Source organism: Rutidosis leptorrhynchoides, chromosome 4 (assembly GCF_046630445.1).
Source record: "Rutidosis leptorrhynchoides isolate AG116_Rl617_1_P2 chromosome 4, CSIRO_AGI_Rlap_v1, whole genome shotgun sequence".
Classification (NCBI taxonomy): domain Eukaryota; kingdom Viridiplantae; phylum Streptophyta; class Magnoliopsida; order Asterales; family Asteraceae; genus Rutidosis; species Rutidosis leptorrhynchoides.
The window spans coordinates 583660022-583732110 of record NC_092336.1 but is presented as its reverse complement, the minus strand read 5'-3'; the positions used below and the strand labels follow the sequence as shown (position 1 = coordinate 583732110).

The 72089-nt window shown below is 33.0% G+C and overlaps 5 protein-coding genes across 5 annotated transcripts in view; 4 read left to right on the top strand and 1 right to left on the bottom strand.

The window, feature by feature from the left end:
- LOC139845520 (glutamate receptor 3.5-like) overlaps positions 1–2298 on the bottom strand; it is a 5119-nt gene extending 2821 nt beyond the window's left edge. The window contains exons 1-2 of the mRNA XM_071835772.1: positions 1837–2298; positions 1–1174 (exon numbers count right to left, since the gene is read on the bottom strand). The exon at positions 1–1174 is cut by the window's left edge and continues 166 nt beyond it. Coding sequence (XP_071691873.1) covers positions 1–1174; positions 1837–2122 — 1460 coding nt within the window. The 5' untranslated portion in view covers positions 2123–2298. The remainder of the gene's footprint in view (positions 1175–1836) is intronic.
- Positions 2299–6674: 4376 nt separating this feature from the next.
- Positions 6675–8996, top strand: LOC139842851 (uncharacterized). Its single transcript, XM_071832950.1, has 4 exons — positions 6675–6959; positions 7020–7117; positions 7159–7423; positions 8979–8996. Exons 1-4 carry the CDS (start codon positions 6675–6677, stop codon positions 8994–8996), a joined length of 666 nt encoding a protein of 221 aa, XP_071689051.1.
- Positions 8997–44782: 35786 nt separating this feature from the next.
- LOC139842850 (uncharacterized) lies at positions 44783–45835 on the top strand. The gene is made up of 3 exons (XM_071832949.1): positions 44783–44971; positions 45056–45271; positions 45551–45835. Exons 1-3 carry the CDS (start codon positions 44783–44785, stop codon positions 45833–45835), a joined length of 690 nt encoding a protein of 229 aa, XP_071689050.1.
- A 6-nt stretch (positions 45836–45841) lies between these two features.
- Positions 45842–46306, top strand: LOC139842848 (uncharacterized). The gene has a single exon (XM_071832948.1). The coding sequence runs from the start codon at positions 45842–45844 to the stop codon at positions 46304–46306; it is 465 nt and encodes a 154-aa protein (XP_071689049.1).
- Positions 46307–63555: 17249 nt separating this feature from the next.
- On the top strand, positions 63556–66384 carry LOC139842847 (uncharacterized). The gene is made up of 4 exons (XM_071832947.1): positions 63556–64270; positions 64369–64863; positions 64968–65248; positions 66211–66384. The coding sequence occupies exons 1-4, from the start codon at positions 63556–63558 to the stop codon at positions 66382–66384; spliced, it is 1665 nt and encodes a 554-aa protein (XP_071689048.1).
- The last annotated feature ends 5705 nt before the right edge of the window (positions 66385–72089 follow it).

The following is a 72089-nucleotide window of genomic DNA, read 5'->3' as shown; positions in this document are numbered from 1 at the left end:
ACTTCTTTATAACTATACCGATACGGCACAGCAACTCTTAACGGCATCCCGTTATTCGGAAAAACCCATCCTCGAGGCTTTTTACTCGTTTCCCCAGGCCATATTACACTATAAAGACGTTGATCGGCTGCTGAAGTGTTTTCAGTCTTTTCATACAACGATTCAGGTGTAGCAACTGAAAGACCTGAATGGTTTGACCAATAACCAATGGTCCGTAACCCGGTCCCACCAATGTTGACCACATCATAAGATGGATGAACCAAGTTCTTGTCTTGGTCAAACTTCACTTCACCGGTCAAACCTGTGAAGTTTGTTGCTAAGACTGTTTCAAGAAGCTTTTCTCCTTCGTTAAAAATTTTAAGAGCAGATAAACGAAGCTCGCTTCTGTTAGTATTTCGAAGTTTAGAATCGTACGAAAACGTGATCGCTTCTCCCGATTTTAAAAAGTTGTCAAGTGCATGTGCTAGTAACCAAACCGAATCATAAGCATAAAGAGCGTACGAGTTATAACCAGATGTCTCTTTGTCTTTAATACTCTTCCATTTATTCGTAAACGTTTTCTTAGTATCTGAACTCGATGTATGCTGACGCAACGTTAAAACGCCTTGTATAACATCCATTGTATCGGGATCATACAATTCGGTCGAATCCAAAACGGCTGAAAGCCAATCGGTTGTAATCCAAACATAGCCACTATTCATCATCCCGAGCTTTTTCGCAACGTTGAAAATCTCGAGGCCCGTATCGGGATTTACGTGAACAACAAAAACTCGAGTCTCCATTAAGTTGACTTTCGTTAGTAACTCTGTAATGTTGGTTTTTGATGCCCCGGGTGTAAACGACGCTTTGTAAGATATTTTCGCTCGTTTTTTAGAAAGGGCGTCGCCTAAGGCTGAAATTCCATTTCGACCATAATCGTCGTCTACAAATATGGCAACGACTTCTTTCCATTCGAAATATTCGACTAACTCGGTTACGGCTAACATTTGGTGGTAGTCGTTCTGTGTGGTCCGGATGAAAAATGGGTACTGAAGAGATGAAAGGGTCGGGTCGGTTGCACCAAATGAAAGAAGTGGAATGTGAAGTTCGTTTACAACGTGGGATATTATGTGGGCTATACCGGACGATTGTGGCCCGATTGCAGCTACCACATCATTCTCCATCAACTGCAAAGCTACATGGGTCCAAAATAGATCATGATCAAAACGAGTAATCTTCTTATGCAGGTCAAACGGGTCGAGTCAGGTTGACCAGCAAACATTTTTTAAGTAACAAATGTGTTAAGTATGACTATAGCAACTATATAACTAAAATTGGCGTTCTAAACTTATAAATAATTAATAAGGTTTGTACATTTTGAATACACTTGGACAACTTTTGACCCATTAACATTCTAGCTAAACAATACAGTTTGCCCATTTGACCAGTTTGAGATACAGTATAACCCAAACAGACTCATTATCTGTACAAAATAAAAAAATTAAAAAAATAAGAAAATAAGACTCATTATCTGTAAAAGGATTGAGATTATCACCTCTATTCTATATTGTAGACATAAGCTTGACTGTTAATGTTTGAGTAAAAGGTGTTCAGAAATACATATATATTTATATATCTACTATTCAGTTGTGGTTGGATTACATGTGTATCCATATTAATACAATGATTTTTCTCATTATTATTCCCTATTCTATATTGTTATAAACACATTTTGATATCAACAACAGTATGTAATCATATATCAGGACAACAACGAGTCACTTTATTTATTAAAAGTATCATTTTTTTTTTTTTTAAACTCTAGAAGCATTAATTAAGTTCAGAAACTGAGGGTACCTTCAATAGTGCCAAGAAATCCACTGCAATTAGTATCATGCAAAACAAGGTTCAATTTAGTTCCTTTAAGAACATTTGGATCGGTATTTACATCATCAATGGCAGCTACAATAGCAGGCTTTACAGACCTGCCAATAACTGAATTCACAGTGAACAAAGCTCCAACATTGACAACACTAGGCCTTCTTGATGGAACTGTTATATTTCCATTTATACCCTTGACTGATATGGGCACTACTACCATCACCAACATGCTAAAAACCAATAAAATTACTCTTATTCTCATTATTGGTACATAAATTTCCAATCTTGGAAAGACCCCTTTTGGAATTTGAGTCAATTAAACTGCGTATGTCATATATTGTCCTTAAGGGAGGAGTATTAAAGCACCTGAGTATGAAATGAAGCCGAAAGCTTTAACCTTGGGCAAAGAATCAAGATTTATAAGAACATCAATTGGAACTTTTAATATGAGGTTTTTGAAACAAAGAATCAACTGCAACAACTTGGCAGTAAGATATGCATAGTACCCACGTGGGAATTCAGTAGATATTCAAGATAGGGGAGAGTAAAAATATATAAATCTAATCTAGTATATATAAAATAAAATGTGTATACTTTTTTTTTTTTATTTAAAAAAAAAAAAAAAAAAAAAAAAAATCAAAGTTTTCATTTAACTATGTGAACTAGTTGACATAAATTGAGGAATTTACATGTACATAACTATATGTAATGATGTTTGTAAAAAAAAGAGCTTTAATCTATTAGTGTTTAGTGTAAACACTAAACTAGTGTTTAGTGTAAACACTAAACACTGTCAAACCTACGAGAAGATAGAATCTTTGTTAGTATTTATTACTACTCTATAAGGTTTTAAATGATAACCACAAGCTGGGAATGGGCAGAGAAGCTAAAGCTTACAAAGTAGTATTGTGTTTTTGGCAAGGAATAACCTTTTTCTGGCTAATTGTGGTTGAATTTGACCCACGAGTGTATCATAATAATGAAGTACGTCACGTCACGTGTCTGGTCACGTGCAACGCATGACGTTCATCACACGAGCTTACTGGGAACCTAAAGCTGTGTCACGTGGAACACACGCGATGTCCAGTCAAACGGACAACTCGTGTACTCAAGTCGCCGTCACGCGATTGGTAGAGTCACGTATTTACAAGGTTGACCCGGTATTGCTGAGCAGGATCACATCCCTACATTTCAGGAACGTGGAGAACGTGGAATAAGTTGTAGGCATGATTAGGAGGTTCTAGTGGCAGTTACAGATCATGGGTGCTATTATAATGGCTATCATGCATAACCGTCATTTATCAATCTATAAATAGCATCTTTTGGACTTATTTGATGGCCAATCAATCAACCGATCATTTCATACACACTAACCTTCTTCTGTAGCTTACCTTGGAGGCTCGGAAAAAGTCAAACAACACTACCACATCTATCTCCCATTTAACCGAAGGAACCCATTCCAAAGGTTAAATTCTCTTTTTAATTCACTTGCACTCAGACCGAACAATTTTGGTTTGATCATTTGGCGCCATCCGTGGGACCCGATTAACAACGCTTTCATAGCAAGATGACAGAAGGTTCCAACCCACAATCCACTACTAACAATGGCAAAGAACCATATGACCCTTTCAAACCTAATGACGATAGCACTTACGAAACTCCAAATGATTCCATCAAGGGCACCCGTTTGCAGTTCGATGACGACGAGAAGGAAGCTGATCAACGTGACTCTGAAGAGACGAAAACCCAAGAGGAAAACGTACATCAGCTAAAACCCATCAACGGCGAAGAAGCTATACGCTTCTTGGCGAAGGGAGGATTCGTTTTACCCTCACTCATGCCCAAAGGTGCCGAAAGGCCTACCAGTATGTCCAAGGCACAACCCCGTATCTCAACACGTTCAGTGTCGGAGACCGGTAAGAGTTCCGTCAAAACTAGGGAGGAGGCACGCAAGGACGTAATTGATAATTTGATCCTTGCCGCACCGGAATCTATGAGTGCCCAGGTTGAGCAGTCTGGCGTGGCGGACAACATGTTAAATAACTGGTATGCTATGATGGGGGACAACGTCAAGCGTTCCTTCGAAATTTCCGCAACGTCAAAAAAGTTTACCAGAGAAATAGCTACCCATCCGCTGCCTGCCGTCCTTACTACCCCCTTACGCTAGGGATGTATGACGGTAGCTCGGATCCGGAAGACTTCCTGCAGCAGTTTGAGCACGCCGTCAAGACGCAACATTGGGATAACCCTACAGCGTGCCACATGTTCCCGGGACAGCTTCAGTCTGCCGCGCGTGAGTGGTTTGCCAAGTTGCCTGCGTTGAGTATTACTAGCTTCACGGACCTTAGAACTAAGTTCGTTCAACGCTTCCAGAATTTTAAACGTACAGAACTGACCCATTTGGACGCGCACAGTATCAAAATGAGGTCACGCGAGTCTTTAATGAGTTTTACTTCCCGCTTCACGACGGAATGTCAGAAAATCCCAGACTTGCCGGAGTCGCAGCAAATTTCTGCGTACATCATGGGAATTTGTCAGGTTAGGCATTTGTCTCTAGTGAAAGCAATGCGGCGAAAGTTTCCAAAAACGTACGTTGAAGCGGTGAGAATGGTGAGAGACTACGTACGATCAGAGGAGTTCGCTGACGATGCCGTCAGTGAACACAAGACAACAAACCGCAATGACAAAGATGACAAAGGTAACGGTAAGGGTCACGCAAGTAGCAGTCATAAGGGTAACGGCGGAAATAGCGGTGGCGGTTACGGACGTTCCAATCATAAGTCTGGAAACCGCCACAACTACCGCCCATACGAACGTTATGGGTCTAAGAGGCTATCACCTGAGGAGGAAAGTTTAATAAGGTCGCTATCTAAAACGACAAAAGAAATTTTGACAACGGAAGAGACAAGCAGAGTTTCCCACCACCCAAGCCTATGAAACCGAGCTTCGCGGTAGACGAAACGCAGTATTGCATCTTTCACGAAGATAAGGGGCATGACGTCGACGATTGCCGTGAACTAAAAAAGATCATTATCGAAAGGCTTAAGTTAGGTGAGTTTAATCACTTAAAACCCTCGAATAAAGGAGGATCCGTAACCAGGAGGTTCGCGTGGCAGAAAGGAAAAGATAAAGCGCCTGAAAAGCACATTCACATGATTCAGATGTGGCATTCGGGTCACATAAGGAAAGCCGAAGCGCTAGAAGATTGGGAATGCGCACCTATCACGTTCCCGGCATTTTAGAAGGTTTTACCAATGGACCTACCATTAACAATCACTGCAACAATCGGACGCTGCCGGGTATCATGTATTTATGTCGATACGGGTAGCGCTGTAGACGTAATCTATGAACACTGTTTTTTGCAGTTACCGCAGGACGTACGGGATAAGGTCAAACCTCCATTGCACCTCGTTGCGGGTTTCACAGATGAAACGACTTGGCCCTTAGGCCATGTCACTACCGACGTGAAGCTAGGATATGACTATCGTTCCCGTACCGTGCAATTAACATTCGTAGTGGTTCGTAGCCAATCTAAGTACAATGTGATTCTGGGACGGACGACGCTTCAAGAGTTAGGTGCCATACCTTCTACGGTTCACGGTATGCTGAAGTTCCCCACAAGGGCAGGCGTAGCAACTTTGATTTCGGACCGTGTTCAAGTATGCGCTGATATCAGCCAACCAGTCTCACAGCCGGCACCTACTAAACAAGAGGGGGCGTCGTAATCAATCTCGCGTTTCCTGAAAAGGTTATTAGGATCGGCAACACCCTTTCGGAAGAAACTAAGAGTGCCCTATGCGAGTTGCTGTCTAATAACGCTGAAGTTTTCGCTTGGCAAGAGTCAGACATGACAGGAGTTCCAAGGAAGGTAGCGGAACATCATCTAAATGCTAATCCAAGCATAACACCCGTACGCCAGAAGAAAAGAGGAATGGCGCCTGAACGAAGCGCGTTCCTACGTAAGGAAGTAGAAAAGCTTGTTGACGCCAACATATTGAGAGAGGTTCGCTACCAAACCTGGGTGGCTAACCCGGTACTAGTCAAGAAAGCCAACGGGACGTGGCGCATGTGCGTTGATTTCAAAGACATCAACAAGGCATCCCCAAAGGATAACTATCCGCTACCTGAAATTGACTGGAAGGTCGAATCGCTCGCCGGACACCGATTCAAGTGCTTCCTTGACGCATACAAAGGGTACCATCAGATTCAAATGGCAGAAGGAGACGAAGACAAGACGGCATTTCACACTGATCACGGCATCTTCTGTTATACAAAGATGCCTTTTGGACTAAAGAACGTCGGAGCAACGTATCAACGAGTGATCAACGCCGCCTTCAAGAACCAGATAGGACGAAACGTCGAAGCGTATGTTGATGAAATAGTGATCAAAATCCATACAGAGCCGTATCTCCTTAAAGATATCCAAGAAACGTTCGACTCCTTGAGGAAAATCAATATGAAACTCAACCCGGAGAAATGCAGTTTTGGTTTCGAGGAAGGCAACTTTCTTGGTCACGTCGTGACGCCGCGAGGCATTAGAGCGTATCCGAAGAAGATTCAGGCGGTGGATGAGATGTTATCGCCGCGTACAAAAAAGAGGTACAAAGCTTGAACGGGAAGCTAGCAGCGTTGTCTAGGTTCTTGTCAAAAGCAGCGGAGCGTTCCCTACCATTTTTTCAGGTGTTAAAGGCGTGCATAGGCAAAAGTTTTAACTGGATGCCGGAAGCAGAAAATGCCTTTCAAGACATGAAAGCGTTAATCAAAACCCTACCTACGTTAACGGCTCCGGTACCGGGTAAAGTGTGTTTTAGCTAATGACAGACATTACATACTTGTTTACTGACGTTCCAAAAATTTCAAGAGAAACTTTAACCGTTTACTTAGCAGCGGGAGCTGAAGTGATCAGCTCGGTATTAATTGCGGAACGCGACAGAACCCAAATGCCGGTATACTTTGTCAGCAAGGTTTTGCAGCATGGCGAGGTCAATTATAATTCAGTCGAGAAACTCGTCTATGCACTAGTTCATACCGCAAGGAGGTTGAGGCGATACTTCCAAGCGCATCACATTTTGGTACTAACAGATACGCCTATCAAACAGGTACGATGTCTTTAGAACGAGCATATACGTTAAAGAGCATTTCTAACCTTCTCATGGTAGGTTTTAAGCAAGCCAGAAATCTCCGGCCGGATGGCAAAGTGGGCAATTGAACTGGGAGAGTATGAAATTAGCTACGCGCCGCGTAACGCCATCAAAGGGTAAATCATGGCCGATTTCATGGTAGAATTCATTAACTCAGGCCACCACCAGCTGCCAACGAAACGGCACCTCAAACCGTCACGTGGGAACATTACACTGACAGAGCATCGAGTTCAGACGGGGCCTGTGCCGGCCTGATACTTAGAAGCCTCGACGGCGAGGAACACCCATACACCTTACGTTTCGCTTTCTCTGTTTCTAACAATGAAGCAGAATATGAAGTGTTGCTCTCCGGGTTACGTATTGCAGAAAAAATGGGTATCAAGGCACTAAAGGTGGCAGTCGATCCACAACTTGTGGCAAATGTGATGACCCGAGAATTTCCGACCAAATTTAAACTTTAATCTTAATCTATAATCGACACGATAAGCAAAGTCTGTAATGTGAAGTCTCAAAAACTTTGAACTGTGTTCATGTAATCATTTGACCTTAGACTGTTCTATACGATTCACGAACCATTGTGTGTAAATAAATAAGTAAATAGATATATATATGTAAATAAAATTATAAGTGTATATATTAAGTTGAATTAATACCATTTAATCATTTGAATTAAATAGATAGTGTAATGTATAAAATAAATAGGATGTTATTAAATAAATAAATAAATAAATAAAAATATATATATATATATATATATATATATATATATATATATATATATATATATATATATATATATATATATATATATATATATATATATATATATATATATATTCTATACATAAATAACATTATATATATATATATATATATATATATATATATTGTAATAAATAAATATGATAAATAGTAAATATCCAAGATATCTTATTAAATAATATATAATTAGTAAAGATGATTAACAAGTTATAATATTAATATATTAAATATAATTACGAGTTGAAAATATAGTTGTTAAAGTAGTATTATTATTATTTTCATTAACATTAATACTAATATTTGTATCATTACTATTATTATAAAAAGTGTATATATATATATATATATATATATATATATATATATATATATATATATATGAAATTAGATAAGTATATATTGTTAATAATATTATAAAAAATAATAATAATAATGTTATTATAACTAATAATATTATTAGTACCGCTAATAATAAAAATATTTTATTCATGTCAATGATAGATATATTATTAATATCAATAGATAATACATAAATATGAAATTGATATATATAAATATTATTATTACCATCTTCATTAAAGATTACTATTATTAATTTGATTACTAAATTATCATTTAAAAATTGTTAAATCCATTATTTTTACTATTATTATTATTACGATATTAAAACTATCTTTATTATTAATATTACTGGTTGTGTTGTTAAAATTAATATTTATGTTAAATATTAATGTTTGTATCATTTATGATTTTATGTTTCCTTAAAATACAAAATAAATATATATTGATATATAAAATTTTTCAGATAAACTGATATATAGAAATACATACGAAGATATATATATATATACAGACATATAGATAAATATAAATACAGTATATATATGTATAAATATAAGGTATATATATATAATACAATTCAATATATACATAAATTATATATATAATTATGGATACACTTATTAATAAGACTATATGCTCATAAGGAAACATATCAGTTCAAAATCCCTTTCAAACTATTTCCAATTCTTGTATTTATCTATCAATTGATGCCTTTACAACTAAACCGATCCAAAATCTGTTAAGGGTTAAAATCACCTTTTAATTTTTTTATAAATAATCCGTACTTGATTACACTGTATATGACGAATCAATTAATCACTACAAACCATTACAGTTTGAGTTTTAGTATTACTAATTCCTTTAATTACTCAGACACAACCCAATTCATAAGGAAAAGTCGATTGTTTTTAAAACAGAAAACACTGAGCCAGTTTTAACTCTGTTCGTGTGGCATTCAATTCACATCTCAAATTTGAATGCCATTTCAAAATGTATTGATGTAGTTTTGTTAGGCTTTATTCACTAAATCTTCCTGTAAAATCTCAATCCCCAATTCATTAGAACGAGCCCGAATTTATGAGTCAAAGTTTGTTTCTAAGAAAGTCAACCTTCGTGTTCTTCATGAAATCCGAATTCGTTTTTGAGTTTAGGGAACAATTGATGATTCCTAAAGTTTGTAAACACGATTTGAAAACTAATTCGTGTAGAAATTTGTATTTAAAACGTTTTAAAAATCGAAAACCATATTTATTTTTTTATTTATGTCGTGATACAGCAGACCGCTGTTTCTTTTATATTTTTTTTTCAATTCAATTAAATACTGAGTAATCGTTTTTGGTATCTATGTTTAGTCCTAAAATCAAACATAAGTATGATTGGTAAAAATTTTTTTAAGGATATGGTCGATTACTTATAGCAGATGAAAAAGAAGGTAAATGAAATAGGAACGTACGGGTTAAATAAATATCTTTTCTGTAATATTTCGAAAAAAGGGCATCAGCCCAACTGGTTTCATGTGAAGACGGTTATACGGGAGGTCGCGGGTTCGAGTCCTGGCGGTGACATTCTTTTGAGCTTTTCTTCAAAGGTTGTGATTTTTATTATTATTATTATTATTATTATTATTATTATTATTATTATTATTATTATTATTATTATTATTATTATTATTATTATATTTATTGTTATTATTATTATTATTATTATTATTGTTATTATTTACTAGTAATAATATCATTAGCCTTACTAGTATTATCACATAATATTACTATTATTATCATTATTAATAATATTATCAGATTATTAGTAATATAAGTATTACTATTATTATTATTATGATTAGGATTACGAATTAATGCCATAGAAACTTTAGCCATTAGTTTAGAAATTAAACACAAAGATTTTGATTATTATGACTATGAATATAAAGATACTAATTGCATTATTAAGATTATTAGAATCATTGATATCTTTGTTAATATAGTACAATATAATGTAAAAATCACTATTTATTCTATTAACCTTATTAATGTATCACCTTTATCACTATATATATAGTATCACTATTGTTTCTAATATTAGTATTGTCATAAGTATTAGTAATATCATAATTAGTACTATGGTTATCATTAATTTTATAATTACTAAGTATCATTATTATTATTAAAATAACTATCAGCTATATGAAACTATATGTAATACATATAACATAACCAAACTTAATATTTTTATACACAAAAAGAAAATATGAGACATATATATATATATATATATATATATATATATATATATATATATATATATATATATATATATTTAATATAAAAATGATATAATTAACAATTTATAAATAAAACTTTATTCGAATACGATTATATGTATTAATGAATATACAAATGATTTAGATTCGTGAATCCGAGGCCAACCCTATACTTGTTCAATGTCGTTCTATGTATTTTTATTACAAAATACATTAGGTGAGTGATAATGCTAAAAACGAACATATATTTCATAGCATTATTCCTCAAGAAAGACAAGCTTTTAGTTGCAATTGTTCTATTTAAAAGTGATATTCGTTTAAATAATAAAAGGTGAAGACAAAAGACAGATTCGACGAATTGAAGACGCAAACGACCAAAAAGCTCAAAAGTACAAAATACAATCAAAGAGGTTCCAATTATTGATAAGAAACGTCTCAAAATTACAAGAGTACAAGATTCAAAACGCAAAGTACAAGATATTAAATTGTACGCAAGGACGTTCGAAAATCCGGAACCGGGACCAGAGTCAACTCTCAATGCTCGACGCAACGGACTAAAAATAACAAGTCAACTATGCACATAAATATAATATAATATTTAAATAATTCTTATAATTATTTATATATTATATAAATAATAAAAATCCGAAGAAAGACTCCAAAGTTTGTGAGCTGTATTTACAAACTCCGCGACTCGCGGAGTTTGAAGGCAAAAAGGGCCGCGAGTCGCGGAGCCCCAAATTCTGAAACTCCCTATAAAAGCAAACGAATTCTGATCGCAAAAACCAACATATATCCATCCATCTCTCTATCTATATCGTAATATTTATTTTTATAATTTATATTTTAATTTTAATTTTAATTATAATTCTAATAATAAGGGTATGTTAGCGAATGTTGTAAGGGTGTAAGTCGAAATTCTGTCCGTGTAACGCTACGCTATTTTTAATCATTGTAAGTTATGTTCAACCTTTTTAATTTAATGTCTCGTAGCTAAGTTATTATTATGCTTATTTAATCCGAAGTAATCATGATGTTGGGCTAATTACTAAAATTGGGTAATTGGGCTTTGTACCATAATTGGGGTTTGGACAAAAGAACGACACTTGTGGAAATTAGACTATGGGCTATTAATGGACTTTATATTTGTTTAACTAAATGATAATTTGTTAATGTTAATATAAAGATTTACAATTGGGCGTCCCTATAAATTACCATATACACTCAATCGGACACGATGGGCGGGGTATTTATATGTACGAATAATCGTTCATTTAACCGAACACGGGAATGGATTAATAGCCACTAGAATAATTAAAACAGGGGTGAAATTATGTACAAGGACACTTGGTATAATTGATAACAAAATATTAAAACCTTGGGTTACACTCAGTCGACATCCTGGTGTAACTATTAAACAAAGTATTAAAATCTTGTTACAGTTTAAGTCCACAATTAGTTGGAATATTTAACTTCGGGTATAAGGATAATTTGACGAGGACACTCGCACTTTATATTTATGACTGATGGACTGTTATGGACAAAAACCAGACGGACATATTAAATAATCCAGGACAAAGGACAATTAACCCATGGGCATAAAACTAAAATCAACACGTCAAACATCATGATTACGGAAGTTTAAATAAGAATAATTCTTTTATTTCATATTTAATTTCCTTTATTTTATATTTAATTGCACTTCTAATTATCGCATCTTTATTGTTATTGTATTTAATTGCACTTTTAATTATCGTACTTTTTAATTATCGCAAGTTTATTTTATCGCACTTTTATTATTCGCAATTTCATTATCGTTATTTACTTTACGCTTTAATTTAAGTCTTGTATTTATTTTTAATATTTTACATTTGGTTTTAACTGCGACTAAAGTTTTAAAATCGACAAACCGGTCATTAAACGGTAAAAACCCCCCTTTATAATAATAATATTACTTATATATATATTTAGTTTACTTTTATTAAAATTCGTTTTTATAAAAATACGTTTTAAATATTCGAAAATATAAAAAGAAAACAAAAATATAAGTATTTTTAAGATTTTGTTAAATATTTAAGTTTTATAAAGTTTCTTTATTTTTATATAAGTTTTATTTAAGTATTTTGTTTTTATTTAAAACATAAAACATAAAAAAAAAACGTCGAATAAAAAAAAAACTGTACCTGAGTTGAATTCTGGAACCCCGCGACTCGCGGAGTTTGCTGCCTCGACAACCGCGACTCGCGGAGCCGTCTGACACGGGCCACACAGAACCCTAATATCGCATTAATTACGGAGTATATTTTAATTTTTATTATTAACACCCTAATTAGGGTTTGTTTAGTTAATTAATATTAATTAATTTAGTTTTATTTATTTAATTTGTAATATTAAGTTTATTTAGTTTTATTAATATATAAAAAGTAATAGTTTTATAAAATAAATAATATAAAAATAATATTTTTATAAAAATTTGTAACTTTTTACAACTTTTTGTATATTTTTATATTTTGTCCCTTTTTAATCGTTTTAGCGTAATTTTTGTATTTTTCGCTCATATTTAGTTTTAAACTTAGTTTTTGCCATAGTTATTTTTACTTCTAGATTTTTAGGCTTTGCCGTAGAATTCCTTAAGTGCTTTTTCTTTAGACTAAGATTTAGGTGCTTTAGAATTTTGCGACGCCTTTTTAAGTTTTAGTTTCTTTTTAAGTTATTTCCATTTGGGATATAGTTTTTCTTGTAAGCTTTAATATTTTTAGACGACTTTTACCTATGTATCAATTATCATTCCAATTAGTAATCTCAATTTGCGATTATAATTTTAAGTTAGCTGTAGTAATAAGGTTAGGTTAGTCAAGTGTTTTTAAGTTTTATAAGTTTCTTTTATTTTTCCGTCACCTTTTATTTTTCAACTATTTTTCTTTTTCGACCTTTTTCGACGAACTCTTTTTCTTTATTATTTCTCGCTATTCTAGTTTTAGGACATAGATTTTTATTCTACTTCTTATCTAAATTTCTTAAAATTACGAAAATTTATTTTAAGTGGTTAAATTAATAGACATCAAAATTTTCTGGTTCGTAGTAATAGTTGGATTTGTACGTGGACCGGGTTATTGGAGCCAAACAGTCCTCAATTATATTGAGACCAAACGAATCCTGCCCCTCTGCTGCATCTTTTGGCTATTCGAAACGTGGGAAAAATCAGAAAAGTCTATTGATTGGATAACTTATTATAATTTTTCTTTCCTTTTAAAAACTAATAGGATATTCAGTGAATGCACCGAGCAAGACGTTCACCACCTTTTGTACGTTCACCACCTGTAACTAGATCAAGACATTTAGCAAATATTACCACCGTTGATTTTTCTTTAGAATCGTCATCCAGTCGACCAAGTACTCCAGTTCAAATTTCCGATAATCCATTTTTTGAACCCGACCTCACAATTGAGAATCCGGAGAATATTCAGGGACGATTCGTAGATCCTGAACTACTAAACTTTCCTCCGGAACCACCAATCATTCAAACAGAGATTGTTGAGGAACGAACCATTAAATCAGAATCCTCTAGTGATTCCGATTCAACAAATTCAATTATGGAGAATCTGGAACCTTTAAGTATGGAAGACCGAATGAGAGCTAAACGCACTGGCCAAGGTCACGCAATTACTCATCCAGACATTAATGCGCCAGATTATGAAATCAAAGGACAAATTCTACACATGGTGACTAATCAATGCCAATTTAGTGGTGTGCCGAAGGAAGATCCAAATGAACATCTACGTACCTTTAATAGGATCTGCACACTATTTTAAATCCGAGAAGTTGAGGATGAACAGATATATCTCATGTTATTTCCTTGGACTTTAAAGGGAGAAGCCAAAGATTGGTTGGAATCGTTACCTGAAGGGGCGATTGATACATGGGATGTTTTAGTTGAAAATTTTCTTAAACAATTCTTTCCTGCATCTAAAGCCGTAAGACTTCAAGCAGAAATTGTTACGTTTACACAGAAGCCGAATAAAACTCTATATGAGGCATGGACAAGATTTGGAAAGTTGTTAAGAGGATGTCCGCAACATGGTTTAGACACCTGTCAAATAGTACAAATATTCTACCAAGGATGCGACATCACTACAAGGAAAGACATAGATATAGCAGCTGGTGGTTCTATTATGAAGAAAACCGAAACTGATGCTTACAAAATTATTGATAACACTGCTTCCCACTCACATGAGTGGCACCAAGAAAAAGATATCGTTAGATCATCTAAAGCAGCTAGAGCCGATTCTAGCCATGACTTAGATTCCATTTCCACAAAGATAGATGCTGTCGAGAGACGAATGGAAAAGATGGCTAAAGATATTCACTCAATACGAATTAGTTGTGAGCAGTGTGGAGGACCACATTTGACAAAAGATTGTCTCAGTATTGAATTAACAATGGAACAAAGAGAGAATATTTCATACATAAACCAAAGGCCTGGAAATAATTATCAGAATAATTATCAACCGCCAACACCGATTTACAATCAAAACCAGAATTATAACAGAAATATTCCATACAACAACCAACAAGGTCCTAGCAATCAACAAGTATCCAATAATACTTATAATCAGCAAAGACCTAATTTTCAAAACAAACCACCACAACAAACCGATGATAAAAAGCCGAATTTAGAAGATATGATGACGAAGCTAGTTGAAACTCAAACGCAGTTTTTCACATCTCAAAAACAAACTAATGAACAAAATGCTCAAGCATTTAGAAATCAACAAGCTTCTATTCAAAATCTGGAACAAGAAGTAAATAACCTAGCAAGGTTAATAGGTGAAAGAAAACCGGGAAGTCTACCTAGTGATACAAATGCTAATCCCCAGAATGAAACAGCTAAAGCCATTACCACAAGAAGTGGTACAACACTTAAACCACCTGAAATACCTGTAACTTCTGATGAAGCTATTCCTACTCCACAAGAACCACAACCTGATCAAGATAAGGAAAAAGAACCGGTAGTTGAAAAGGTTAATGAAGATAACACAGCTAAGGATAAACCTTATGTTAAACCATACCAACCACCACTTCCTTACCCGAGTAAAATGAAGAAAGAGAAACTTGAAGCCGAGCAATCCAAATTCTTGGATATGTTTAAACAGATAAATGTAAATCTTCCTTTCATTGATGTGATTTCAGGAATGCCTAGATATGCTAAATTCTTGAAAGATCTAATCTCAAATAGAAAGAAAATGGAAGAACTCTCGGCTGTTACCATGAATGCTAATTGTTCAGCAGTGCTGTTGAATAAGATACCAGAAAAACTATCTGATCCAGGAAGTTTCACAATTCCATGTTTTCTGGGTAGTCTTAGTTCAATAGAAGCATTGGCAGACTTAGGTGCTAGTATAAATCTAATGCCGTATTCACTATACGCTAAACTAGACCTTGGAGAATTGAAACCAACCAGAATAAGCATACAACTAGCAGATAGATCAATAAAATATCCTAGAGGGATAATGGAGAACATGCTAGTTAAAGTTGGTACTTTAGTATTTCCAGTAGATTTTGTTGTTCTGGACATGGAAGAAGATTCTCAAGTTCCTCTCATATTAGGAAGACCATTCTTAAACACGGCTAAAGCAATGATAGACGTGTTCGGTAAGAAATTGACCCTAAGTATAGAGGATGAAAGTGTTACCTTTTTAGTTGATAGAGCAATGCAACAACCACAATCTGCAGATGATACATGTTATTATATTCAAACTATAGATGCACATGCAGAATTATTAGAAGAATTTCTAGAATTACAAGGAACATGAGAATGTTCTTTAGGAGAAGGTAATGAACCAATTGATGAAGCTGAAATGTTAGCTACACTTATAGCTAATGGATATAAACCAACAACAGAAGAAATTCAAATGCTAAAAGAAGAAGACAGATATCGATACAAATCATCGATAGAAGAACCTCCGAAATTAGAGTTAATGCCACTTCCAAACCATTTGGAATACGCTTATTTACATGGTGAATCTGAATTACCTGTAATAATATCGTCTTCTCTTACTGAAAATGAGAAATCACAACTCATTTATGTGTTGAAAGCTCATAAACCAGCCATTGCATGGAAGATTCATGATATTAAAGGAATAAGTCCTTCGTATTGCACACATAAAATCCTTATGGAAGAAGGTCATAAAACGTATATGCAACGCCAACGAAGACTAAATCCTAATATGCAAGATGTAGTTAAAAAAGAAATTATTAAACTGCTAGACGCAGGTCTAATTTATCCAATCTCTGATAGTCCATGGGTAAGCCCAGTTCAATGCGTGCCTAAGAAGGGTGGCATGACTGTCATTACAAATGAGAAAAATGAGCTTATTCCTACTAGGACTGTAACAGGATGGCGTGTATGTATTGATTATAGAAAATTAAATGACGCCACCAGAAAAGATCACTTTCCCTTACCTTTCATAGATCAAATGTTGGAAAGATTAGCCGGAAATAGTTACTATTGTTTTCTAGATGGATTTTCTGGATATTTTCAAATTCCAATAGCACCCGAGGACCAAGAGAAAACCACATTCACGTGCCCTTATGGTACTTTTGCTTACAAACGCATGCCATTTGGACTTTGCAACGCCCCTGCAACCTTTCAAAGGTGTATGATGGCGATTTTTCATGACATGATAGAAGAATGCATGGAAGTTTTCATGGATGACTTTTCAGTCTTCGGTGATACATTTGAATCATGTCTAGCTAATCTAGAAAGAATGCTTATTAGATGCGAACAATCAAATCTAGTTCTTAATTGGGAGAAATGCCATTTTATGGTTAAAGAAGGCATCGTTCTTGGTCATAAAATTTCAAAAGAAGGAATTGAAGTGGATAGAGCTAAAGTAGATGTAATTGCTAAACTTCCACATCCCACCAATGTTAGAGGAGTTAGGAGTTTTCTAGGGCATGCCGGTTTTTACCGACGTTTCATAAAATATTTTTCTAAAATTGCCACTCCTATGAATAAACTCCTAGAAAAGGATGCTCCATTCATCTTTTCAGATGAGTGTATCAAATCTTTTAATATTCTTAAAGAGAAACTCACTAATGCGCCAATCATGATAACACCAAATTGGAATCTACCATTTGAACTAATGTGTGATGCAAGTGATTTTGCAATGGGAGCCGTTTTAGGACAAAGGATTGAAAAACGATTTCAACCTATATATTATGCTAGTAAGACGTTACAAGGAGCACAAACGAACTATACAACTACTGAAAAAGAACTCCTTGATATTGTCTTTGCTTTTGACAAATTTCGATCATATCTCGTTCTAGCAAAAACGGTGGTCTATACCGACCATTATGCTCTTAGATACCTATTTTCAAAACAAGATGCTAAACCAAGATTAATCCGTTGGATCTTACTCTTACAAGAGTTTGATATTGAAATCCGAGATAAAAGAGGAGCAGAAAATCTCGCCGCTGATCATCTTTCTCGTCTTGAAAATCCCGAATTAGAAGTTCTAAATGAATCGGCCATACAAGACAACTTTCCTGATGAATATCTATTGAAGATAGATTATAAAAAAATTCCATGGTTTGCAGACTATGCAAACTACTTAGTTTGTAGATTCCTTGAAAAAGGATTATCGTACCAAAGACGAAAGAAATTCTTCAGTGATATAAAACACTATTTTTGGGAAGATCCACATCTGTTTAAAAGTTATCCCGATGGAATAATACGCCGATGTGTATTTGGAGATGAAGCTAGTAAAATATTAAACCATTGTCACACAGGACCAACAGGAGGGCATTATGGGCCTCAACTAACAGCAAGAAAAGTTTATGATGCTGGATTCTATTGGCCTACAATTTACAAAGACTCACACCTTCTTTGTAAATCCTGTGATGCTTGTCAAAGGGCCGGAAAAATATGTCAACGTGATGAAATGCCACAAAATGTCATACAAGTATGTGAAGTATTTCACATTTGGGGTATTGACTTTATGGGTCCATTTCCAAAATCTCATAATAATCTATATATACTCGTAGCCATTGATTATGTATCTAAATGGGCGGAAGCACAAGCTCTCCCAACTAACGATGCACGAGTTGTAGTCAACTTTTTAAAACGTCTTTTTGCAAGGTTTGGAACACCGAAAGCTTTAATAAGTGATCGGGGTACTCATTTCTGTAATAATCAACTTGAGAAAGTTCTTAAAAGATATGGAGTAACTCATAAAATCTCCACCGCATATCATCCACAAACAAGTGGACAATTTGAAAATACCAACCGAGCTTTAAAATGTATTCTAGAGAAAACCGTAGGATCAAATCCGAAGAAATGGTCCATTAAATTGGAGGATGCACTCTGGGCTTTTAGAACAGCCTACAAAACTCTAATTGGAACTACAGCTTTTAGACTTGTTTATGGAAAAGCATGTCATCTTCCAGTAGAAATTGAACACAAAGCATTTTGGGCTTTGAAGACATGTAATCTTGATTTACATGAAGCCGGACGTCTACGATTAAGTCAACTAAACGAATTAGAAGAATTAAGACATGAATCATACGAAAATTCGTTAATCTATAAAGAAAGAACGAAGAAATGGCATGATAAAAGAATCAGAAGTTCAAAAGAATTTAAAGAAGGAGACAGAGTTCTTCTTTTCAATTCACGATTCAAGCTATTTCCTGGAAAATTGAAATCAAGATGGTCTGGACCATTCATAGTCAAAAGAGTTTTCCCATACGGAACGATAGAATTAATAAATTCAAATGGGATGGAATTTAAAGTTAATGGTCACAGAGTTAAACACTACATAGATAGTCCGATGGAAGTCGACAACGAAGTTAATCACAATTTCGACACCACATCTAACTAAGTGTGGGGAGAATCAAGTCTTTAAAGGAAATCTGTATTTCTGTTAGAGTTAGATTGTCTGTTTTCGTGTAGTTCTCGAAAATGGAACCCGAATGGTCTTTCCCTAGCAGACCCTAAAGAACTAGTCTTCTCCCCTCATTCTGAATTTTTATTTTTTTTTAGGTTTTTACAAAATGAAGACTGCCTGTGAACTAAACCATGGTCTAATGCTACACGCTTTGATCACTAAACGTAATAATGACACACTACCGAGTGAAATAGTATCAGTAATCAGAGAAAGATTGGACGGAGTTAGAAAAGAATCCAGATGCGAAGATAATAAGTTACAATTTGGTAAAGGAAAATCAAAATTTGCAGCGAAAAGAAGAGCACGACACCTAGAAAGATGTCACAAATGCGGAAAATGGTCACATGGAGGTAAATGTTCAAATAATCAAACCTATTCAAATACCGAATTTGTTACTTTATGCAGAGACGGACCGTTCATATGTTTAGAAGAAAAGACACTGAATGCTCGAGGTTACGCCTATGTAGCTATGGAAAACCAATTAAACCGACTATCTTATGAATGGGATAGATCATATAACTAAGAAATCTATTTCACAGGTATGTCTGTACAGTTTTTATTTTATTTTTTTTTATTTTTAACCTTTCGATAATAAACGCTAATTTGTTCGCTATAAAGTATTAAATTGGTATTGAATAAAATTAGGTTTGGCGACCGAAATTATTGATATCATTCAAAAATTTATTACATCACTGCGAAATTTAACGTTTATTCTTAAGGTATAAATATCTTTAATCAATCAACCCAAAATATTTCAAAAATTCGTCATGAGTTAAATTAGGTCTTGAAACCGAAATTACTTTACCGAAAAGAGGGGCGCATATTTTTGATAATATTTGATTGATTAAAGTGGGATAAAAAGCCAAAAAGATTTTTAATTTTATTTTTACCATGTTTTTAAAATTAATATATAAATCTTAAATTAATATTGTAAACTTTGTAAAAACAATATATTTAAAATTGTAAATATTTGAAAAATTAATATAAGTTTGGAGTGAATTTATAATATGAATTTTTAAATTAAGTTTGGTGTGAATTTTTAATTTTTAAAATATGAATTTTAATTTTATGCATTTCAAATTTTAAGTTTGGTGTGAATTTTTAATATTAATTTTGAATTTTATGTATTTTTATTTTAAGTTGTGTGAATTTAAAAACAAAAATTTACTTTATCTCATTAAGTTAAAAATATGATTTTTAAAATTCGTCGTAAGTTGAAGACTAGGTCGTTGAACCGAAATTGCTTTACCCGAGGAAGGGACGAGAACTTTTATTATCATTATTTTTAATCTTATTGAATTAAAGTATGCCAAAAACATTAAAAAACCCCAAAAATCTTAGCTTTTAAAACATTCGCTACAAAAAGACAAATTTTAAAATTTTGTCGAAGGACGGACTAGGACATCGATCCGAAACGACCTCGTCCTAAATAACAAGGGAAACAAAATTTTAAAATTAATTTCTTAATTGTTTTAATTAGTATAAGATATTTAAAAAAAATATATACAAACTCCGCGACTCGCGGAGTTTGAAGGTTTAAACCCCGCGACTCGCGGAGGGACCAAATTACAGAAAAAAAATAAAGCTGAACGAACAGCTCAAACCACACACCACAAAAACACATACAGCTAAAATACTGCGCGAAAAAACCCGAAAAACACCCCCAAAAATCACAATTTTTAACCGTTAATCATCAAATCTTTTACTAAAATCATGTTGAGAAGGATGCTATCAAGGAATTACTCAAGAAAAACGGTAAATTTCTACACCTAAACAACATTTAATCCGAAAATTAGTGTTCTTGAGCAATTTTTTCCCCAATTTGATTTTGATGCTTTTTAGTGTAATTATGCTTAAATTGTTTATGTATTATGCTTGTATAACCTAGATTGATGCTATTTAACATGATTATAAGCCTTAAATTTCAAATTTTGAGTAATCTAGGGTTTGTGTTCTTGAGCAATTTGAGGCTTTTTGATATAAACAGGTTATGGCCGATTTTTGTCATGAATTGTTACTAAATTAAGTAGTGTAACATGTTTAGGTAGTTAAATGATCCAAACTTTGAGCCTAAACATGATTTTGAGAATTAAAGTGGACTTTTTCAAGTCTAAAATTCATGAACTTGATTTTTGAGAGATAATGCCATTTGAAACTTGTTTAATTGCTAGTAATGATTATTTTGACATGTTATTTGAGTTGAATGCTTATGAACTTGGCGAACATTTTCGTATATGCTTATTTGAAAAAGTGTAGATTTGATGAAAATATGAAAATGAGCTTAAGTTTGATATAAATTGATCATGTCATTGTAATTATTTTGATTGATGATTTTGATGACACTAATGCATATTTGGATGCACAAAAATTGTGTTTGATGTGTTTTGCAGACTGAAAGGGGTGAATCTTCATCCCAAGCTCGCAATGCTCCTGCTGAGAATGCGGAACAACAGGAGGTGGATAACTACTACAAGCAAGATATACCTCATCCAGTCATGACATTTTCTGATATGCACTTGGAAGATTTGCACCCGAACCTGAGATTTGACAGACTTTGGATAGATTATCCAAAATACCAAAGGAGTTTGCATACTCTTCATTCTAAAGTTGTTGAGGTACCTAGGGTCATAGAATGGGGACCATTAGAAGCTGTAGAATTGGCCGGGCCAATTAGGGAATTACTTGCACAGAGGTATGGTAATTCTACTTTTAACGACTGGGTACGTTTATTCACCATGCGTAGACCTGTATATAAAGTATGGTGTGAAGAATTGTTGTGTAGTATAGAATTAAATGATCGGGTAGCTAGTTTAACTGATCGATCTTTTATTAGATTTTTGTTAGGAGGTTCGATGCGCCACATGTCTTTACTAGACATGGCTCAGGCTTTACGTATATATACACCTGAGGAGTTAGCATCTGCCGATTGTAGAGGGTTGATACTAAATGGTAGAAAGATAGATGAAAATTTTGATACACATGGTGTATGGAGTCAAATGACAAGCCATCACCGATTCAAAGGGGGAAATTACTCTTATTTGGATATAGATAGAGCTGAATTAAGAGTAATTCATAGGTTTTTAGCTAATTCGATTACACAAAGAGGTAAGAACAAGGAAAAGGTAAATGAACAGGATTTGTTTTACCATATGTGTATTCGAGACCCACAAAGCGCTGTAAGTATACCTTATTGTGTGGGTTATTATTTATCAGCTATGGTTAGGAGGATGAGACCGCATAGCATAATAGGAGGTGGTATTTTTATTACTTTGATTGATGAATATCTCAGTGTGGATATAAGTCGGGGGGGATTATTAGTCGAAGAACCAGAACCCCGCGATACAATAGGTTTAAATGTATACCATGGTGCGAAAGTTTTGAAGAGGCGAAATAACGCCGCAGTACAATACCATGGTAGACATCCACAGGTTGAGAGAAACCAACAGCAAGGTAATGTAGGAGAGGGAAATGAAATGCAAGAAATGCAAAGGTTTATAGCTTCACAGGAGTACGAATATGCTAGACAGAGAGCATTTGAAGATTGGCAAGTTCATCAAAACCAAATCATAGCTCATTGCCAACATATAGGTAGAAACTATATTCCTACTCCAAAACCCATATTCCCTCCCTAGTCTATAGAGATTCAACCACCGTATCCTACGTATAACCCAGCCGAAGCATTTTATAGCACGTATGGTTATGCATGGAACCCCTATTGGTATCAGTATCATCCCTAGTCTACTTAGTTTTATTTATTTTGTAATTTGTAATGTTGATACGTTTAATACTTATGTTAATATTGTAATAGTTTTTATAATTTTCTAACTTTTATTCTTAGATTTTAATAATTTTTGAATGTGGGGTAATATACCAAACTTTAAAAATATGTATATATGTTTGCAGTTTATCTTATGTACACAACAGGGTAAAACAACGCATTTTTAAAGACTGGCATTAAGTTCAGCAAAAGCAACTAATTTTGACGAAAAGATGCAAAATATATGTGAAATAACAACAAGACGGAATGAACAAATGATGTGCACCATTTATCATTCAGCAAACAAACGCCAATATATTTGGAAACTTTGGTAAAATTTAATCATTTTCACACAAATCATCCTCGATAATTTAAATTGTTACTGATTTCTTGCAAATGAGGGCATTGCAAGATCTTAAGTGTGGGAAGGGGTTAAATTCTTTCGGATTATAAAATTTTTACTTTATACACTTGGTTACCATTAGAAATACTAGTAAAGTAGTAGTTGTATTAGAATCTAGTGCTCTCTGATAATAAAGAACAGCCCTAGTCTTATATACTGACTACCCAATTCTAGTAAAATTTTTCAAAATTTTCAATTAAATGAACTCAAAATCATGTTTATACATATTTATGAACGATAAAACTAGGTTTTAACACTGAAATTATTGTTACCTCAGAAAGGACATAAATTGAGAAACAAACCAAAATGTTAAAATTCATTTAAAATGGAATAGAGGACGATAAAAAGGAAAATAAAAGCCAAGTGTGGGAAAATTTACCAAGTTATCTTAAACATATGTCACATATATCTGTAACAAATAACTGAAAATACTTTTGCTTTGGACTAAACTAAACTGTTTTACCCGATGAAAGAAAAGAAGAGATGGATCTACATGATGAATCAATTCTATCATTAAAAGGAAGTAAAGTCTTCCGAAAAAGACACGCGCTTCTTGATTTAGGTCAAGAAGTTGTCGTCCAGACCAGCTGTAGGTTGACGAAAAATCTAGAAAAGTCATCACTAAAATCAGCTGGAAATCCACGGACCTCATCATTAAACAGGGTCGCCAAGTGGTCAGATTTATCCTAACCATGAGAAGGATTTATCTCGTAAAATGGGGGGCACCATGCAAATTAGCTGGATAAGACTAATGAATCAGATCCCCAGAAAGGATAATCTCCTTAAAAGATCAAAAATCAGCTTTTAAGCCTGATATTACTCAATCCTTGAGATTGACCTTAAAGATTGAGAATTACAAACTCATGGAATTCAATGATATCTAAATTCGAGCTTGAACGAGAAAATATTTTGATCAAAATTACAAACCGATTTGTTTTCTGAAAACCCTATTTTCAATGCGTTCATTACCATTGAACGTAAAATCCTAGGAATTCACCTGGAATTCATTAGGTCACCTGAACTAAATCGGGTGTCAACCGTAAGAACGGTGGTTGCATAGTGGTCAAAGACAGGACCTTGTGCCAGACCGAAAAATTATAAGGGTGAGCTTTACTATTGCTCCTACCAAGGATAGTAATTGCGTCTGACACGTTATAGACCATAATTAAAAGCATGTCAGGGGACATTGCCTTAACAGTTGCTTGTTCAATGCTTTCCTTTACAACCGGACGGTAGTTTACCGAAAGGTAATATACGGGACAAGTAAACTGGACGTGTTGCTTTCCAAATACAAGGTTAGCAAGTGGGTGACACAAAACCGCAAGTTTTGAGCTAAAATTTTCAAATCTGAAACCCACCAAACCCACAAAAATATTTTGCAAACACCGGCAAAGGGTTATTTCGGAAAACTTATCTAGGGTAAAAACTAGATTTAATTTTCAAAAGATCAAATGTTTTCATAAAGATCCAATTTCCTTAATGGATCTAAATTTTTATAGTCATGTGGGACTGTAAACCATTTCGTTACTACCATTGTTTATACCGCCGTATAGAAATCACTGATGTACAAAGTGTGAAGAATAAAGAAGTGATTCTAGTATTTCAAGACGATATTGCTTGAGGACAAGCAACGCTCAAGTGTGGGAATATTTGATAATGCTAAAAACGAACATATATTTCATAGCATTATTCCTCAAGAAAGACAAGCTTTTAGTTGCAATTGTTCTATTTAAAAGTGATATTCGTTTAAATAATAAAAGGTGAAGACAAAAGACAGATTCGACGAATTGAAGACGCAAACGACCAAAAAGCTCAAAAGTACAAAATACAATCAAAGAGGTTCCAATTATTGATAAGAAACGTCTCGAAATTACAAGAGTACAAGATTCAAAACGCAAAGTACAAGATATTAAATTGTACGCAAGGATGTTCGAAAATCCGGAACCGGGACCAGAGTCAACTCTCAACGCTCGACGCAACGGACTAAAAATAAGAAGTCAACTATGCACATAAATATAATATAATATTTAAATAATTCTTATAATTATTTATATATTATATAAATAATAAAAATTCGTCGGCAAGAAAGACTCCAAAGTTTGTGAGCTGTATTTACAAACTCCGCGACTCACGGAGTTTGAAGGCAAAAAGGGCCGCGAGTCGCGGAGCCCCAAATTCTGAAACTCCCTATAAAAGCAAACGAATTCTGATCACAAAAACCAACATATATCCATCCATCTCTCTATCTATATCGTAATATTTATATTTATAATTTATATTTTAATTTTAATTATAATTCTAATAATAAGGGTATGTTAGCGAATGTTGTAAGGGTGTAAGTCGAAATTCTGTCCGTGTAACGCTACGCTATTTTTAATCATTGTAAGTTATGTTCAACCTTTTTAATTTAATGTCTCGTAGCTAAGTTATTATTATGCTTATTTAATCCGAAGTAATCATGATGTTGGGCTAATTACTAAAATTGGGTAATTGGGCTTTGTACCATAATTGGGGTTTGGACAAAAGAACGACACTTGTGGAAATTAGACTATGGGCTATTAATGGACTTTATATTTGTTTAACTAAATGATAATTTGTTAATGTTAATATAAAGATTTACAATTGGGCGTCCCTATAAATTACCATATACACTCAATCGGACACGATGGGCGGGGTATTTATATGTACGAATAATCGTTCATTTAACCGAACACGGGAATGGATTAATAGCCACTAGAATAATTAAAACAGGGGTGAAATTATGTACAAGGACACTTGGTATAATTGATAACAAAATATTAAAACATTGGGTTACACTCAGTCGACATCCTGGTGTAACTATTAAACAAAGTATTAAAATCTTGTTACAGTTTAAGTCCACAATTAGTTGGAATATTTAACTTCGGGTATAAGGATAATTTGACGAGGACACTCGCACTTTATATTTATGACTGATGGACTGTTATGGACAAAAACCAGACGGACATATTAAATAATCCAGGACAAAGGACAATTAACCCATGGGCATAAAACTAAAATCAACACGTCAAACATCATGATTACGGAAGTTTAAATAAGCATAATTCTTTTATTTCATATTTAATTTCCTTTATTTTATATTTAATTGCACTTCTAATTATCGCATCTTTATTGTTATTGTATTTAATTGCACTTTTAATTATCGTACTTTTTAATTATCGCAAGTTTATTTTATCGCACTTTTATTATTCGCAATTTCATTATCGTTATTTACTTTACGCTTTAATTTAAGTCTTGTATTTATTTTTAATATTTTACATTTGGTTTTAACTGCGACTAAAGTTTTAAAATCGACAAACCGGTCATTAAACGGTAAAAACCCCCCTTTATAATAATAATATTACTTATATATATATTTGTATTTTTATAAAAGTAAACTAATATAGCGTTAAGCTTTGTTTAAAGATTTTCCCTGTGGAACGAACCGGACTTACTAAAAACTACACTACTGTACGATTAGGTACACTGCCTATAAGTGTTGTAGCAAGGTTTAAGTATATCCATTCTCTAAATAAATAAATATCTTGTGTAAAATTGTATCGTATTTAATAGTATTTTCTGCTAAAATATAATAGCTATTTTATATACACCTCGCATAAACATCAGTGAGTTTCATTTACCTTTTTACCCTTTATATTTTTGGGCTGAGAATACATGCGCAACTTTTATAACTGTTTTACGAAATAGACACGAGTAATCGAAATTACGTTCTATGGATGAATGATCGAAACTGAATATGCCCCTTTTTATTAAGTCTGGTAATCTAAGAATTAGGGAACATAAACCCTAATTGACGCGAACTCTAAAGATAGATCTATCGGGCCCAACAAGCCCCATCCAAAGTACCGGATGCTTTAGTACTTCGAAATTGATATCATGTCCGAAGAAGGATCCCAGAATGATGGGGATATTCTTATATACATATTGTGAATGTCAGTTACCAGGTGTTCAATCCATATGAATGATATTTTTGTCTCTATGCACGGGACGTATGTTTATGAGAACTGGAAATATGAAATCTTGTGGTCTATTAAAACTATGAAATGATTATTTATGTTAAACTAATGAACTCACCAACCTTTTGGTTGACACTTTGAAGCATGTTTATTCTCAGGTATGAAAGAAATCTTCCGCTGTGCATTAGCTCATATTAGAGACATTTCTTGGAGCCATTCATGGCATATTTCAAAAGACATTGCATTCAAGTCGTTAAGTTCATCAAGATTATTATTAAGTCAATTATAGTTAGATATTATAAAATGGTATGCATGACGTCCACCTTCGATGTAATGAAATATTGTCTTTTCAAAAACGAATGCAATGTTTGTAAAATGTATCATATAGAGGTCAAGTACCTCGCAATGTAATCAACTGTTGTGAATCGTTTATAATCGATATGGACTTCGTCCGGATGGATTAGGACGGGTCTTCACAGTTGGTATCAGAGCGGTGGTCTTAGCGAACCAGGTCTGGCATTAGTGTGTCTAACTGATAGTCGTTAGGATGCATTAGTAAGTCTGGACTTCGACCGTGTCTGCATGTCAAAAGTTTTGCTTATCATTTTTGTCGGAAATCATCTGCTTATCATCCTTAGTAAATTACCTGCTCATTATTCTTAGTCTAGACAAATCTTATTGCATTGACTGCATGAAAAGTGTATAGACAAAACCATATCTTGGCGTATCTGCTAATTCATATCTTAGCGTATCTGTTATTGTTATCTTTGCCTGACAGCTTCCGTAGATTCCTCCGTAACTTATGGAATTTTAGTATTATATATGCATATGTAAATTATGTATTGCAGGGTACTAATCTACATCCTATAATCTATTTCTTATCGAAAATCCTTCATTTGATCGTACGAGATGAATCCTGCAACCAGTTCGAGTCCCTCAGATTCCGATAGCTATTCCGATAGTTATTCCGACAGCTATTCCGACATAGATGTTCACCTAAGCTCCAAAAACAGCGTCATCAGCATGAATCAACCAATCAGCCATTATCAATTCATCTGATGGGTTCGTAGTCGACTTAATTAATGGAAACGCGCAGAAGGCAATCCCTTCCACTAACCGAATTCACATCTTGACAATGAACCTGAAGCGTTTACCGGCGAACCTGTTTGAGACACCATTTTCAGTCTCATTTCCAGGGTAACTCGACAAGATTATATTCTATCCACAATTCTGAACCTTATTCATCCGCTCGTTCTGACCGAAAATCATCCTGGAGTAATAAGTCAACGAACTTCGCGCTCGAATAATCGATTCGGAGAATATGGTGCAAAATGTACCAGCTTCAGCAACATCATCGGTACCAACAGTACAATCAATAACAGCACCAGTACCATTAACAATCCATGCTTCAATATCATCATATGTACTTTGAGTATGATCTTCGTTCTACGTATCGTTCTACCTCATTATCTTCGTTCGACATGGCGAATATGTAATCTCTAAAGTTTTAGAGATTATTTATTCTAGTTCCAACCGAAAAGCAAATGAGTTTAATATCATATTAACTCATTCAATCCATGAATAAATCTGAAGAAAATATATATGTATATATGTTTTCATAAAGATTGTAATTAAAAATTCTCTTGTACAAACTGTTAATGGTGAAAATATTTTAACAGGTAGGTAATACCCGAGAACTATTTAAATTTCACATTAATAAGTTACATTGCACGTTCTTCGAATCTGTTTCAACAAGTCATATACTATCCTACTTACATCCATCGATATACAAATCTGTTCACCACAGAATAACCATATTAATCCAATTACATATTTGGATTTTGACCTATCAGGATCCATCAAGTGGCATAACGAAGAAATAATGGATACAATAAAAATTGATTAGAAACAGATTAATTAACAATATGAAATTCTATTAAGAATCCACGCTAACAAAATCCTAGCTAACTGTTCCTAGCTAACTGTTAATTTTGTATTACCATTTAATTATCGCAATTTATTTATCGCAGTTTATTTATCGCAGTTTATTTATCGCAGTTTATATTCTCGCAATTTTATTTATCGTCATTTAATTTCTGTTATTTACTTTACGCACTTTATTATTCGTCATTTAAATTTCTGTTATTTATTTTTACGCACTTTAAATATCGGGACATGTATACAAGGTTTTGACATATCATATCGACGCATTTATATATATTATTTGGAATAACCATAGACACTCTATATGCAGTAATGAACGAGTTCTCTATACAGGGTTGAGGTTGATTCTACAATAATATATATAATTTGAGTTGTGATCGAGTCTGAGACATGTATACGGGTCACGATAAGTATTAATTAATTCGAATATTATATATATAATTATATATATTATTGAATTGCTAACTGTGGACTATCAATATTGGACAATTAAAATGAATTAAAATATTGATTATAACTTATGAAACTAAAAAAATCTTCAAGTTGCCACTTGATTTCATCTTAAACCTTAATTGTACCTTGACGATTCCAATCTGCATTCAAACTTTCATAATTCTTGAAAACACCTCAATCGATAGGATGAATCAACCGCACTTCATCTACTGAAGGAAAGATTTGTGTATATAGTTATGCACCTGAGAAACTCTCGACAACTTAGTAAAAGTTTAACACGTAGCCGCGTCAGATCCTTTGGCATTTATTAGCAAAAATAACTTTGCGATCCCTTTTCAAGGTAGCAAATTTTGTCACAGCTTCAACAAATTAACTTCGACTTTTCGTTCGAAACAACCTTATTATCACCTTGACTTATATGTATGTTCTTTTATTGTTACCAGGGAACCTTTTATATTCCACCACATTACCGTCAGTGTTTAATCATCTAAAAACACAATTCTCTTGAAATCACCTCGGATCGATAACTAATGATTCAGATATGGTAGCAGTAAATGTAGAGGAATCGGCAATCAGTACTTTGAAAACTCACAGAATATCTACATCAACAGTTATATGTATGACATTTATCTCTTAGAATTATGATCTCTCATTCTGAAATTCTGAAAAGCACTCAGTCACAAATCAATACTCTGAATGTTGAAAAAGCTGAGTGAAGCAGCAGAAACTGTAGATAACCGTAAATGACCATAATCATCGAAAGTTTGATGATAAAGATTAGTATGTTGGAAAAGCTCAGAAAAGTTGGAACCGGAAAGCGGATCGAGCTAACCATAAAGGAAACCAAGGAGAAATACAAGTAACATACCCTAAATTCATAGAACCCAGATAAATCTAGATCCGTTGAAATCTTTAGAGAATATCTTGCTCCGAAGTCATGTTAAAATCTTGCGGAAAATCTTTCTCCATCAACCATCGAACTTAGAAATTCCAACATATCATCATCAATATCTTCGATATTTCTGAGGATATTTTCATAAATATTCTCGTCCAAAATTATATACCTCTTCGTGCTTCCTGTGTATCATTATAATGGAAAACATTCAATAGAAAATTTAGTACCGAAAAGCAGATTATGCGAAACTATGAAGAACGCCGTGGATAAATCGCAAAGAATAAGTTTGACTTCAAAGAATTCAAATGATTCTGTTTCTGATGAAATCTTTAACGAATACCTTGTTTCCGAATCTAAACCTTTACGGCTAAATCTTCTTCATCATCCATCGATATTAGAAATTCCAAGATATCATCGTATCTTTCATTATAAATATCCTTCATATTTATGAAGATATGTTCATAACTATTCTTATCTGAAATCATTAATCTCTTCGTGCTATCAGTGTTACATCATATAGAAAATGTTAGTTTCTATATTCTATAAACTTTCGAGCTTAAAATATGAATGTTATTGAAGTAGTGTTGGGAACTGATGCATGAGTTAGTACAATATAATGACACTTGATCAATGTGATTATATTACAGTAAGTCATGCTGAGTTTCTAATGGAATGTGATGATTCACAGTACCATCATTATGTGCCATGTTACAAGATTCTTTCATTCTACTTAACTTCTGAACATATCAAGAAAATATATTCTTGATAGTTCTATTCTCAGTGATTTTGGTAATTTGACAAATTAAATCGTGCCATTACGATTTCCTTCTTAGAACATTAACAATGTTCATTCTGAAGTTTATATCTACGAATTCTGAACCATTACCAGCGGTGTTTAATCGCAAGAAGAAGAAACGAAGGGACAAAGCTCCAAAATATAAGAGAAAATATAAAGCCCAATAACAACACGGAGGTTACAAACTGTGGATATTAATACGAATAACAATATAAAGACATGGAATAATTAGGAATAGTATTACCCCAAGGTAATAGTAGGAGTAAACAGATTCTTCTAGTGGAAGATTAGAAAGAAGGATGACAGAAAGGATGATTAAGAAAACATCAAGGATTAGAACGGGATTAAACATTTCACAATCTTTTGGATGTATGGACTAAGAAAGAAAGTATAGGAATGGTGAGAATAATGAAACGGAAGAGTTTGATTTATAATAGAAAAATCAGACAGAGTAATCGAGGCAGATCATGGTATTTAATTATAGAGATCTTAATTTCCTTATTCGCCGCAGAATCAAATCTTTTAGATTTCGAAGATTTTCTTGTAAATCCCTGGAATTCCGGAATTCAACCAAGACAACGTCAAAAGCTAAGACGCACCCTATTTTCTAAATTCAACCCTGACTCTGTCAAAAGTTAAAATGAATCTTTACTTTCCTATTTCACTCTTTGGTGATAGCTTCATTCGTACTCTTCGAATAATTGAATTATTTTTTATCCATATTACTCAATGATGATAAAACTCAAGTTATCAACTCATATTCGTCATGAAAACATTTTTATTGTTAGCCATGACCACCTCACTCAAATTTCGGGACGAAATTTCTTTAACGGGTAGGTACTGTGATGACCCGGGAATTTCCGACCAAATTTAAACTTTAATCTTAATCTATAATCGACACGATAAGCAAAGTCTGTAATGTGAAGTCTCAAAAACTTTGAACTGTGTTCATGTAATCATTTGACCTTAGACTGTTCTCGACGATTCACGAACCATTGTGTGTAAATAAATAAGTAAATAGATATATATATATATATGTAAATAAAATTATAAGTGTATATATTAAGTTGAATTAATACCATTTAATCATTTAAATTAAATAGATAGTGTAATGTATAAAATAAATAGGATGTTATTAAATAAATAAATAAATAAATATATATATATATATATATATATATATATATATATATATATATATATATATATATATATATATATTCTATACATAAATAACATTATATATATATATATATATATATATATATATATATATATATATATATATATATATATTGTAATAAATAAAATTGATAAATAGTAAATATCCAAGATATGTTATTATATAATATATAATTAGTAAAGATGATTAACAAGTTATAATATTAATATATTAAATATAATTACGAGTTGAAAATATAGTTGTTAAAGTAGTATTATTATTATTTTCATTAACATTAATACTAATATTTGTATCATTACTATTATTATAAAAAGTGTATATATATATATATATATATATATATATATATATATATATATATATATATATATATATATATATATATATATATATATATATATATATATATATGAAATTAGATAAGTATATATTGTTAATAATATTATAAAAATAATAATAATAATAATAATAATAATAATAATAATAATAATAATGTTATTATAACTAATAATATTATTAGTACCGCTAATAATAAAAATATTTTATTAATGACAATGATAGATATATTATTAATATCAATAGATAATACATAAATATGAAATTGATATATATAAATATTATTATTACCATCTTCATTAAAGATTATTATTATTAATTTGATTACTAAATTATCATTTAAAATTTGTTAAATCCATTATTTTTACAATTATTATTATTATGATATTAAAACTATCTTTATTATTAATATTACTGGTTGTTTTGTTAAAATTAATATTTATGTTAAATATTAATGTTTGTATCATTTATGATTTTATGTTTCCTTAAAATATAAAATAAATATATATTGATATATAAAATTTTCAGATAAACTGATATATAGAAATACATACGAAGATATATATATACAGACATATAGATAAATATAAATACAGTATATATATGTATAAATATAAGGTATATATATAATACAATTCAATATATACATAAATTATATATATAATTATGGATACACTTATTAATAAGACTATATGCTCATAAGGAAACATATCAGTTCAAAATCCCTTTCAAACTATTTCCAATTCTTGTATTTATCTATCAATTGATGCCTTTACAACTAAACCGATCCAAAATCTGTTAAGGGTTAAAATCACCTTTTAATTTTTTTTATAAATAATCCGTACTTGATTGCACTGTATATGACGAATCAATTAATCACTACAAACCATTACAGTTTGAGTTTTAGTATTACCAATTCCTTAAATTACTCGGACACAACCCAATTCATAAGGAAAAGTGGATTTTTTTAAAACAGAAAACACTGAGCCAGTTTTAACTCTGTTCGTGTGGCATTCAATTCACATCTCAAATTTGAATGCCATTTTAAAATGTATTGATGTAGTTTTGTTAGGCTTTATTCACTAAATCTTCCTGTAAAATCTCAATCCCCAATTCATTAGAACGAGCCCGAATTTATGAGTCAAAGTTTGTTTCTAAGAAAGTAAACCTTCGTGTTCTTCATGAAATCCGAATTCGTTTTTGAGTTTAGGGAACAATTGATGATTCCTAAAGTTTGTAAACACGATTTGAAAACTAATTCGTGTAGAAATTTGTATTTAAAACGTTTTAAAAATCGAAAACCGTATTTATTTTTTTATTTATGTCGTGATACAGCAGACCGCTGTTTCTTTTATATTTTTTTTTTCAATTCAATTAAATACTGAGTAATCGTTTTTGGTATCTATGTTTAGTCCTAAAATCAAACATAAGTATGATTGGTAAATTTTTTTTAAGGATATGGTCGATTACTTATAGCAGATGAAGAAGAAGGTAAATGAAATAGGAACGTACGGGTTAAATAAATATCTTTTCTGTAATATTTCAGAAAAAGGGCATCAGCCCAACTGGTTTCATGTGAAGACGGTTATACGGGAGGTCGCGGGTTCGAGTCCTGGCGGTGACATTCTTTTGAGCTTTTCTTCAAAGGTTGTGATTTTTATTATTATTATTATTATATTTATTGTTATTATTATTGTTATTATTATTATTGTTATTATTTACTAATAATAATATCATTAGCCTTATTAGTATTATCACATAATATTACTATTATTATCATTATTAATAATATTATCAGATTATTAGTAATATAAGTATTACTATTATTATTATTATGATTAGGATTACGAATTAATGCCATAGAAACTTTAGCCATTAGTTTAGAAATTAAACACAAAGATTTTGATTATTATGACTATGAATATAAAGATACTAATTGCATTATTAAGATTATTAGAATCATTGATATCTTTGTTAATATAGTACAATATAATGTAAAAATCACTATTTATTCTATTAACCTTATTAATGTATCACCTTTATCACTATATATATAGTATCACTATTGTTTCTAATATTAGTATTGTCATAATTATTAGTAATATCATAATTAGTACTATGGTTATCATTAATTTTATAATTACTAAGTATCATTATTATCATTAAAATAACTATCAGCTATATGAAACTATATGTAATACATATAACATAACCAAACTTAATATTTTTATACACAAAAAGAAAATATGAGACATATATATATATATATATATATATATATATATATATATATATATATATATATATATATATATATATATATATATATATATATATATATTTAATATAAAAATGATATAATTAACAATTTATAAATACAACTTTATTCGAATACGATTATATGTATTAATGAATATACAAATGATTTAGGTTCGTGAATCCGAGGCCAACCCTATACTTGTTCAATGTCGTTCTATGTATTTTTACTACAAAATATATTAGGTGAGTTTCATTTACCTTTTTACCCTTTATATTTTTGGGCTGAGAATACATGCGCAACTTTTATAACTGTTTTACGAAATAGACACGAGTAATCGAAATTACGTTCTATGGATGAATGATCGAAACTGAATATGCCCCTTTTTATTAAGTCTGGTAATCTAAGAATTAGGGAACAGAAACCCTAATTGACGCGAACTCTAAAGATAGATCTATCGGGCCTAACAAGCCCCATCCAAAGTACCGGATGCTTTAGTACTTCGAAATTGATATCATGTCTGAAGAAGGATCCCGGAATGATGGGGATATTCTTATATGCATATTTTGAATGTCGGTTACCAGATGTTCAATCCATATGAATGATATTTTTGTCTCTATGCACGGGACGTATGTTTATGAGAACTGGAAATATGAAATCCTGTGGTCTATTAAAACTATGAAATGATTATTTATGTTAAACTAATGAACTCACCAACCTTTTAGTTGACACTTTGAAGCATGTTTATTCTCAGGTATGAAAGAAATCTTCCGCTCTGCATTAGCTCATATTAGAGACATTTTTTGGAGTCATTCATGGCATATTTCAAAAGACGTTGCATTCAAGTCGTTGAGTTCATTAAGATTATTATTAAGTCAATTATAGTTAGATATTATAAAATGGTATGCATGACGTCCACCTTCGATGTAATGAAATATTGTCTTTTCAAAAACGAATGCAATGTTTGTAAAATGTATCATATAGAGGTCAAGTACCTCGCGATGTAATCAACTGTTGTGAATCGTTTATAATCGATATGGACTTCGTCCGGATGGATTAGGATGGGTCTTCACAGTTGGTATCAGAGCGGTGGTCTTAGCGAACCAGGTCTGGCATTAGTGTGTCTAACTGATAGTCGTTAGGATGCATTAGTAAGTCTGGACTTCGACCGTGTCTGCATGTCAAAAGTTTTGCTTATCATTTTTGTCGGAAATCATCTGCTTATCATCCTTAGTAAATTACCTGCTCATTATTCTTAGTCTAGACAAATCTTATTGCATTGACTGCATGAAAAGTGTATAGACAAAACCATATCTTGGCGTATCTGCTAATTCATATCTTAGCGTATCTGTTATTGTTATCTTTGCCTGACAGCTTCCGTAGATTCCTCCGTAACTTATGGAATTTTAGTATTATATATGCATATGTAAATTATGTATTGCAGGGTACTAATCTACATCCTATAATCTATTTCTTATCGAAAATCCTTCATTTGATCGTACGAGATGAATCCTGCAACCAGTTTGAGTCCCTCAGATTCCGATAGCTATTCCGATAGTTATTCCGACAGCTATTCCGACATAGATGTTCACCTAAGCTCCAAAAACAGCGTCATCAGCATGAATCAACCAATCAGCCATTATCAATTCATCTGATGGGTTCGTAGTCGACTTAATTAATGGAAACGCGCAGAAGGCAATCCCTTCCACTAACCGAATTCACATCTTGACAATGAACCTGAAGCGTTTACCGGCGAACCTGTTTGAGACACCATTTTCAGTCTCATTTCCAGGGTAACTAGACAAGATTATATTCTATCCATAATTCTGAACCTTATTCATCCGCTCGTTCTGACCGAAAATCATCCTGGAGTAATAAGTCAACGAACTTCGCGCTCGAATAATCGATTCGGAGAATATGGTGCAAAATGTACCAGCTTCAGCAACATCATCGGTACCAACAGTACAATCAATAACAGCACCAGTACCATTAACAATCCATGCTTCAATATCATCATATGTACTTTGAGTATGATCTTCGTTCTACGTATCGTTCTACCTCATTATCTTCGTTCGACATGGCGAATATGTAATCTCTAAAGTTTTAGAGATTATTTATTCTAGTTCCAACCGAAAAGCAAATGAGTTTAATATCATATTAACTCATTCAATCCATGAATAAATCTGAAGAAAATATATATGTATATATGTTTTCATAAAGATTGTAATTAAAAATTCTCTTGTACAAACTGTTAATGGTGAAAATATTTTAACAGGTAGGTAATACCCGAGAACTATTTAAATTTCACATTAATAAGTTACATTGCACGTTCTTCGAATCTGTTTCAACAAGTCATATACTATCCTACTTACATCCATCGATATACAAATCTGTTCACCACAGAATAACCATATTAATCCAATTACATATTTGGATTTTGACCTATCAGGATCCATCAAGTGGCATAACGAAGAAATAATGGATACAATAAAAATTGATTAGAAACAGATTAATTAACAATATGAAATTCTATTAAGAATCCACGCTAACAAAATCCTAGCTAACTGTTCCTAGCTAACTGTTAATTTTGTATTACCATTTAATTATCGCAATTTATTTATCGCAGTTTATTTATCGCAGTTTATATTCTCCCAATTTTATTTATCGTCATTTAATTTCTGTTATTTACTCTAAGCACTTTATTATTCGTCATTTAAATTTCTGTTATTTATTTTTACGCACTTTAAATATCGGGACATGTATACAAGGTTTTGACATATCATATCGACGTATTTATATATATTATTTGGAATAACCATATACACTCTATATGCAGTAATGAACGAGTTCTCTATACAGGGTTGAGGTTGATTCTACAATAATATATATAATTTGAGTTGTGATCGAGTCTGAGACATGTATACGGGTCACGATAAGTATTAATTAATTCGAATATTATATATATAATTATATATATTATTGAATTTCTAACTGTGGACTATCAATATTGGACAATTAAAATGAATTAAAATATTGATTATAACTTATGAAACTAAACAAATCTTCAAGTTGCCACTTGATTTCATCTTAAACCTTAATTGTACCTTGACGATTCCAATCTGCATTCAAACTTTCATAATTCTTGAAAACACCTCAATCGATAGGATGAATCAACCGCACTTCATCTACTGAAGGAAAGATTTGTGTATATAGTTATGCACCTGAGAAACTCTCGATAACTGAGTAAAAGTTTAACACGTAGCCGCGTCAGATCCTTTGGCATTTATTAGCAAAAATAACTTTGCGATCCCTTTTCAAGGTAGCAAATTTTGTCACAACTTCAACAAATTAACTTCGACTTTTCGTTCGAAACAACCTTATTATCACCTTGACTTATATGTATGTTCTTTTATTGTTACCAGGGAACCTTTTATATTCCACCACATTACCGTCAGCGTTTAATCATCTAAAAAAACAATTCTCTTGAAATCACCTCGGATCGATAACTAATGATTCAGATATGGTAGCAGTAAATGTAGAGGAATCGGCAATCAGTACTTTGAAAACTCACAGCATATCTACATCAACAGTTATATGTATGACATTTATCTCTTAGAATTATGATCTCTCATTCTGAAATTCTGAAAAGCACTCAGTCACAAATTAATACTCTGAATGTTGAAAAAGCTGAGTGAAGCAGCAGAAACTGTAGATAACCGTAAATGACCATAATCATCGAAAGTTTGATGATAAAGATTAGTATGTTGGAAAAGCTCAGAAAAGTTGGAACCGGAAAGCGGTTCGAGCTAACCATAAAGGAAACCAAGGAGAAATACAAGTAACATACCCTAAATTCATAGAACCCAGATAAATCTAGATCCGTTGAAATCTTTAGAGAATATCTTGCTCCGAAGTCATGTTAAAATCTTGCGGAAAATCTTTCTCCATCAACCATCGAACTTAGAAATTCCAACATATCATCATCAATATCTTCGATATTTCTGAGGATATTTTCATAAATATTCTCGTCCAAAATTATATACCTCTTCGTGCTTCCTGTGTATCATTATAATGGAAAACATTCAATAGAAAATTTAGTACCGAAAAGCAGATTATGCGAAACTATGAAGAACGCCGTGGATAAATCGCAAAGAATAAGTTTGACTTCAAAGAATTCAAATGATTCTGTTTCTGATGAAATCTTTAAGGAATACCTTGTTTCCGAATCTAAACCTTTACGGCTAAATCTTCTTCATCATCCATCGATATTAGAAATTCCAAGATATCATCGTATCTTTCATTATAAATATCCTTCATATTTCTGAAGATATGTTCATAACTATTCTTATTTGAAATCATTAATCTCTTCGTGCTATCAGTGTTACATCATATAGAAACTGTTAGTTTCTATATTCTGTAAACTTTCGAGCTTAAAATATGAATGTTATTGAAGTAGTGTTGGGAACTGATGCATGAGTTAGTACAATATAATGACACTTGATCAACGTGATTATATTACAGTAAGTCATGCTGAGTTTCTAATGGAATGTGATGATTCACAGTACCATCATTATGTGCCATGTTACAAGATTCTTTCATTCTACTTAACTTCTGAACATATCAAGAAAATATATTCTTGATAGTTCTATTCTCAGTGATTTTGGTAATTTGACAAATTAAATCGTGCCATTACGATTTCCTTCTTAGAACATTAACAATGTTCATTCTGAAGTTTATATCTACGAATTCTGAACCATTACCAGCGGTGTTTAATCGCAAGAAGAAGAAACGAAGGGACAAAGCTCCAAAATATAAGAGAAAATATAAAGCCCAATAACAACACGGAGGTTACAAACCGTGGATATTAATACGAATAACAATATAAAGACATGGAATAATTAGGAATAGTATTACCCCAAGGTAATAGTAGGAGTAAACAGATTCTTCTGGTGGAAGATTAGAAAGAAGGATGACAGAAAGGATGATTAAGAAAACATCAAGGATTAGAACGGGATTAAACATTTCACAATCTTTTGGATGTATGGACTAAGAAAGAAAGTATAGGAATGGTGAGAATAATGAAACGGAAGAGTTTGATTTATAATAGAAAAATCAGACAGAGTAATCGAGGCAGATCATGGTATTTAATTATAGAGATCTTAATTTCCTTATTCGCCGCAGAATCAAATCTTTTAGATTTCGAAGATTTTCTTGTAAATCCCTGGAATTCCGGAATTCAACCAAGACAACGTCAAAAGCTAAGACGCACCCTATTTTCTAAATTCAACCCTGACTCTGTCAAAAGTTAAAATAAATCTTTACTTTCCTATTTCACTCTTTGGTGATAGCTTCATTCGTACTCTTCGAATAATCGAATTATTTTTATCCATATTACTCAATGATGATTAAACTCAAGTTATCAACTCATATTCGTCATGAAAACATTTTTATTGTTAGCCATAACCACCTCACTCAAATTTCGGCACGAAATTTCTTTAACGGGTAGGTACTGTGATGACCCGGGAATTTCCGACCAAATTTAAACTTTAATCTTAATCTATAATCGACACGATAAGCAAAGTCTGTAATGTGAAATCTTAAAAACTTTGAACTGTGTTCATGTAATCATTTGACCATAGACTGTTCTCGACGATTCACGAACCATTGTGTGTAAATAAATAAGTAAATAGATATATATATGTAAATAAAATTATAAGTGTATATATTAAGTTGAATTAATACCATTTAATCATTTAAATTAAATAGATAGTGTAATGTATAAAATAAATAGGATGTTATTAAATAAATAAATATATATATATATATATATATATATATATATATATATATTTTATACATAAATAACATTATATATATATATATATATATATATATATATATATATATATATATATTGTAATAAATAAAATTGATAAATAGTAAATATCCAAGATATGTTATTATATAATATATAATTAGTAAAGATGATTAACAAGTTATAATATTAATATATTAAATATAATTACGAGTTGAAAATATAGATGTTAAAGTAGTATTATTATTATTTTCATTAACATTAATACTAATATTTGTATCATTACTATTATTATAAAAAGTGTATATATATATATATATATATATATATATATATATATATATATGAAATTAGATAAGTATATATTGTTAATAATATTTTAATAATAATAATAATAATAATAATAATAATGTTATTATAACTAATAATATTATTAGTACCGCTAATAATAAAAATATTTTATTAATGTCAATGATAGATATATTATTAATATCAATAGATAATACATAAATATGAAATTGATATATATAAATATTATTATTACCATCTTCATTAAAGATTACTTTTATTAATTTGATTACTAAATTATCATTTAAAAATTGTTAAATCCATTATTTTTACTATTATTATTATTATGATATTAAAACTATCTTTATTATTAATATTACTGGTTGTGTTGTTAAAATTAATATTTATGTTAAATATTAATGTTTGTATCATTTATGATTTTATGTTTCCTTAAAATATAAAATAAATATATATTGATATATAAAATTTTCAGATAAACTGATATATAGAAATACATACGAAGATATATATATACAGACATATAGATAAATATAAATACAGTATATATATAATACAATTCAATATATACATAAATTATATATATAATTATGGATACACTTATTAATAAGACTATATGCTCATAAGGAAACATATCAGTTCAAAATCCCTTTCAAACTATTTCCAATTCTTGTATTTATCTATCAATTGATGCCTTTACAACTAAACCGATCCAAAATCTGTTAAGGGTTAAAATCACCTTTTAATTTTTTTATAAATAATCCGTACTTGATTACACTGTATATGACGAATCAATTAATCACTACAAACCATTACAATTTGAGTTTTAGTATTACCAATTCCTTAAATTACTCAGACACAACCCAATTCATAAGGAAAAGTCGATTTTTTTTAAAACAGAAAACACTGAGCCAGTTTTAACTCTGTTCGTGTGGCAGTCAATTCACATCTCAAATTTGAATGCCATTTTAAAATGTATTGATGTAGTTTTGTTAGGCTTTATTCACTAAATCTTCCTGTAAAATCTCAATCCCCAATTCATTAGAACGAGCCCGAATTTATGAGTCAAAGTTTGTTTCTAAGAAAGTCAACCTTCGTGTTCTTCATGAAATCCGAATTCGTTTTTGAGTTTAGGGAACAATTGATGATTCCTAAAGTTTGTAAACACGATTTGAAAACTAATTCGTGTAGAAATTTGTATTTAAAACGTTTTAAAAATCGAAAACCGTATTTATTTTTTTATTTATGTCGTGATACAGCAGACCGCTGTTTCTTTTATATTTTTTTTTCAATTCAATTAAATACTGAGTAATCATTTTTGGTATCTATGTTTAGTCCTAAAATCAAACATAAGTATGATTGGTAAAATTTTTTTAAGGATATGGTCGATTACTTATAGCAGATGAAGAAGAAGGTAAATGAAATAGGAACGTACGGGTTAAATAAATATCTTTTCTGTAATATTTCGAAAAAAGGGCATCAGCCCAACTGGTTTCATGTGAAGACGGTTATACGGGAGGTCGCGGGTTCGAGTCCTGGCGGTGACATTCTTTTGAGCTTTTCTTCAAAGGTTGTGATTTTTATTATTATTATTATTATTATTATTATTATTATTATTATTATTATTATTATTATTATTATTATTATTATTATTATTATTATTATTATTGTTATTATTATTATTGTTATTATTTACTAATAATAATATCATTAGCCTTACTAGTATTATCACACAATATTACTATTTTTATCATTATTAATAATATTATCAGATTATTAGTAATATAAGTATTACTATTATTATTATTATGATTAAGATTACGAATTAATGCCATAGAAACTTTAGCCATTAGTTTAGAAATTAAACACAAAGATTTTGATTATTGACTATGAATATAAAGATACTAATTGCATTATTAAGATTATTAGAATCATTGATATCTTTGTTAATATAGTACAATATAATGTAAAAATCACTATTTATTCTATTAACCTTATTAATGTATCACCTTTATCACTATATATATAGTATCACTATTGTTTCTAATATTATTGTTATAATTATTAGTAATATCATAATTAGTACTATGGTTATCATTAATTTTATTATTACTAAGTATCATTATTATTATTAAAATAACTATCAGCTATATGAAACTATATGTAATACATATAACATAACCAAACTTAATATTTTTATACACAAAAAGAAAATATGAGACATATATATATATATATATATATATATATATATATATATATATATATATATATATATATATATATATATATATATATATATAATATAAAAATGATATAATTAACAATTTATAAATACAACTTTATTCGAATACGATTATATGTATTAATGAATATACAAATGATTTAGGTTCGTGAATCCGAGGCCAACCCTATACTTGTTCAATGTCGTTCTATGTATTTTTACTACAAAATACATTAGGTGAGTTTCATTTACCTTTTTACCCTTTATATTTTTGGGCTGAGAATACATGCGCAACTTTTATAACTGTTTTACGAAATAGACACGAGTAATCGAAATTACGTTCTATGGATGAATGATCGAAACTGAATATGCCCCTTTTTATTAAGTCTGGTAATCTAAGAATTAGGGAACAGAAACCCTAATTGACGCGAACTCTAAAGATAGATCTATCGGGCCCAACAAGCCCCATCCAAAGTACCGGATGCTTTAGTACTTCGAAATTGATATCATGTCCGAAGAAGGATCCCAGAATGATGGGGATATTCTTATATGCATATTGTGAATGTCGGTTACCAGGTGTTCAATCCATATGAATGATATTTTTGTCTCTATGCATGGGACGTATGTTTATGAGAACTGGAAATATGAAATCTTGTGGTCTATTAAAACTATGAAATGATTATTTATGTTAAACTAATGAACTCACCAACCTTTTGGTTGATACTTTGAAGCATGTTTATTCTCAGGTATGAAAGAAATCTTCCGCTGTGCATTAGCTCATATTAGAGACATTTCTTGGAGTCATTCATGGCATATTTCAAAAGACGTTGCATTCACGTCGTTGAGTTCATCAAGATTATTATTAAGTCAATTATAGTTAGATATTATAAAATGGTATGCATGACGTCCACCTTCGATGTAATGAAATATTGTCTTTTCAAAAACGAATGCAATGTTTGTAAAATGTATCATATAGAGGTCAAGTACCTCGCGATGTAATCAACTGTTGTGAATCGTTTATAATCGATATGGACTTCGTCTGGATGGATTAGGATGGGTCTTCACAGCAAATTAGTTGAACGGAACATTCGAGGCCAGGGATCCTGAAATGCAAAAATATCTGAAATTGGCGGAAGAGCTGGCCAACAAATTTGACTCTTTTTCAATCACGCAAGTGCCGCGATCAATGAACAAAAAGGCTGACGCCCTCAGCAAGCTTTCTTCGCTGACGTTCAACCACTTCGCTAAGGACGTATGGGTGGAGGTCGTCGACCAAAAATCTACCGACGTGGTACAGGTATCAAGTCGCCGCGCTTATAAAACCTACACCGCTAGCCTGGTAAAATAAATCCCATAACAATTGTAACGTGATGCTTTACAGGTGGCGGCACCAGTTGAGGAAGTAAACACTTGGATGAACCCAATCGTCGACTATCTAAAAGATGGAACGTTACCCGCTGACAGCGTAACGGCCAAGAAAGTCCGCATGAAGGCTCCCATGTATGTTATACGTGACGGCGTGCTTTACAAGAAGTCGTTCTTGGGTCCATTATTGCGTTGTGTGGGTCCACAAGAGGCTGAAACTATAATAAGGGAAGTGCATGAAGGAACTTATGGAATGCATTCGGGGTTTTAGACCGTTGTAGGCAAAATCATGCGTTTGGGTTATTACTGGCCGTCCATGTACCGTGACACTAGTGATGTCATCAAGAATTGCATTTCTTGTCAACGCCATGTGCCATAAATTCATGCACCATCTCATGAGTTAATACCCGCCACATCGGCTTGGTCATTTTACAAATGGGCAAACGATTTGGTTGGCCCGTTCCCTGATGGACGGCACCTTGTTGTAGCGGTTGACTTTTTTACAAAATAGGTGGAGGCTAAACCTTTGAAAAGCATCACGGGCAGACAGATTGTGAATTTTGTTTGGGAAGAGATAGTATGCTGTTTCGGGCTACCACACAAGATTGTCAGTGACAACAGAAAGCAATTCACACACGATACGTTTCGAGCTTGGTCCGACGGGCTAAATATCAAGCAAACGTTTAGTTCCGTCGCTCACCCTCAAGCTAATGGACAGGTTGAAGTCACTAACAGGGACATTGTATCCGGCATCGGAGGTAGGTTGAATACGGATAGGAAAGGTTGGGAAGACTAGTTGCCAATGGTTCTGTGGGCGTTCCGCACCACACCAAAAGGAAGCAATCGCGAAACACCTTTTAGCATTGTCTACGGTTCAGAGGTGGTCATCCCGGCAGAAATCGTAGTTCCTACGCAACGCATCACGGAATTCAATGAGGAAGCTAATATGATACAGTTGAGGGAAAACATGAACTTGTTAGAGGAGTGCCGATGCATGGCATCGATAGGCGAAGCGGCTAATAAGCAGAAAATCGCCAAATATTATAACCTGCGTGAACGCGAACGTTCGTTCCGTCCCGGTGACTATGTTTGGCGCAATAATAATGCCAGCAGAGTTGAAGACCTTGGCAAGTTGGGACCTAACTGGGAAGGCCCGTATGTAATTGTGGATGCCCTCGATAACGGGGCGTACTATTTAAAAACGCGTGATGGCAAGTTCGTGTCACGTACATGGCATGCGACCAATCTCAAGAAATTCTATGTTTAGGATATTTTATTACGTTGAACTATGTTTTCCATTTTCAATGTTTCTTTTAATTCTGTGACTGATTATCACGAATATGTCAGCGCGATGCGCAACGGATTGGTTTGTTTTATTTGAATTTAATGCATTTTCCAGTTTCTTTAATGCGTTACGTAACTATTTATGGCATCACTTCGGTGTTTTTATACAAAATGTAAATATAAGCCCATTCATATGTTACACATGCCTTGAACAAAGAATATTCTAGCTTTCGGACGGCATGAACGGCGCTTCGCGTTGAACCTACGTTGAAGTGACACCGTAACGGGATGCTTTCGGGTTTCGTACCCGTCGCGTTCATCTTGGTATGGTCTAGATACATGCAAGTCATGACATTTATCAAGTATAACCTTGACACACCACGCTACCATGATGACGACAGCGTGACGAATATTTTCTAAGCGATATACATTAATGAAAATATTTGCAACATGGCAAATATAATTACATCCATTCACAAAATGGTTACAATTACATCCAATAAAGAAAAAGTTACAAAGGCTCTAAACTATTTGGGAATCATCTGTTCGCTCTTGGCCGTATCCAATCCCGGCTGACTCCCAATGGCTTCGATGAAGGGAACCTTGACCGCCTTTACCTCCTTCGTAGCAGCGTCATACTTATCATACGCGTCCGGATCAAAACCATTCTGGACTGCGTCTGGTAGCGGATCCGAAAGAGTAACCTGTTCATTCATGACGGTGTACATTTCTAAACCCCCTACACTTTTGGCCGCGTCTAGTAGCCTGCCGAATGGTCCCATGACCTCAGGCGACGTGATGGCCTTTGTGAAGATGTGGGGAATCATAGAGCATAATTGTTGAAAATCATCCGTTGCTTTCTTGTAGGCAACGGTTAGTTCTTGAACCTGCATAGCGAGGAGCTCCTTGCTCGCCTTCTCCTCAGCTAACTCCTTTTGGGCCACCACTAAGTCTGCAAGGGCATGTTTTTCCTTATCCATAACGATGTTTAAGTTCTTGGCAGCCCGCTGTGGCTCCCTTAACGCCACCAGCTTTTCATGCTGCGCCTCCACCGCAGCCTTCTTGTGGCCCTCCATCTCCCCCTTAACATCTTGGCTTCATCGCCAACCTCCTTCACCAGTGCCTCTGCTTGACGACAAGGCTGCTCGGCGTTGTTTGAACGAACAATCTCATCATGGGTCAATGCTAGACCCTGATGAATATGCTGTATATGCGCTCGACGCGCAGCATTGTCCGGCATCTTTTTAAGCTCATCCACCAGAGCAGTGGGGCATATCCTTTGAAGGTACTCAAATTAGGAGTACGCGTCCCCATGAGACACGTCCCATATGACGTTAAGATGAGAAAACGTTGGCTATTTGCCAAACCCGGGAGAATGAGGAAGCTCCTGGGATTCGCTGTGATGACTTGATTGTTGATGGCCGGAACCAGTGCCGGAACTTGACAACGTGACAACCTTTTCGGGTTGTTTCACGTGAGAGATGTCTTCAATATTGACCACTGGAGGATTGGCCTGACCCCCTGAAATAATAACTTTTATTAGTTTCCGCCATTGCGACCTCGATGATGTGTTAGGATTATTGTCAGGATTATAATAATACCCACCGTGGCTGAGCTCATGCTGAAAGCTTTCCAAGTTGCTTTCAGCTATCTCCTTGTCAGTCTTGACTCTTTTGTTACCCCCAGGAGTAACTAGGAACGTTGCAGGGCTGTAACGCTTTTGCCCAATAGGGGGATTCGGCGCGGCAACGGATATCAGCTCAGGGTTAGTGATGGGTGTTGAAGATTGAGTTTGAGCCTCGCCTTCCGTTTCGGTAGCAGCAGTGGTCGAAGATTCAACGGCAGGTTCCACCGGCTTCCGGGGATCACCTTCCGGCAACTTTGACACCAGCACCTTTTTAAATTCGAGTCCTTCAGTGCTCGGGCGACGAATGGCTTGGCCAAAATCCATCTCTGCAAAACATAAATGATAAATATAAATAAAACAGGTGGAACGAGAAAACTTACAAGAACGCTACGGCAAGAAGAGCATACACATTCCGTTGTAGATCACCATTGGCACTTTATTTTCTGAAGGCCAGTAACACTGAACGTTACCCAGCTTTAGCATCACGTCGGGGTAAGGACGCATGTCAAGCTCAGAGTCCTTACAAAAGTTGAAGAGATCTTTTTCCTCCGGAGTCAGCTCTGGTGTCTTAGACAACTCCGGAGAACGACTAAAACGCCATGGGATCAGATGGGCATGCCCTTCTCCTAGCGCGTCCTGGTGAACAAATATATACATATCCCTCCAGTCATGAAGGGATGGGGATTTCTTTGAAGTGAAATTGCACTTCTTTTCAAACGTGTACCAGCCTTTGCCGGACGCTGACAATTTGAACGTCGCACGAAAAACGTTCAAAAGCGCCGGACGGCCTTGCCCCCGGAAAAACATTTTGAAAATAATCACGCGTTGCCACGCGTGAGGATGCAACTGGGAAACACCAACTTGGTAGTGTTCCAGCACGGATGCCACGAAAGGCGTCAGCGGTAAGCGTAGGTTCCCAACCGATATGGCTTTCATATACAGCGCAAAATGATCGGTTGGTGGCGTATGGGCGCGCTGGTCGTCCGTCACCACCATTGTATGCCATCCGGCAAGCGGAGGATAATCAAGTATGAAATCCTCGAGTAAATTTGGAGTAACGTTACTGCGTTCCGTAGCAACGTCCACCTTCGACATTATTAATGGCTTAACCTTTTTTAAAATGAAACGGTACGCGAATGCAGAATGCAAGACACATAAGGATCAGCAACAGAATTAAATATTAATTTGTGTGTGAAAAGAGTAAGTAAAAATGAAAAGGGTTAAAGCCCCTACTTATAGGAAATACTTTGAATGGGCCTCAACTATGGGCTTTAATCTGAAACGTACACGTGTCTTTCCATCATCGCTTCGTGGCCGTTCGATTCGCGTCGATCCATTTTTTACAGCTGTAACAATGATGGTGTTTACCTAGGGAACAGTAAATTTGGCGGCTGATTGGACGTTTTCGATGTCAGAAACACTCATGATGTTATTTAAATATTATAAAATTCGATTAATCATCATTTTATAATGCATAAATGCTATCATTTCGCGTGACTTACCCGTGGCGATAATTAGGCTTACAGTCACATAGTTTGGTCACGTACAAATACCTTTTGTACCTAACCAAACTGGGGGGACTTAATAACGTACGTCACGTCACATGTCTGGTCACGTGCAACGCATGACGTTCATCACACGAGCTTACCGGGAACCTAAAGTTGTGTCACGTGGAACACACGCGATGTCCAGTCAAACGGACAACTCGTGTACTCAAGTCGCCGTCACGCGATTGGTAGAGTGACGTATTTACAAGGTTGACCGGGTATTGCTGAGCAGGACCACATCCCTACATTTTAGGAACGTGGAGAACGTGGAATAAGTTGTAGGCATGATTAGGAGGTTCTAGTGGCAGTTACAGATCATGGGTGCTATTATAATGGCTATCATGCATAACCGTCATTTATCAATCTATAAATAGCATCCTTTGGCCTTATTTGATGGCCAATCAATCAACCGATCATTTCATACACACTAACCTTCTTCTGTAGCTTACCTTGGAGGCTCGAAAAAAGACAAACAACACCACCACATCTATCTCCCATTTAACCGAAGGAACCCATTCCAAAGGTTAAATTCTCTTTTTAATTCACTTGCACTCCGACCGAACAATTTTGGTTTGATCACATAACATTCTACTTTTTTAATTATATGCCTAACTAAAGAAAATTCTAGATAATGGTGGTTAAAAATTAAAGTGGCTATGAATTTGCGATTAGAGATTTTTTTATGTGAATATAGTGTTTGATGAACACTTTGTGATAATATGAACCGGGACATATGGCCAAGGTATTTATGGTGGTGGGTCCGGAACGTGAAACATATGGATGGCTTTTTGAATTTTATGGTCAAGTGTCGATAATACATTACATTGATAACCACTGACGTTAATCGGTCGGTACTTTCAATTTCAAACGATACGTGGAATAAAATGGAGAACATATTTATCTAATTGACTTAGTTGTTCGGTAATAGAAGTGTATATTTGTACAAAGTGTAGACGAATTCTTGAGGATCTTAGAATCGTTTGTGACTCGATTTAATGGCGGAAAACACTAAAACAAGGATCAATCGAATAACGGAACGTATCGGGGTCGAATTAATCAAACCTAGGCCAAGAACTAGATTAGAACGACTCCTAACAGTGTTATTCGATAGGTATTGGGTATAGGGAACGACTGGGGATAAGGGAATTAGTAACCTCACAAAGGAGGCCTACACTCGTATATATACAGTCATCAGACACAGTCGATCGTCTTTGTGTATTCAGTCGGTCGACTGAGTTGAATCATTCGGTCGACTGTGTGGACAGTCTAACTATTGATATTAAATGTTAACGTACAAACATATAAGCTCAATAGTCACAATTACAATGTTAATCGTTATTACATGACTGAATGTAAACATAAAGATACGTAGAACTAAGGATTGCAAATATGCACCAACACAAAGAAACATGATTGTAATGGTACTATTGAACCTTTTATATCAACTACGGAGTACATACGCGTTTCATAAACTTTAATGAATGAGATTTGAGGTGCCTTAAACTTATGTTATGACATTGATAGTTCTCTAAACGAGAAATAATTCTGGTTTGGGGTTCAATTCGAGGGTCCAAAATATGTGGTGGAATCATTTATCAGCAAATGGTAGGCAGACTTTGTGTGGTCGTTGAGTATACCTCATGGTAACATGGTTTTTGAGATGATTGCATTCACAAAGGACCATATTTTATCTTATTGGATTAAAGGCTCGGATTAATTGGTAAAAACTTAGGACCATGAAAATCGTTAAAATTGATATATGGGCCGTGCCCAAGTTTCGAATAACAGTTCCTTCCCCTAGTTGTTTTTGTTTTGTGATTCATAAAAAAGATAAATTCTATTAAAAAGTAATCTTTTTATCTTAACTTTTTATAAACGTAACTTATTTTATTTTAATTATGTAAATGATTGTTTTACTGAATGTTAATTAAAAATAGAATTATCGTTATTTTTGAATTAAAAGTCCGTTAAAAATATAAGTACTCCCTCCGCTCCAATTTAATTGTTGAGTGACAAAATGACACACAACACATGTCATTATCATACTTTAATTTTTATTCAATTTATGGTTTTATCCCTTAATTTTTACCTACCTTATTTTTTTGTTTTACATGTATATAGTAAGGGTATAAAAGAATTTTATTTTTATCTAATTACAAAAAGGAAAAACATACTAGTAAATCGAGATGAATTGAGTAATTTATAATCATATTAATTGTTTTAATTTATTAAAAAATTTTAATTTTAATATTTACATATACCCTCTGGACAGTCCGATGGGTGTGGAAAGGATACATCAATAAAATCAACTGGTTTGGGGAAATCTAGCATTCCCAATTCCAATCGATCTAAATCAGTGGATATCTCCTACTGCAGTGATTGTTACCTAATGGGAATGTCTAATTACAGAGCATCTTCGAGAATCATGAGGTTCAAAGCTAGAGCTCGTTGCGGTGCAAATTGTGGCAAGGGTAACTCGTTCAAGTGCAAGAATTGTGGGAAAAAAAGGGAAAAAGCATTCTAATAAAACATTGCGGGAGAAAATTCCCATGAAGAAGAAGGACAGAGCCACTCCCAGGTCGTTTAACAGTGATGATTTGAAAGCACAAAGCGATAGAATCGGATTGAGGTGGTCCTCAGTCCCGCAGTAAGTTTGTTCTCATCTCGTTCATTGTCTGTTTTTAATGAAGATTTTATCATTAAACGGTAGAGACTTCGCGGTTAAGGAAAAATTTAGGCGGGTGCGTAGCATTTGTTTCAGAGAAAAACCTTGTATTGTGGTTTTGCAAGAAACTTAATGTAAGCAAGTCTCGGACTCCTGGGTACATCTATTGTGGGGCGATTCAAATGTCGGGTTCGTTCAAAAAGAAGCGGTGGGTCAATCGGGGGGTATGATTGTGATTTGGGATAAAAAGAATTTTGAGGTTGATAGTATGTCAGAAGGTGAGTATTTTTTGGCTATAAGAGGAAAGTGGAAAGTCTCGGGTAAATAATCTACAATTGTGAACATATATGGTCCTCATAACGACCGTAACAAATTAGTTTTGTGGGATTCTTTAGATAGGCTTATTAATAGCATTAGCTCGGCTTGTGTGACGACCCGGAAATTTCCGACCAAATTTAAACTTAATCTTTATATAATTCTGACTTGATAAGCAATGAATTTTAATAAATCTTGAACCTCCGAAAAGAGCTTTACACAAGCTTTTGATCACCCTTTTATTCCGACGATTCACGAACGTCATAACTTGATTTAATTGTTTAATTGTTTAATTATTGTGTATATATATGGATTTATATATATTTAACTTGAAAATATGATAATTAAATATCTCATTAAGTATATTAACAAAGTATTATATATATATTTTCATACTACTAATTTAAAGAGTTTTCAAACAATATATATGTTACTATTTAAACGCCGTAATTAACTTATGTTAAAATGTATTTACATATAATGTATTACGAGTGTAAATACATCCTTACAAGTATTGAATACACTTTATAATATAACAATACATATAAAGGATAGCTATACTCGTATTTCCGTTCAATTTCCTCAAGAATTCTACTCGCATTCATACGGTATTTTTACCCGTATTATACACGGCTTCTATAAGTATTTACTATTGGTATATACCAATAGAAATCTGCAATTATTTGTGTAATATGTCATCCATGACCTAATCAATTTAATATGTCATGCACGACTTAATACAATTTAACTTATCTTAGATATTTTCACTAAAAGCCAAAATTATAAGCTTATAAATAAGGACTATTTTAACTCATTTTTACTCCACATTTTCTTAAACTAAAAACACACATTTGAATGCTCTCATATCATACTTTAATCTCAGCAACTTTCCTCTTCATAATCAAGGTAAAATACTTCTCAAAATCCTTGTTCGATTCCTTGTATAGTTGCTATCTTATTATACTTATAAAACTTATAAAAACTAGAACTTGTTTTGGTGAACACCAAGCTTGTTTGAAAAACTAATCTAATATTTCTAACTTAACTCTAATAATACTTATTTATATGTATTATGATGTTATATTAAGTTAATATAAGAACTTATAACTTGTACATATGAAGAACACCTTGAAACTTAACATATATCCTTTAATCTCCATTCAGCAAAAAGCGGGCTGTTTTGGGTTGGGAATTAAAAACCTATCTTAGACTTTGAGTTCGAGGATAAGACTTTGGAAATATGTTAATATATGTAAATAAGACTTCCAGTATTTTTTTTCATGATTTTAGACAAAGTGGAAGTATTTTATCAAAAATCATATATTGGGTGGATGCCGGAATTTTTTCAAATCTGTCCACCGACACAAAAAAAGGGTAAATATCTAAAAATTACTACTTGGGATGAACTTTTCGAATTGGTTTTGTAAAATTTACTTCTTAAGGAATCCATAGCAATTTGATTCACTTTAAACGGAGTTGTAATGAATATTTGGCGAGCAAAACAAAATCTGCTAAAATTAACGTTGTATGGACGAAATTTATATTATAAAAACTATATTAACCATATCCTTGTTAACTTTTCCTATATCCTATATATATTTGGACATGTTATCAGTAGTATAACAAAATATTATAATCTTGGTTAATTCCGTGATTGTATATATGTATAATAATATTCTCGGTACGTCCTTACACAATAAGTATACAATACGTTTTGATAAATCCTAAGACAATACGTACACAATACGTACACAATACGTCTTAGTTAATTCTAAGACAATACGTATACAATACGTCTCTAGGTTGATGCAAAGACAATACGTATACAATACGTCGTGTGGTAATTCTAAGATTATATATATATATATATATATATATATATATATATATATATATATATATATATATATATATATATATATATATATATATATATATATATATATATATATATATATATATATATATATATATACCGATTATTGGACTGTTGGAATTTTCGGACTATTTTGAACTACTAACAAAGGACTACTAACAATGGACTACTAACATAAAATGTTAAAAATTATTATATAAGTATTCTATGAACTTGCTTTATTTTATTCATATGTCGTATTATTATCTGAATCGTTATTATTGTTATAGGTTCGTGAAACCAAAGACGACGGTCATATTTTTAATAAGTTGAAAACTTATTATTAATATACTTTTACTACTGTGAGTATATAGTCCCATTTTTAAACTCTAAAAATATTTTGGGATGAGAATACATGCATTTTATGTTTTACGCCATGGACACAAGTACTTAAAATATATTCTATGTTGAGTTGTACCACATTGCATATCTTCCCTAATAGCTTGGTAACTAATATTTACATGTTGTAAGAACATGTAAGCGCGAATCCTATTGATAGATCTATCGGGTTTGACAACCCCAACCGGGCTAGTCGCTCTAGTATCGTAAACGGTTGCATAGTACTTCGTTTTTACTATACTTGGTACAGTGTAGGGAGATTTCATAATAAAGGTAATATGCCACATTAATGGTTAAGTATGGTTACCGAAGCGCTCAACAACTTATAGAATACTTTTATACACTTGCGAGTGTACATATATTTATAACTATGAAATCTTGTGGTCTATATTTATACCGATGCTAAACCTATATATCTCACTAACCTTTGTGTTGACTGTTTAAGCATGTTTATTCTCAGGTCTTTAAGAAAGTCTTCCGCTGTTGCATTATCTGAGCAAGCTGTGCATGGAGTCTCATACTTTTATTTAAATAAAGTGTTGCATTCAATAAAACCTTTGCCATGTATTATATTCGACTGTTACGTCACGTGTGTAGTATTTGGAAACCGATGTATTTTGGGGATTATTTCTTAAATAATCACCCACTTGTTTAAAACATGCATTATGTATAATAATGATGTGTTTTTTATGAAACGAATGCAATATTTTCTAAAACGCATCATATAGAGGCCAAATATCTCGCTATGGGACCAATGAGAACGTACTGCGTTTATAGTAATATGGACGGTTCATTTCAGTTGGTATCAGAGCGGTGGTCTTAGCGAACCATGTCTTACATTAGTGTGTCTAACGGATAGTTATTAAGATGCATTAGTGAGTCTGGACTTCGACCTTAACTGCATGTCAAAAGTTTTGCTTATCATTTTTAGTCGAAAATCATCTGCTTATCACCCTTAGAAAATTACATGCTTTTCATTCTTAGTCTAGACACATCTTACTGCATTGATTGCATAAATAGTGTAAAGATAAAGTTCATATTTTAGCGTATATGCTAATTCATATCTTAGCGTATCTGTTACTGTAAACTTTGCCTAACATATTCTGTAAATTCCTCCGTAATCTATGAAATCTTTTGCTCTATATATATATATATATATAGATATTCTATGTAATTAGAATACCATCCGATAGCCGAAAATCATTTCATATCGAAAAATCCTTTATTCAATCGTACGAAATGGAACTCTCCACTAGTTCAAGTCCCTCGAATTCCGATATGAAATTTCACTCGAGCTCCGAAAGCAGTGTGACCGGAATGGATCAACCAATTAGCCATCATCTATTTTGGATGAATTGGGGATGGGTTCGTAGTCTACTTAATCATTGGAGACAAGAAGAAGGTGATCCCTTCCATCCACCACATTGCCCTCTTGGTGAAGAACATGAGGCACTTACCGGCGAACCCGTTCGTAACACCATTTTCTCTCTCCTTTCCAGGATATGCCGCAACGAGTATAATATTACTAATATTATTGAGGCTATCCGACCTTTACTCCGTATCTTGCATGGTGAATTATTTAGTAAAAAAAAAAAATTACTGTCATGAAAAGCAAAACTTCATTAGCAAGTGCATCCTACATCATTTCATTCCCTTTATAAAGCTCTTGACCTCTCTTTTTATTCAAGAAACTTTAAACATCTTCTTTCACAATACAAAACAAAACAAATTCTCATCATCTATACTCACATCAAACCACTACCAGCACCAGCAGCAGCATTACCAACAACATCACAAGCCGCATTACGAGCATCAACATCATACGCACCGCAGGCACTGAGGGATACCAACAATAATCAGTGATGAAGTATTAATTCATTATTTCATTTACGTTGAAGAAATATTCCGCGGCGATTATGTAATCTCTAAAGTTTTAGGGATTATTCATTTCTAGTTCCAACCGTAAACCAAATGAGATTAATATAATATTAACTCATTAAATCCATATTACATCTGAAGAAAATATACATGCATATATTTTCATAAAGGCTGTAATAAAAATTCTTTTGTACAAAATATTACCTGTGAAATTTTATTTTAACGGGTAGGTAATACCCGAGAAATACTTAAGTTCACATTAATATGTTACACTGTACATTTTCAATGATGTTTCCACAGTCGTTAATTATACTCTCTCCTTTCATAGCAATATACATCATTTCACAAAATTCAAGACAACCATTTTCCATACCAATTCAATTACATATTCTGATTTTGACAGATCAAAATCCAAGTCAAGATTTAAGAAGTGCCATCAATCTTAAATTCCTACATCCTTCAAAATCATACTTTAAATTCAAACTATACTAGAACATCACTTTCATTCACAAAACTCATAAAAATATTCGTATCATTCAAGATTCACGACGAATTCATTATACGGATATTGACGATGACAACTTGCGTCCAAACCCTTCAAAATTATTGAAAACACCTCAAATAAGGAACAATCGAACCAATCACACGATACATACGAAGAATATATGCATATAGATATGCATTCGGAGGACACTTGAACCTAAGCAAAGGTTCAACACGTATCCGTGTCAGATCCTTTAGCATTATTATTACCTAAAATAACTTTACAATCCCTTTTCAATATAGCGAATTTTGTCACAGCTCCAAAAAGACAACTTCGACTTTTCATCCGGAGTAGCCTTATTATAATCTTGATATATACGTTGTTTTCTCGCCATCGTTACCGGGGAACCTTTTATATTCCACCACATTAGTAGTAAGCTTACCAGCAACTTTATTGCTCTTTGACTTAAATCTCTCTGAAAGATCACTATAAAACCTTATCATGTACCCATCTACATCTTGTAACAATAATTGTCATACCAAACTCCAGGAAGCATCAATAATTATTCTTGAATCTCACATCATTTCTGCATATACATATAACGTTATTTCCTGGAATTATAATTCTGAAATCTGGAATAGCACTTCAGCCTACGAATCAGTACTATGAAGTTTTGAAAAAGCTGAATGAAGCAGCAGAAACTGTAGACAACTGTAACAGTCAAAAGTTAATGATAAAGAATATTGTGTTAGCAAAGCACAGAAAAAGAGAAGGTATGGAACTGGAAAACGGATTGAGCAAACCCTGAAGGAGGTTATGGACAAATTACAAGGACTAAATCTACCTTCAAAGAATCTAAATGATTCGGTGTCTGCTAAAATCCTTAGCAAATACCTTGCTCCTTACTCTAAAACCCTTGCGGACAATATTCTTCATCATCCTCTTATCTTAAATATTCTAAGATATCATCGTATCTTCCATTATAAATATCCTTCATATTTCTGAAGATATTTTCATAACCATTCTTATTTGAAATCATTTATTCCTTCGCGTTATCTGTATCACATCATAAAGAAAATTGTTTTAGTTTCTAAAAATCTGAAACCTCTGAGTGTAAAGTATGAATGTTTTTTAAGTAATGTTGGGAACTGAAGCATGAGTTAGTATAATATAATGACACTTGATCAACGTGATTATATTACAGTAAGTCATGCTGAGTTTCTAAATGGAACGTAATGATTCACAGACCATAACGTCATCATGTGCCATGTTACATGACTCTTACATTCAGTCTAATCTCTAAACATATCAAAAACATATTCTATTGATAGTTCTATCTTTTCCTTTAGATTCTGGTAATTTCACAAGTCAAATTGTGCTATTACAATTTCTCTCTTAGAGCATTAGCTATGTTCATTCTGAATTTCATATCTATGAATTCTAGACCATTATTCGCTTGACTTGAAGTCGGGAAAAGAAGACGGAAGCATGAAACTCCAAAATATAAGGAAAAATATAAGCACGAAGACAACGCAGAAATTACAAACTGTGTATATCGATGCGTATAGCAATATAAAGACACGGGAAAACTAAGAACACTATAAACCCAAGAGCATAGTAGAAATTAATGGATTCCTCTGGTGGAAGATGAAAAAGAAGAATGACAGATGTGATAGTCAAGAATATATCAAGAATTAAAATTGGATGGAGCATATTGACGAATGTTTTGGAAGTACGAAGAAAGGAAGAAAGTATAAAAGATGGGAGATGTGGAAATAAGGAAACGTAGGAGGTTGATTTATAGTAAAATATCCGACAAAGAAATTGAGACAGATTATTGCATTAAATCGAAGAGGATCATAATTTCCTTAATCGCTGAAGAATCAAATCTTATATAGATTACAAAGATTTTCTTTAATCCGGAGATCAACCGTGATGACGTCAAAAGATAAGACAAATCCATATTTTCTCATTTCACTCTTTTACGATAGCTTCACTCATACGTTTCGAGTAATCGAATTATTTTATCCATATATCTCAATCATGATAAAACCCTATGAATCAACTTATATTCGTCATAATAACATTCTTATTGTTAGCCATGACGACCTCGATCAAATTTCGGGACGAAATTTCTTTAACGGGTAGGTACTGTGACGACCCGAAAATTTCCGATCAAATTTAAACTTAATCTTTATATAATTCCGACTTGATAAGTAATGAATTTTAATAAATCTTGAACCTCCGGAAAGAGCTTTACACAAGCTTTTGGTCACCCTTTTATTCCGACGATTCACGAACGTCATAACTTGATTTAATTGTTTAATTATTGTGTATATATATGGATTTATATATATTTAACTTGAAAATATGATAATTAAATATCCCATTAAGTATATTAACAAAGTATTATATATATATTTTCATACTACTAATTTAAAGAGTTTTCAAACAATATATATGTTACTATTTAAACGACGTAATTAACTTATGTTAAAATGTATTTACATATAATGTATTACGAGTGTAAATACATCCTTACAAGTATTGAATACACTTTATAATATAATAATACATATAAAGGATAGCTATACTCGTATTTACGTTCAATTTTCTCAAGAATTCTACTCGCATTCATACGGTATTTTTACCCTTATTATACACAGCTTCTAGAAGTATTTACTATTGGTATATACCAATGGAAATCTGCAATTATTTGTTTAATATTTCATCCATGACCTAATCAATTTAATATGTCATGCATGATTTAATACAATTTAACTTATCTTAGATATTTTCACTAAAAGCCAAAATTATAAGCTTATAAATAAGGACCATTTTAACTCATTTTTACTCTACATTTTCTTAAACTAAAAACACACACTTGAATGCTCTCATATCATACTTTAATCTCAGCAACTTTTCTCTTCATAATCAAGGTAAAATACTTCTCAAAATCCTTGTTCAATTCCTTGTATAGTTGCTATCTTATTATACTTATAAAACTTGTAAAAACTAGAACTTGTTTTGGTGAACACCAAGCTTGTTTGAAAAACTAATCTAATATTTCTAACTTAACTCTAATAACACTTATTTATATGTATTATAATGTTATATTAAGTTAATATAAGAACTTATAACTTGTACATATGAAGAACACCTTGAAACTTAACATATATCCTTTAATCTCCATTCGGTAAAAAACGGGCTGTTTTGGGTTGGGAATTAAAAACCTATCTTAGACTTTGAGTTCGAGGCTAAGACTTTAGAAATATGTTAATATATGTAAATAAGACTTCCACTATTTTTGTCATGATTTTAGACAAAGTGGAAGTATTTTATCAAAAATCATATATTGGGTGGATGCAGGGATTTTTCCAAATCTGTCCACCGACACAAAAAGAGGGTAAAGCTCTAAAAATTACTACTTGAGATGAACTTTTCGAATTGTTTTTGTAAAATTTACTTCTTAAGGAATCCATAGCAATTTGATTCACTTTAAACGGAGTTGTAATGAATATTTGGCGAGCAAAACAAAATCTGCTAAAATTAACGTTGTATGGACGAAATTTATATTATAAAAACTATATTAACCATATCCTTGTTAACTTTTCCTATATCCTATATATATTTGGACATGTTATCAGTAGTATAACAAAATATTATAATCTTGGTTAATTCTGTGATTGTATATATGTATAATAATATTCTCGGTACGTCCTAACACAATAAGTATACAATACATTTTGATAAATCCTAAGACAATACGTACATAATACGTACACAATACGTCTTAGTTAATTCTAAGATAATACGTATACAATACGTCTCTGGGTTGATGCAAAGATAATACGTATACAATACGCCGTGGAGGTAATTCTAAGATTATATATATATATATATATATATATATATATATATATATATATATATATATATATACCGATTATTGGACTGTTGGACTTTTCGGACTATTTTGGACTACTAATAAAGGACTACTAACAATGGACTACTAACATAAAATGTTAAAAATTATTATATAAGTATTCTATGAACTTGCTTTATTTTATTCATATGTCGTATTATTATCTGAATCGTTATTATTATTATAGGTTCGTGAATCCAATTTACTACTGTGAGTATATAGTCCCATTTTTAAACTCTAAAAATATTTTGGGATGAGAATACATGCATTTTATGTTTTACGCCATGGACACAAGTACTTAAAATATATTCTACGTTGAGTTGTACCAGATTGCATATCTTCCCTAATAGCTTGGTAACTAATATTTACATGTTGTAAGAACATGTAAGCGAGAATCCTATTGATAGATCTATCGGATTTGATAATCCCAACCGGGCTAGTCGCTCTAGTATCGTAAACGGTTGCATAGTACTTCGTTTTTACTACACTTGGTACAGTGTAGGGAGATTTCATAATAAAGGGAATATGCCACATTAATGGTTAAGTATGGTTACCGAAGCGCTCAATAACTTATAGAATACTTTTATACACTTGCGAGTGTACATATATTTATAACTATGAAATCTTGTGGTCTATATTTATATCGATGCTAAACCTATATATCTCACCAACCTTTGTGTTGACTGTTTAAGCATGCTTATTCTCAGGTCCTTAAGAAAGTCTTCCGCTGTTGCATTATCTGAGCAAGCTGTGCATGGAGTCTCATACTTTTATTTAAATAAAGTGTTGCATTCAATAAAACCTTTGTCATGTATTATATTCGACTGTTACGTCACGTGTGTAGTATTTGGAAAACGATGTATTTTGGGGATTATTTCTTAAATAATCGCCCACTTGTTTAAAACATGCATTATGTATAATAATGATGTGTTTTTTATGAAACGAATGCAATATTTACTAAAACGTATCATATAGAGGTCAAATACCTCGCTATGGGACCAATGAGAACGTACTGCGTTTATAGTAATATGGACGGGTCGTTTCAGCTTGGCTCTTATGTGGTGACTTTAATGAGGTTAGGATTAGCTCAGATCGTTTGAATTCTCAATTCCACCAATCTAGAGCCGATAGATTCAACGAGTTTATCTCAAGGAATAAACTTATCGAGATACCTATTAGCGGGAGAAAATACACTCGAATCAGTGATGATGGCTTGAAATTTAGCAAATTAGATAGGTTTTTGGTTACGGATAATTTCCTAAACCTTTGGGAAGATCTTTCTATTATTGCTTTGGACCAGAATCTCTCAGATCATTGTCCACTGGTTCTTCGAGATAAATTAATTGACTACGGGCCGAAACCTTTTAAAGTCTTTGACGAGTGGCTAAACTGTGTTGAAGTTGATCAGGTTATCATAGAGGCTTGGAAAAAGCCAATTCGGGGGTTGAGGAAAGATTATGTTTTTAGAGATAGGTTAAAGAACGTGAAGTTGGCCCTTAAAGCTTGGAACCATTCACTGTTTGGCGGCCTCGACAAGGAAATTGATAATCTTAAAAGGGTGGCAATGGATTGGGAAATTCTTGCGAAACAAGGTCCTCTTAATGATGCGGATATATTAACTTGGTTAGATTGTAGACGACAATGGATCGAGAAAGAGAGATTAAAAACGAGCATGCTGAAACAAAAAGGCGAAAATTAAGTGGACACTTGAAGGCGATGAAAACTCAAAATTTTTTGACGCATCAATAAAGAGGAAATACAATAAATGCAACTTTCGTGGTATTATTCTGGACGGGGTTTGGACAGAGGATCCTTCAAAGGTAAATGAAACAATCCATAATTTTTTCCAATCTATTTTTGTTGTGAAAAACACTTGCAAGCCACGGATTAATTGTAACCCACAACTGGTTGGGCTGTCTGATCACACTGTTGGGCCAGATTGCTCGATCTCGTCAGGCTCCTGCCCAGTTGGGCCTCACACTGCCGACATACCTACTGTGACTGAAGGTTGCTTTCGCTTATCTGATTATGAGGCCAGTAACATTGAATTGTCGTTTAGTGAAGAAGAAGTATGGGGTACCGTGAATGAATGCACTAGTAATAAAGCCCCCGGACCTGATGGTTTCAATTTGCGATTTTATAAAAAATTCTGGGCCATTATAAAAGAGGATTTACTTGCGGCATTCAATAGTTTCTGGTTGACGGGTGAAATTTCCGAAGGTTGTAATTCTTCCTTTATTAGTCACATTCCCAAGAAGATGGACCTGGTGAGTTTAAGCGATTATAGACCCATTAGCTTGATAGGGAGCTATTATAAAATCATTGCGAAATTACTCTCTATTCGACTTAGGAAGGTCATTCCGAATCTTGTTGGTTCCGAACAAAGTGCTTTTATTAGAGGTAGGAATATTATGGATGGGGCCCTTATTGCAAACGAGTCTTTTGAGTTTTTAAAAAATAATCGTATGAAAAGCATGTTGTTCAAAGTTGATTTCGAAAAGGCTTTTGATAGTCTCAATTGAGATTTTTTGGATGATATGACGGGGTTCATGGGATTTGGGTCGAAATGGCGGAGTTGGATTGCTTTGTGTTTGAAAACGGCCTATATCTCCGTTCTCGTTAACGGCTCTCATACAAAAGAATTCAAGCTTGGTAGGGGTGTGCGTCAAGGAGATCCTCTCTCGCCTTTTCTTTTCATCATTGCGGCGGAAGGACTTAATTGGTTAATTAAATCGGCACTCTCGAACAATGCTTATAGTGGGGTGAAAGTTGGTAATGATAATATCCCTTTGACTCATCTTCAATATGCGGATGACACTCTTTTTTTTGGTACGTGGAGCTTGGATAATATTGAAAATCTCATGAAGCTCCTTAAATGTTTCGAGCTATGTTCCGGTTTAAAGGTGAATTATAATAAAAGTAACCTCTTTGGCGTGGGTGTTGATAAAAAAGATGTGGAGTATATGGCCAATCTTTTTGGTTGTAAGGTTGGAACTTTCCCATTTACATATCTCGGGTTACCCATTGGTGCAAACATGAAAAAATCAGGTAGTTGGAAGCCGGTAATCGAGAAATTTGAAAAAAGATTATCAGATTGGAAAGCGTGTGCGTTGTTATTCGGTGGACGTTTAACCCTCATGAATTCGGTTCTTAATAACCTACCATTGTATTACTTTTCGCTCTTTCGTGTCCCGCCTTGCGTGCTTAAAAAACTTGAGAGTGTGAGACGAATTTTTTTTTGGGGCTGGTCGGGTGACGAGGCTAAAATCTTGTGGGTCAATGGGATGATGTTATCCGCTCTTGGGCGGATGGCGGACTTAATTTGGGTTCTCTTAATTGTAAAAACTTAGCATTAATCGGCAAGTGGTGGTGGAGGTTCCTTACCGAACCCACTTCATTGTGGGTTAGTGTTATTAAAAGTATTTATGGGGCTTCGGGTTCTATCATTGCGGGTGGGTTAAATTCTCGTTTGAATGCTAATTCTACTTGGAGCGTCATTGCGAAAAAAGGTTTTGAAATTGATGCTTACGGTTTGGAGTTCTCTAGCTCCTTTAAAAGAGTAATCGGCAATGGTGGCAACACTAGATTTTGGGAGAACGTTTGGCTCATGGATAAACCTCTAAAGGAAGTGTTCAAAAGATTGGTGCGGTTTGATGTTAATGTTCATGCTACTGTTTCGGATCGGGTTAATTGGGACGGGTCGGGTGTTACCTCAACATGGTCATGGCAGCGTGAGATTTATGAAAGAACAAAGGACGAGTTAGATGAGCTGGAACAACTAATCTCGGCCGTGGTCATGGTACCTGAAAAGGATGATTCATGGAATTGGAAACTATGCGGTTCGGGTAAATTCTCTACTAGCCTTCTATCGAAACATCTTATGATCAAATGCTAACCCCCTTCCAATTCAAATTTGTCAACACAAAGAAACAACATTGTGCCGAAAAAGGTGGGTGTTTTGTGTGGAGGTCAAGACGGGGAAGATTGCCCGTTTTGGTTGAATTAGACAAACGGGGTGTCGATCTTCACTCCGTCCTTTGCCCTTTATGCGGTGAGGTTGTCGAAACGGTTAAACATGCGCTTTTCTCTTGCAAAATGGTCCGGGTTATTTGGGAAAAGATTTGGTCTTGGTGGGGAATTGCTCCGCCTATTGTGATCTTCGATGGTATACAAGGTGCGGTCTCATCTTTGCAATGTTCGGGTGCGGGTAATAAAATATGGCAAGGCATGGTGTGGACAAGTATGTACCTTATTTGAAAAAATATGAATCAAATGGTCTTCAAGAAGTCGAGTTGGTCTCCTCCGGTCGCTATAAATGATATCCAAGTGAAAAGCTTCGAGTGGATCACGAAACGTTACAAAATTAAAAAGTTCGAGTGGCACGATTGGCTCCACAATCCTCAAGCGTGTATTTTGTAATTTTTATGTTATTTACTTGTCGTGATGTATTCGTGAGTTGGTGATGTTAACGTAGGATTCTAGCTCGGTATCGTATGTGTAACATCCTTGAGAACTTGATGTATATTTCGCGTATTAATAATATTGCCGTTCAAAAAAAAAAAAAAAAAAAGTATTTGATTAATGCTTACTGATCTAACTACCGCTTCTAACTTTTTTCATTACAATCAACCACTTTAAAATACATTTGATCGAGGTGCAGATATGTAGTCTTAGCATTTGAACATGAGAGTTAAAATTTTCAGTAACATTTTTTGATAAAATCACCTAAATGACCTAAAATACTCTTTGTGTTACACAAATTTTTTATTAGAATTTATTAAAAGATAATCACCTAAATGACCTAAAATACTCTTTGTGTTACACAAATTTTTTATTAGAATTTATTAAAAGATATTTTTGAAAATAATATAAACTAATTTATAGTATATAATAAATATCTATATTGATGATGTCATAAATAATGATTATTCAAAGTTTAAAAGAATTCTTAAATAAATAGAAAAATTTTAAGCCCCTCATGATGATGGTGTCATTAAAATAATTAATGGTATTTAATTAATGAAGCATTATATACAACCTTATGATAAAACAACATCATGACCATTTGTACAATATAAAACACTCTAATGACAATATGTATAATCTTTAAAATAAATTGTACAATCTTTTACAAAACACTCCCATGAACATATATACAAAATTTGAAACATATTGTACAATCTTCGTATAAGGTCAAAGTTGAAGACAACACTCGAATTACAGTGAGTGGATACGATAAGTCAAACATTGGTCAATTTGCAGCTACCATAAGGAAATGGAGACCACCAGAGCCATACAAAGGTAAGGGAGTCAAATATGCAGATGAGATCATTAGAAAGGAGGGCAAAGCAGGCAAGAAGAAGTAGGTTATTGATTCACCACATGAGTTCAAATCTCGATGTAATCTTGCTTTTGTTACTTTCTTTTCTTGTATTGAAAGTTATATTTCAATCTAACTTATAATGTAAGACAGTTAATAGGTTAGATTGAATGATCGTTTGTTGTTGTTGTGTGTGTGTGCGCGCGCACACATGCGTCGTGTGTAGCGTCTCAGCTGTTCTATAAGTAAATTGTTGTGCTTAAACTTGAAGTAGATCTTTAAGGTGATAGGCAATATTAAACACACCATATACCAACACATGCTAAGAAGAGAAACCACAACATAACTCTCTGCTTATAAGCAAACTCATCATCATTACAATATCTGATTTAATACTATTGGTATGCTAGTAACATCAATATATGAAGCAAGAACCAATCTACGATTCATATCAGTAACATCAAGTCATCAATATATGGTAAGGACATAAAGTGCGATACTAACCGACTTAAAATTCATAAGCAAACTCAACATCTACTATTCATATAGTAACATCAAATCCTGCTTTGTTCTAGCAAAACATATGCTTTATTACTAATGTGCGTAAGCCTCCTCAATCTGTAATATATATGAAGCAGGAAACAATGACAATCCATGATTAAGAGCCATAAACTACTGTAAAAGTAAAAAATAGACCACTTACAGCAACACAACTAGCTTAAAATCAAATTTGGATAATTATCTAGACTTTTATCTATAAGAATATCTTAAGTGCTACCAGCCTCCTACTCCACATCATCATTAGTGTGCACTGATGATTCGGATGTTGATGCAGACTCATCCTTTGAAATTTTACTCTGATTGATCACCGAAACGAGAATTGGTTTGATAATATAAAAAAAATTTAAATTAATCGATTTATTGATTCTTAACACTTATAATAGTTTAAATGAATCTGAATCTATCATAAATTTACACTACTTCCACGAATTAACTGAAATTAGTGATGAACAATTATCATTAATTGTTACGATAACATTCATCATAATATAATTGATTTTGAATTCAAACTTAAAATCAAAATATAGATGTTTTTAGGCGACGATTTAAACATGAAATTTGTTTCGGAACAGATTTCGAACCGTCACCAATTGACATTTCAGGACCTAAGTGTTAGTGTATATGTATTCTTATATGTATTAGTCTAGATGTATCATTCCGATTGTATAAAGGGCCCAACCCGTTAGAGTTTACCCTTCATGTACTTTATGAATAGTGGTTATTGTAATGGAGAAAGGACAGAGATCAAACCCATAACATAAAAGAAAAATTGTCTAACTACAGTGATAAAATAATGGATATTTTTGTTGGAATCTATGGGGATTATGACATTCGTTTGTGCAACAACCCTTATGCTGATACTTTTACAAACAATGGTTTTTGATAATCAATCTCATTTATTAACCCATATTTGTTAATTTTTCACTGCTCATTTAAAATTTTAGAGCTGGTTTTTAAATCCGGATTTGAGCTGGTGTCTCTGTTATCTGATAGAACTTATGCCCTAATATCTGTTTTGGTTAACATATATTGTACTATCATTTATAGAAAGAAAACATGGGTTTTGGTTAACATATATCGTACCATCAGTTTTTTCGGTGTGGTTATAGACCTAATCCAGCCTCTCTTAATATAATATACTGATATACTGATAGTTGATTCTGCACTGAAAGTACCAAAACCATGTCCCAGAATGTTATATCCATGTAAAAACAGTAGATAATGCACTCCAGCTCATCTGAATGCTCCCCAAATACCTTCAACAACCCACACTTGTTTTTACGCAACTTGGTGAGTTGGGTGGATCAATATCACGTGTTTTTTTGATATGACTATTTCGAATATACAAAAATTGCTAAAAATTTTGAAGGATTAGAAAACTCTAGCTCTACTTCTATGATATAAAAGATACTGCTAGATGATTGATTGGTATGAACCATTTGAAGTGTCATTTTGAACCTCTTAACAACTTCAAAAAAACGTGCAGTATGATAAAACATAAGTTTTTCATATTTATCATGTTTGTGATGTCCGTATTATTGTGTTCTTTGGTTCCCTTTCGGGCTCGAGTTTCCAACTCGCTTTGTAAGCAAACTTATCTCGAGAAGACAACCTGATTTGCAATTTGTCCGGAGTCGTGCTTGGTGAACCTCCGTGGCCATAAGAGGGTTTTGATGCCCTCATAGATTCGAACTCGTGACCTCCCTTTCTACTTTCTACTTGTTTATTCAAGATGATATAATATGTATACATAGTTGCTTTATCACACGTCATCTTATATAACAATTTAATTTTAATATTAAAGGCCAAAAAGTTCAATACAAAAGCAAGAAATATCATCTTGATCCTTTTATGTTTATCTTCATCTATAGGCTTTTAGCTTTTCACTTGGAGGAAGGACTAATCAGAACACTGGATTATTAAGGCCCTAATATCTAACAAACATATTAAAAAATCCCAATTATTACATCAAATTCCAAAGTGATTTAAGTGGAAATGTGGAATCTGGACATTGCATTTTGATTCAAGTGAAACTCATCAAGGTTGACACTTCAATCGCCGATGACGTGTAACTCGGCTGGTAATGGGTGAAGCAACTTGCCATCAAAAAGCATATCGTTAGAGGTTCAAGGACACCTCTAAAGCCACAACTGCCGAGTAAGTAAGATATGCTCCACATTATGCAATTGACAGTTAGTTGTGAACCGGTCGGAATTGCTGATAATCAACCTTTTGCCACCAACATTACTGTTGAATCACATTATTTATTTGCCGGAAGGATATAACATTAAATTCAACATTAGATTACATTTTTCATTCATAACTAGCTCTATGCTATAACTTGTAAACATAAAGCACTTGTTGAAAGAGTACCTACAAGGCTACAAAGAGTGCATTTTATTTTCATTTGACTTTAAACTTTCTATCCTTAAAAAAGCCTATATATTTGGGTCGACGATGTATTAAGATAATGGGACGGCAAGGAAACCACATAAACAACATCATTTGTCAAATCGATGACCTTTGTTCCATTAGACAAAATAAGTACAAGCTATATCAAGTTGATCGATCAATCATGGAAGTAATAGAACAAAAGGCTTGTGGATGTCAACCCCTCATATTATTAGTACGGAGTAATATTTCCTGTTCAAAATGAGTTAGATTCATAAATTCATAAATGCTTGTACTTTCTTAACATTGGATTCTGATTGGTTTGGTATAATACAATTGTTTGCTCCCGCATATATCCTGGAATGTTCATACAAGTATATTTTTTTTGGACAAATACAAAACTTTGCACAAGTATACTTTGTGCTCATTAGTTAGTTCTATAGTTTTTCGATTCTGTATTGAAACTATATATATATATATATATATATATATATATATATATATATATATATATATATATATATATATATATATATATATATATATATATATATATATATATATATATATATATATAAAAGATCAAACAAATAAGGAAAAAATTGAATAACTTACTAAATTTATTTTCAGGCCAAGATAACTTGTGCAATAAGTATTTGATATTTTGAAATGTTTTTCGCCTGAAGGCTAAGTTTACTTGTTAATAAAGGAAACTAATTAAGAAACTTAAAGATTTTAAGATTAATGTTTCAGTATAAATAGGCTGTTAACCTCATTGTATAATTTATACCAAAGAGTGCTAAAATAACAAGAATAACTCTTTATTAGACCGTGGACTAAAACAATAAAACTGAATAATTATAATCACGTAATTTGCTTTTGCCGATTAAATTTTTCGCATTTATTATCTTCGTTTGTTGATTATGGTTGAGTGGTTTTGGGAAATCACTTGTTGTCAGGGTTCAAAATTTCTTACAACTGGTATTAGAGCTGTAGGTTTAGAGTTTGGGATCAATGGCGGTAGAAGGAAAATTTAGAATAAAGAGATTCGATGGGAATGACTTTGGCTTTTGCAATATGCAAAATGGGGGGTTATTTGTATCAGAATAAGTTGCACCAACCCTTGTTGGAGTTTAAACGTGAAGATATGGATGATGCCGATTGGTCCTTGTTAGATCGCCAAGCTTTGGGTGCGATTCGTCTTTCACTTGATAAGAACGTTGCTTATGACATTGTGAATGAGAAGATGAGTTTTAGTTGATTGCGAGAACTCTTCAACATGTATGAAATTCCTAATGTCGTGAATAAGATTTTTCTAATGCGCCAATTGCTCAACTTTAAGTAGGAGAATGTTGGAATATTATGGGTGAAGATTAAACAAAATTTACACGATCTATAGTGTTTATTAATAATGATTACGTTGTATCAAACACGTTATTGTCATTCAAAACGAGTATAAATAAGAATTTATTTCATTCACTGCTTAATCATTTTGTATTATCAAATGCACTCTTAATACACGACCATTGAGATAACACTTAAATCATAGCTAGAACTTTTCGCATGTGGCCATCATTTCTTATATCTCCGTTAGCATTTACTTTTAATACATGCATGTTGGGTTGGTCATCCTTACCAGATGTGTCATGTTTAAATTTATTATGAGTATATTTATGGGTAGTTCGAGAAATTGTCAGAAATGATCACGAGATAATCCGCTAAGAATGTGTTATTTGAGTAAAATTGATCTTTCTTTTCAGGTAGCCTTTATCCAAGATATGCATGTGGTATAACATGATCTTGTATAACATTTAATAATAATGTGTATGCAATAACTTATTACAAACACAAAAATGTTGTAATTAAGATTTCTAATAATATCAGTTTTCTACAATTTTTTCATTTTACTACCACTACGGAGTACATTTTTTTTCCAAAATAACATGAAGCTATATAGAACGAGAGACTTTCATGGAACGATGAAAGAAATTAATACAAATATAATAGAAGACAGAACAAACCAACTAACCCAACCAAGCAAATTAAACATAAATATAAACAATACAAGGCTACAGTAAAACAATGAACTAAGTCAAACTGATGTCAACGAAAAAAGACAACCAACAAGACAACAACCAAAAAGCCCAAGCACTACTTGATCGGACCACCAACACCGTCATCCTCATCCATACCTATGTGAAAACCTCAAAACTACTTTACTATCACTACAAGAGAGCCAAAACTATTAATTTTATGTTAAAAGAAAACATGAAAAATTATTAACTTTATGTGAAAACCTCAAAACTATTAATTTTATGTTAAAAGAAAACATGGAAAATTTTCATCCAAAAATGAAAGAGAGCCAACCTGAATAAAACAAGCATGCAAACAATGAACCGTCGAAAAGGCAAAACCCCTAGCCCTTACTAGTAACCTAATGAACATCACACCAAACAATACATTTTTTTTGTAAAAGAATAAAGTTTTAATAAAGAGTCATGAAACTTTCATCGTTACGGTGGAAATTTTATAACTCGATTATTATCTTGAAAAAACGGTCTCAACTAGTTTCTAACACTCAGAGAATGAAAACAATAACGAAATTGCAATACAAAAATTAATGTAAAAAAATCGAAGGAAAATTATGAGACTCTGAAGAGAGAAACTCACTATATGAAAAATTGTTACAATCACATAGACTACATAAAACACTTTATTTTTCTTACCTTTCTCTCACTTTTTTTCACTAAACTAGCATAATGACTAGTAACTATAGTCACACTCCAACTTGTTCACCAA

Bases quoted from the DNA above. Each gene is read 5' to 3' on its own strand.
- LOC139842851 (XM_071832950.1), top strand. From the start codon at position 6,675: ATGACAGACATTACATACTTGTTTACTGACGTTCCAAAAATTTCAAGA. The intron at 6,960-7,019 runs GTACGATGTCTT...TTCTCATGGTAG, and splicing joins CAGATACGCCTATCAAACAG to GTTTTAAGCAAGCCAGAAAT. The intron at 7,118-7,158 runs GTAAATCATGGC...TCATTAACTCAG, and splicing joins CCGCGTAACGCCATCAAAGG to GCCACCACCAGCTGCCAACG.
- LOC139842850 (XM_071832949.1), top strand. From the start codon at position 44,783: ATGCAAAAATATCTGAAATTGGCGGAAGAGCTGGCCAACAAATTTGAC. The intron at 44,972-45,055 runs GTATCAAGTCGC...GATGCTTTACAG, and splicing joins AATCTACCGACGTGGTACAG to GTGGCGGCACCAGTTGAGGA. The intron at 45,272-45,550 runs GTGCATGAAGGA...TTTACAAAATAG, and splicing joins CTGAAACTATAATAAGGGAA to GTGGAGGCTAAACCTTTGAA.
- LOC139842848 (XM_071832948.1), top strand. From the start codon at position 45,842: ATGGTTCTGTGGGCGTTCCGCACCACACCAAAAGGAAGCAATCGCGAA.
- LOC139842847 (XM_071832947.1), top strand. From the start codon at position 63,556: ATGACGGGGTTCATGGGATTTGGGTCGAAATGGCGGAGTTGGATTGCT. The intron at 64,864-64,967 runs GTAAATTCTCTA...GTGCCGAAAAAG, and splicing joins TTGGAAACTATGCGGTTCGG to GTGGGTGTTTTGTGTGGAGG. The intron at 65,249-66,210 runs GTGTGGACAAGT...TCTTCGTATAAG, and splicing joins ATAAAATATGGCAAGGCATG to GTCAAAGTTGAAGACAACAC.